The 59,149-nt window shown below is 51.8% G+C and overlaps 1 protein-coding gene across 1 annotated transcript; it reads right to left on the bottom strand.

Annotated features, from left to right (window-relative positions):
* Positions 1-11,955: 11,955 nt before the first annotated feature.
* Positions 11,956-49,995, bottom strand: Prrx2 (paired related homeobox 2). The gene is made up of 4 exons (XM_036185902.1): positions 49,674-49,995; positions 14,877-15,064; positions 13,596-13,774; positions 11,956-12,385 (listed from the first exon to the last, which is right to left on the bottom strand). Exons 1-4 carry the CDS (start codon positions 49,915-49,917, stop codon positions 12,250-12,252), a joined length of 747 nt encoding a protein of 248 aa, XP_036041795.1. The 5' UTR covers positions 49,918-49,995; the 3' UTR covers positions 11,956-12,249.
* Positions 49,996-59,149: the final 9,154 nt, after the last annotated feature.

The following is a 59,149-nucleotide window of genomic DNA, read 5'->3' on the forward strand; positions in this document are numbered from 1 at the left end:
TGTGTGTTCCAGAAAGTCCTCACAAGAGGCCAAGCAATAACCTGCTCCCTCTCAGGCTGTGGAGCTCGGGGACCTGCTATTTTCCAGCGGTGGGCAGGTCTGCACATCCCTGTTCCCTGCTGACACCTCCCTGTCCTTTGTTCCGAGTGCCTTAGGTAGGGCAGGCTTAGGAATGGTGAATGCTCTCTGTAAGCTCTGCCTGCCTGGTCAAGGCCTTAGCTTCTCCAAAGGCTGTCCGTCAGGGATGGACTTTGTCTGACCAACCACTGAAGGGATTTGGGCTTCAGCATCTGTGAGGTTTGAAGATGCCTGTGGAAAACCTCATGCGTGTGGTGATCCTCCAGAGTCCTCCTAGGACCTGTTCAGGGTTAGTCATTAAACAGCAATGTGTGACCTGTGAATGCCCCGTGTTCCCTATTTCCAATGTCCCAGCTGGCCTGGTGCCTGCTGGGAATTTTTGGGTTTTGGTGTTTGTATGTTTTCCTTTCTTGAGACTGGGTCTCACTTAGCCCAAGTTGGCCTCAAATTTGCTATGTAGCCGAGGACAACCTTGAACTCACAGCTTGCCTGTACCTCCTAAATGCTGGGATTATAGATCTGCACCGCCACAGTGGGATCGTTCCTGGGGCCACCTGTTTGTGGAAATCACACACCATCAGGCTGCTCCAGGGAAGCCCCCTTCTTCAGCAAGGGGATCCCCAGTAAGGTGGTGTCTGGCTTGGGTAGAGATGTACAAATCCTGTTCTGCCAGGTGGTCTTCCCTGCAGCTCTGCCACCAGGGAGGATGCTGTGCTTCTGCTCTACGGGTGGAAGCTCAGGGGCTGCCCCAGCAGGGCCTAACCGCTCTGTTGAGATCTGCCCTATGAGGCGTTACTGGAAAGCCCAGCTAGCCTGGGCTTCAGCCCTTCAGAGCACTGGGTGGATAGCACTGCCCTCTGGTGGTGAGATGAAACCTTTGCTGTTGGAACGCTCGCTCATCAGAGGAAAACTAAAACCATAGAATGGCCGTTGTGAGTGCCAACTGCTGAGGATTAGGCTGGAGGCACCTTCATCTGTCGACCCTCCCACCGCCCCATTTAATACTTAAAGTAGTTTTAAGAAGGAGGAATTTCTGCATTTTAGACAAGATCAGGTGAGTTCAGGCGGAATGGCCAAAGGCTTCATTTCTGCCTTTTCATTTTGTGTACATAGGTATTTTGTACGAAGACATGTCTGTATCATATGTATGCCTGGTACCCATGGAGGCCAGAAGAGGGTATTGGATCTCTTGGAACTGGAGTTACAGTTATGAGCCACTATGGGCGCTGGGAATTGAACATGGATTCTCTGAAGAACAGCTAGTGCTCTTAACCATCAAGCCATCTCTCCAGAGCCATATCAGCATTTAGCTGAGGGACTCAAGGGTCCAAGGAGAGAGATGACTTGCTCTGAATTCCTGGGCTAGGACAGGAGAGAACTCCGCCAAGCAGGGCCCAGGATGGATGGGGGCCAGAGGTCTAAGCAGGGATTATAATTATAATGAACCTCTGTCCATTTCTGTGTTTTCCCTCTTGAAGAAGGGCTTGTGTGGGCCAGGTGTTCTAGTAAGAACCTGTCAGGGGGTTGGGGATTTAGCTCAGTGGTAGAGCACTTGCCTAGTAAGTGCAAGGCCCTGGGTTCGGTCCTCAGCTCTGGGAAAAACAACAACAAACTTGTATCTCCTGAATTTCTAGAACTCTAATATTGCAGGGCAGTGGTGGCGCACACCTGTGATCCCAGCACTCGGGAGGCAGAGGCAGGTGGATCTCTGTGAGTTCGAGGCCAGCCTGGTCTACAAAGCAAGTTCCAGGACAGACTCCAAAGCTACAGAGAAACCCTGTCTCAAAAAAACAAACAAACAAACAAACAAAAAAACCTGTCAGTTGTCTGGTGCAGGGATGTGTATCATGCATGACAATTGCATGATCTGGGACCTGGGTGATGGAGCGGAACCTCTGAGGGGACCTGGGTGATGGAGCAGACCCTCTGAGGGGCCTGGGTGATGGAGCCGGCCCCCTCAAAGGCCCTGAGGTCCACTCAGTTGGCCGTTCCTGCAGTACTTCCTCAGTCCTGTCCCCTAGCACGGCTGGCCGTGAGAAAGGCAGCACAGGAGAGGACGGTGACAGCCCCACTTGGGGTAAGGCTGGGTGTGCTGCTCAGGGGCCCTCTGATCCCTGCTGAGCTAGTGATGCTGAGGTCCAATGGGGACATTGGCCAGGAAATTTAAAGAAATCCAACTGGGCTGGGCATGGCAGCACACACCTTTGATCCCAGCACACAGGAGACAGAGGCAAGTGGATCTCTGAGTTGGAGGCCAGCCTGGTCTGCAAAGTAAGACCTTAGCTCAATAAAGAAAACCAACTGTGAAGGCGGGAAGAAGTCAGCACCAGTGTGCTGTGGTGTGAAGTTGGGGTTGGGACACTGAGGTAAGAGGCCCACTAAGGTAGCCAGGGTCAGGTGGGTACCTAGGCAGGTGGGCCCAGCGGGCCGTTACATGACCCTCACTCCCCAAGTGGACAGCTGTGCTCCATTGTGAGAGAGGGGGGCTGGAGAGATGGCTTCGCGGTTTAGAGCACTGGCTGTTCTTCTAGAGGACCGTGGTTCAATTCCCAGCAACCACACGGCAGCTCATAACTGTAACTCCAGTTCCAGGGGATCCAACACCCTCATACCAATGCACATAAAATAAAGTTAAAATAAAAAGTAAGAGGGATGGGGACAGTGGCTCCAGCAGGGTGTTACTGGGTAACTGGCAGGAGCAGAGAGACAGGGCTGTTCCAGCCCTCATGGTGGGGAACGAAGGGAATAGTCTCCTGGCTGCAAATCTGGGCTCAAGACAGGTGGCACACAGCACAGAGTACGAGCAGGTGCACCGCCCAGGGAGGCGGCTTAGCCAGTACCACCTGCTGAGCCAGCCAGAGGTGGCAGCACACAGTGCTTACAGTCCCCTCCAGCCCTGGCACCACACCAGCAACTCTTGGTTTCTCTTCCTGGCCTTGGTCTCTTATCTGAGGACATTCATTTCCCCAAACTGCAGCCAGATGGGATCAGTCCCTCCTCACCCTGTGGTCAGATACTGGGAACAGTGTGGCTGGATTCATGGGGTGCTGGGGTGGAGGCGACTGAGCAGCAGTCTGGAGCCCTAGAGTACCAGACATAAGAGCCGGCCAAGGACTAGGAGCCTGGGAAGCTAGAGCTGTCCCTAGTAGGTGTTCAGTGGGGACATGCCCTAACCTCTGAGTGAGCAGGAGGAGGTCAGAGCCAAGGTGGGGTTCATATAAGCCACACTGTAATCTTAAAAAAAAAAAAAAAAGTCTGGCCAGGCGTTGGTGGTGCATGTCTTTAATCCCAGCACTCGGGAGGCAGAGCCAGGTGGATCTCTGAGTTCAAGGCCAGCCTGGGCTACCAAGTGAGTTCCAGGAAAGTCGCAAAGTTACACAGAGAAACCCTGTCTCGGGGAAAAAAAAAAAAAAAAAAGTCTGCATGTATGTATGTGTGCACATGTCAGGGTACACATGTGGATGGTCGAGAGTCAGTTCTCTCCTATCATCTGGGCCCAGGGATTGAACTGAGATCCTTAGGCAAGAAGTGCCTTTACCTGCTGAGTTATCTTGCTGGCCCTTGCAATCCGTGGCTCCCACCCTGTAGACGAGGCTGGCCATGAATTTGCCTGAGATCTGAGACTGCAAACCTGTGGCAGTGACATTAAGTTTAGCATCACCCTGCCATTCATTCTGTCAGCCCTGGTTGTTGGGTAGTTATTTCCCAGGGTGCACTGCATGTGCTACCCAGGTGTCTTCACACATCAATCCCCACTGGAACCGTAGGCTGGCGCCACCACACCAGCTCACATATATTTCCTTTCGGTCTCATCTTGTAGCTCAGGGTAGCCTGTAACTCACCATGTTGCCTATGCAAGCCTAGAACTCAATATAGGCCAGGTGGCCTCAAAATCAAACAGCCAGACATGGTGTTACATACCTTTAATCCCAGCACTCAGGAGGCTGAGGCAGGCGGATTACCCCAAGTTTGAGGCTAACCCAGTCTATGCAGTGAGACCCTGCAGCAAACAAACACAAATTGAATAGTATAATATTTTAACCCAAGCCTGCCTCCAGATTTAAGCAATCCACTTGGCTCATCTCCTAAACCTGGAGATTACAAGTATGAGAGGTGTATTTTGTTTGGTTGGTTTTGGGTTTTGGTTTATTTTATTCTGTGTGTTACGAGTGTTTTGCCTGTATGAATGTATGTGTACTGGAGGTTTGTCTGGTGACCTCGGATGTCAAAAAAGAGCATCAGATCCCCTGGGACTGTGGTTTCAGCCACTATGTGGGTGCTGAGCACCAAACCTAGGTCCTCTGCAAGAGCAGCCACTTAACTATGGAGTTGTCTCTCTAGTTCCAGAAGTTTTTTGTTTTTTCGAGACAGGGTTTCTCTGTAGCTTTGGTGACTGTCCTGGAACTCACTTTGTAGATCAGGCTGGCCTCGAACTTACAGAAATCCACCTGCCTCTGCCTCCCGAGTAATGGGATTATAGGCGTGCGCTACCACCGCCCGGCTCAGAAGTTTTTTTTGTTTTGTTTTGTTTTTTTGGTTTTTTGTTTTGTTTTTAAGATTTATTTATTTATTAAGCTTATAGTGTTCTGCTTGCACGTATCCTGTATGCCAGAAGAGAGCACCAGATATCATTACAGATGGTTGTGAGCCACCATATGGTTGCTGGGAATTGAACTCAGGACCTCTGGAAGAGCAATCAGTGCTTTTAACCTCTGAGCCATCTCTCCAGCCCCCAGAAGTTTTTTTTAATCGAAGGTAGTTAGTGAAGCAAGGACTCATATTCCTGAACCTTCTCCTCCTCAGTCTCTTCACAGAGATTAGCCAATCATATCAGGTTTTGCTCCCGTCAATGGGATGAGATGAAGCCACTACCTACATCCAGGATAAAGGAAGCCATGTTGGCCAGGTTGTGTAGATAGTCTAGTTCAGGTTGTGGCTCATCCTTTTTGCAAAATGAATTGTTTGGCTGAGATACTTTGGTTTTACTTGTGTGTGTTCCTTTGTGCTATACTGAGATTATTTCTAATGCAGACAAGAGTCACCATGTCCAGGTTTTTAGAGTCTAGTTGTGAGGCTTGAAGTATCTCCAAGGACTCTCTAAAAGGATGGCATTAATTTGGATAGGGCACATTTTTTAAGTTTTGTTCATCTTTGCCTGAGGGAAATTTACAAGGGTATAAGGACAGGAGGGAGACCATCCAATGTCCTGCCTCCCTGAGGAAAGCACCAATTATGTCATGGTTTTTTACTTAACTTTCTTTTTTTTTAATTATTGCAAATTTTAAGCACATATCTGAAATATAACAGACACGTGTTATGTAAGACAGTGGCCCAGGCTTCGGGATCCTCTGTCCTCTCCTTAAAGCACACACTCCCTTTGGCAATATTTCCGTTCTCCCAGGAGATGCTGCTGTGGTCAGGCACACAATGTTGGTAGCTCCTCTTCACATCGGCACCAGCCACGGACTTGACCAACTTCACTTTGCAAAGTTTGGATGTGGAAAATAAGGAGTCTCTGTGAGACTGTTGTTTTTGTAATTGTGACTAAAAGTAGGAGTCGTCTGGGAAGAAGCAACGTCAGTTGAAAAAATGCCTCCATCAGGTTGGCCTGTGGCAATTTTCTTCATTGGTGATTGAAGTTGGAGCGCCGAGCCCACTGGGTGGTGCTACCCCCTGGGCAAGTGTTACTGGGCTCTATAAGAACACAAGCTGAGCAAGCCATGGGGAGCTAGCCATTGAGCTGAGTTCCTCATGCCTCTGCTTCCTCTGATTCAGTTCGTGGCTCCAGGTCCCTGCCTTGAGTTACCTAAAGATTTATTATTTATCTGTTTGTTTGTTTATTTTGTATACAATGTTCTACCTGCATGTGTGCCTGCACACCAGAAGAGGGCACCAGATCTCATTATAGATGGTTGAGAGCCACCATGTGGTTGCTGGGAATTGACCTCTGGAAGAACAGCCAGTGCTCTTAACCCCTGAGCCATCTCTCCAGCCCCATAACTTCCCTTCTTGACCAACTGTAAGTTATAAGGTAAAAAAGACTTTCCCCCCAACCTCACTTTGGGTCATGGTGTTTATGCATGGGGTTTTCTGCAGGAGAAAGCAAAGCAGGGGTAGTTCCTCTTTCTGTTTACCAAACAGACAGACACTCACAGCATGGAATCATTCTGGGTTTTTGTTGTTTGTTTTTTGAGACAAGCTTTCTTTGTGTAGCTCTGGCTGTCCTGGAACTCGCTCTGTAGACCAGGCTGTCCTTGAACTCACAAAGATCCTCCTGCCTCTGCCTCCCAAATGCTGGGATTAATGGCGTGTGCCACCACTGCCCAGCTATTCTGTCTTTTGTTTGTTTGTTTGTTTTTGTTTTATTGTTGAGAGTCTAGAACTTGGCTGTTTTTTTTAAACATGCTACTTTATTAGACTTTTGAAAATTTAAATGTATCTTGATCATATTTATCTCCCCCTAACTCTTCCCCAGCTCCATCCCCACCCCCTACTCTCCTTCCTCTTCCTCCTCCTGCCTTCTTTCTCTTTACAAAACACCCACCACCCCTGAACCAGACGGGAAGAGCCAAGCTCTCTGGACAAGAGAGCTCATCCCCTTGCCCAGTGGGAGTATCCTCAACCTTCCTTTCCTTCTTCTCCCCCTCTCCACCACTCAAGACAGGGTCTCTCTATAAAGTCTAGTTGGCCTGAATCTCACTCTGTAGACCAGGCTGGCCTCAAACTCACAGAGATCTGCCTGCCTCTGCCTCCCAAGTGCTGGGATTAAAAATGTGGATGACCAGACCTGGCAGGAATGTTTTTTCAAGATTTATTTATTTATTTTATTTTATGTGTGTGTCTGTGCATCATGTGTGTGCATTGCCCACAGGCCAGAAGAGAGCAACAGAATGAACGAACTCTCCTTTTGGCCCGGACTGGAGTCACAGATGGTTGGGAGCCACCGTGTAGACACTGGGTATTGAACTCAGAGCCTCTGGAAGAGCAGCAATTGCTCTTGAATGCTAAGCCCTCTCTCCAGCCCCTAAAAATTTGTTTTCATTTTTTATTTTATTTATTTATTTATTATTTATTTATTTTGTTTTTTCGAGACAGGGTTTCTCTGTGTAGCTTTGTGCCTTTCCTGGATCTTGCTCCGTAGACCAGGCTGGCCTTGAACTCACAGATCCGCCTGGCTCTGCCTCCTGAGTGCTGGGATTAAAGGCGTGCGCCAACCACCGCCTGGCTGTTCTGTTTTGTTTTGTTTTGGGTTTTTTTTTTGTTTGTTTGTTTTTATTTTTAACATGTATATCTAGCCAGGAGTAACGGCTCACCCCTTTAATCCCAGCACTAGGGAGGCAAAATCAGGTGGATCCCTGAGTTTGAGGCCTGGTTCACAGAGTGAGTCCCAGGACAGACAGAGGTACACAAAGAAACCCAGTCTTACCAACAACAAACAAAATTGTGTGTGTGTGTGTGTGTGTGTGTGTGTGTGTGTGTGTGCACGCGCGCGCGCATGTGCATGCATCTGCATTTGAAAGCATGAGGAGCTGGGTGCTGGAACTGAACTCAGGTCCTCTGCAAGAGCAGCATTACGGCACCATCTCTCTAGTCTCAGAGGGAGCATTTTGACTTCTTCATTGTCTACCCTCACTCTTCTCCTCCACAGTAAGAACTGCTGGACATGTGGCTCAGTTGGGAGTGTGCTTGCCGTGCTAGCAGGAACTAAGTTCTAGATTCCACCGTCAGTGCCACATACGCCAGGTGTGAGGAAACATGAAGGGCCTTGCTCAAGGTCCTCAGCCACAAACTGCTCTTTTGCTGGTATTGTTTTGTTTTTGTTTTACAATCTCTCTCTCTCCCCCTCTCCTTCCCCCCCCCCCCCCCCCCCCGCCTTGTAAGAAATAAGAGCAGACGTGATGCCCTTTTCCTTTGGTTAAATAGGCAAAGCCAGAGGAGAATGGGGTCCAAGTCCTCCTGGGCTGGGCTGGGGCTTCAGGTGCCTTGGCTTTATAGAAAGAGGACAGCCTGGGACGGTGCCCAGAAAGCTGCCCCCACACAGATCTGCAGCCAGGCTCAGCAGGGACGGCAGTGTTTAATAGTCTCTGCTTTGCAGAGAGGGCGGGCTGCCCCTCCCTTGGCTTCCCAGAGTAGCATGTGCAAACTATTAAGTTGGTTTATTTTTTCTAGAGTGCCAGAGTGGATGTGTCATAGACATCCTCATGGTCATCGTGGGAACATGCCTCCAGCATTTTCCAAAGCTGGCATTTCTGAGGCCCACCTTCCAGGCCCCCACTCAGTGGGACCCTGATTTGACAGCAGTCAGCCAGCCTTCAGTTCTCTGTGGCATTTTGCCTCTAGAGACTATAAAGTAGAAAGTTGGCAGGGCTGGGGGCAGGGTGGGGTGGAGAGATAGCTCAATGTTAAAGATATTTGCTGCTCTTGCAGAGGACCCAGGTTCAGTTCCCAGGGCCTACATCAGGTAACTCACAACTGCCTATAACTCCAGTTCTAGGGGATCTGACGCCCTCTTCTGGCCTCCACAGTGCACACACAGCAGGCATATACACATACATATAAATAAAAATAGATTTTAAAGGATTTACATGGAAAGATGGATGGGTCTCCACGGGACTCTGGGTCCCTGGTCTGACACTTCATCCTGGGAGTTGGACTGTTGCTGATACAATTCCTCAGGTAAAGGAAGAGACAAACACTGTACTGAAGACCTGCTTAGGCACAGCCAACTTCTAGAAACTTCCACGAGGCAGATCCTAGATCCAGGTCTCTTCTCTTGGGTACTCTTGTGTATCCAAGCCTCCTTTTGTTCCTCAGCCACCTTCTAGTCATCGACTCAGGCCTGTCCTGCTTCTGACATCTTCTGCATTCACCCACACTTTCTCCATATTGTCCAAGACGCTGACCCTCCTGCCTGGACACCTGCCTCAGTTTCTGACAGGGTACCTCTGGCTCTACTCTCAAGCCACACTCCCTCCTCCCTGCACCCCTCTGCCATGGAAGGCCCCCCCAGACAGTTCTTTTCCTTTTTCTGGGACGCTCACCTATGGAAATGGTCCCCTGGCCCAAGAGAAGTCTCTGACCTGACCCAAGGCCTCTGTTGTGCTCTCTGGGCCCGAGACACTGTCATAGCCTTAGGCTAATGGCGTATTTACTCAAGTACTATATTCCTTGTGACAGGTACTACCCCTGTGGCCTGCTCTCTGCCCTAAACCCTTGCTCCACACCCTGAAAGCTGGAGCCCATGTTGAGTGTCATAGACTCAGTGAATGAGTGACAGACAGAGGCCCAGGGAGTGCACACCCAGAGCAGACACAAAACCAGAACATGGCTCTGGGGTCTGGAACATAGCTTGGCATGCAGAAAGCCCGAGTTTTACCCCCAGAACCACATAAACCTGTCATGGCAGACACGCCTGTAATCTCCATACCTGGGAGGTAGAGCCTGGAGAATCAAGAGTTCAGTGCCAGCCTGGAATTCTATAACACCCTGTCTCAAAACACAAAACAGGAGAGCACAGGCTCCTCTGGCTTTGGCTGGGTCCTTGCCTTCAGATGGGCCGCTAGACAGCAGTAGAATGCCCATTTCTCTGCCTCCCGCCCCAGCAAGCCCCTATGACCAAGGTCCCTGTTGCCAAGGCCACATCAGGCGTCCACTTCCCAGGAGTGCGGCATACCCAAAGACCGTGCTGAATCCACAAGGTCTCTGCTGGGGTTCCAGCGGGAAGGAGAGGAAGAACGCTAAGGGATCTAGCTGAGAGAGTGGAGTCTGAACCCTCACTTCACCCTGAACTGCTGCCCCAACCATCAGATGGCATTTCTCATAGCCCAGGCTGGCCTCAAACTCACTGTAGCCAAGGATAACTTTGAACTTCGGATCCTTCAGTCTTTCTCAAATGCTGGCATTATGGGTGTGCACTATACCATGTAACTCTTAGGTGGTGGTGGGAATAGAATCCAGGGCTTTGTGCATGCTGGGCAAGCATTCTACCAACAGAGCTACACTCTCAACCTTCTAGTACCTTCTAAAGGAACACTGATGCCCAGGGGCTGAAGAGATGGCTTGGTGGTTAAGAGTGCTTGCTGCTCTTCCAGAGGATGGCAGTTTGGTTCCTAGCATCCATATCTAGGCAGTTCACTGCATATAACTCCAATGCCAGGTGATCTGATGCCCTCTTCTGGCCTCTTTGGACAGTGCACTCACATGTGGCATACACACACACACACACACACACACACACACACACACACACACACAAAGAAAAAGAAAGAAAAGAAAACAAAAACTAAAATGATGCTCATCTGAGTGCAGTGGCCATGTCCATCACTCAGGAAGTGGAGTCAGGCAGATAAGGAGTTCAAGGTCATCCTGAGCTACAGTATGTCCTGTGTATAATAGCTTGTTTTAGGCTGTCTAAAGTGCCACACTTCATGGAATATGAGCTAGAGAGGCAGATATGGGAAAGTCAGCCCACTGTACTAACCATGTCTAGATAGGATATGCCACCATCCTGGAGGGGTCCATCTCATCTGCCACTCCTGGAGCAGGTCATCATGGTGGATTGGGGCTGTCCTGCTTTTAGGGGATGCCCTGGGATATCTGTTGGCTGCAAGGCTGTACTCTTGCTGGGGCTGGGGAGCCTCTGTCCACTCTCCTTGCCTGCAGACCCTCCTCAGTGATGACACTGGCTGGTGGCACATGGCCTGTCACCCCACTTCTGCCTGTGGATGGGAGGAATGGGTAGGCTTTCTAATAGCCTCAGCTGTCAGCACTGTGCTGGGAGTCTGTCTAGGACCTCAGGGCTGGGCCCTCCTGTGATATATTTTTTTTAAGGTTCTATTTTTTTTTAATGTGTAAGAATGTGTATCTGTGTGTGTGTGCCAAATGAGGATAGTTGCCCACAGAAGCCAGAAGAAGGCACTGGATCTCCTGGCGCTAGAGTTATAGAAGGTGGTGAGCAGCTTATTGTGTGTTCTGGGAACTGAACTCAGGTCCTTTGGAAAAGCAGCCAGTGCTCTTAACCACTGAGCCATCTCTCCAGCCATGTAATGATTAGTTTTGTGATCTCAACACAGTATGGAATCACTTATGAAGGAAGTCTCCTTGAGGGGTTGTTTGGAGAAAATTGGCTGTGGATATGTCTGTGGCAGGCAGTCTTGATTACAGTCAGTGGTGTGGAAAGACCCATCCACTGGGCAGCATCATTCCCCCGCAAGGCTGAGGCTCCTTGACTGTGGAAGCGTAAAGAGGGATTTGAGCATCTATATGCATTCATTCTCTGCTCCTGACTATGGTGTGACCAGCTGCTTCAAGGTCCTGACACCTCAACTTCTTCACAATGGTGGACGTCACCTGGAGTTACAAGCTGATGTAAATCCTTTCTCCCTTAAGATGCTTTTTGCTGGTGTATTTTGTCCCAGCAACTGGAAAGGAAGCTAGGGTACCCTCCATGGTCAGATGACCAGACGCCACACTTGTGGATGCTCAGCAGTAGAACGCACCCCAGCACCAGTCCCCACACTCTCGCAGTGGCCACCCATCCTCCACACCTCATGAAGTGAGAGATGTGCCCTGGCCAATCACCCAGCAAGACGCCTCCAGAGCCTCCAGCTGTCCCCATGGGCCTCAGAATGGGAAGTGAACCTGGAGCAGGGTCTGCCTTCTGCCTCCTCTCCCTTCTGGGGACAGCACCCCTCCCACCCCCAAGAACTGTACAGGTGAGCAGGCAGAGAGCCTCACTGAAGCTGCTGAATCAGCCAGTGTCCAGGCCCGGTGCCACCTTCAAACTACCATCCACCAAGAGGGCTGGGATCCAGCCAGCCAGTGCTGGCACCCTCTAGGAGCACTCACTGTGCCCTTCTGAAGTCTCGTGGAGCTTAAGAAAAATGGTTTTATTCCTTAAAGACAAAAGCTTTTTGGTTTTAATACATAAGTGAGTTCCTTGGCGGACTCCTGTTCCGCCTTCTGGCCAGGCCACTCCAGGGACCTCAGGCCACAATCTCAGCCACCACAGGCACTCCAGTACCCAGCAGGCCTCTAGAACTCAGGAAGCTGGGATGAAGAGAAGGCACAGGAGAGGCTGCCCAGTCCCTCTGGGCACAGGGACAGACAAGGTCACTTCCATCGCTGCTGTCTGTCATTGGGTCAGGAGGAGGCTGGACCCAGCGCACACTATCAGTTCACTGTGGGCACCTGGCTGTGGTGGAGGCTGAACTCTTTGGCCTTGAGGCGCAGGCTGGCAATGCTGTTGGCCATGTTGACCCCGGGGGTCGCAGGACTGGAGCCTCCGGGGCTGTAGGGAGGCACAGAGCTGGGGAGACAGGAAACAGGACCCCATTGGTGCTTCTGGCTAATCCTGCTTCCCTTGACAGCTCAGGGTGGCCCCGGCCAGGGGGAGGACACAAGCATCTAGAAGTGGCACTGGGTCAAAGGCACCTCCCCAGCCCGATGGAGTGGCTCACGTCACTATAATCCCAACATCTGGCATGCTGAGGCAGGGGGATGGCCCAGGCTAGAGTGTGAGACCCTAGCCTTTTGTTACTGGCATTCCTCTCTGGATCCAGACCCTCTGGAGCGTGGGGCATGTGCCCTGCCCTGCAGCAGTACTCTGTGCCCAATGCTTCTGGGTGAGGATGGATCAGGGAGAGAGGTTGGTGACCCAGGAGCCACACAAGCTAACCCACCCAGCATTCCCTCCCAGAGGCTCATGGCTCCTGCACAGTCGTCTACACAGGCAAAGGGATGGAACTCCTGGAGCTGTGGAATATGGTGGCCCAACTCCCTAGCATCCCCTCCTTTCTGCCTGGCCATCTTGGAGGGAGCCATTTTTTTTTTTAAAGACTTACTTTACTTTTTATTTATGTGTATGAGTGTTTGCCTACATGTTTGTCAGTACACAACATGAGTGCCTTGTCCTTGTGGAGTTACAGACAGTTGTGAGCTGCCGTGTGGGTGCTGGGAACTGAACCCAGGTCCTCTATGAGAACAGCCAGTGCTCTTAACCTCTGAGCCATCTTTCTAGCCCAAGGAAGGAGTTTATTTTGTTTGTCTGTCTGTCTGTCTGTCTGTCTGTCTTAAACAACGAAGCCACTCCTCTACATGACTCTAGACCCCGACAGGACAAGGAAACTTACCCTCAGCACTCCCAGACTGTTTCCCACCTGGAGGGTGGACACAGGGTGCTGGGTCTGGCTTGAGATGCTTCCTTTAGCCTTCTAGCCACCTCAGGGTGGAGCCCACCCTTTGCTCTCCTCCAGGCAGGCCTGGCTTCTTCCCTGTCCACATGCACGTACATACACACTGCACACCAACACTTGTGTGGGCACACACACACACACACACACACACTCATGATCCTGTGCATACTTGAGCACTCACATGCAGGCTCTTAAACACCCACATGCACTGTCATGTATACACACTAATCCATACATCATCCACGCTCTCCCCAGAGAGGTGGCGTTAAAGATCTCATGGGCTCCAGCTGCCCCTGTTGACCCAAAGGACCTCCCCAATCTCACCTGTAGGGGGATGATGCTGGCCAAGACAGATAATCCGGGCTCAGCGCGGTAGGTCGGGGGGCCACAGGCTGCTCCATGGCGGCCTCCTGGCCATAGGACTTGAGCAGCGAGGCAGAGCGGGTAGCCAGCATGGCGCGTTCATTCCGGCGAAACTTGGCACGACGGTTCTGGAACCAGACCTGAGGGGGAGGGCATGGCAAGTAAGCTCTGGCAGATTCTGAGGACCTACATCCTTGTGGACCTGGGCACATGACTGCTGCCCCAGCCTGAGCTGGTGGCTTCATCCTCTGGAATGGAGGTGATCAACAGTGCTTGCAGAATGTGCTGAGACTAGGATCCGTGAAACGAGTCAATGGAGAGGTGAGTCGGTGGGCCCCGGGATAACAAGGGAGGTGGGCATCCAGGGCAGAGCTGGCAAAGAAGGTCTAAAAAGTTAGTAATTTCTCCCCCCCGCCCCCCCCCCCCCCCCCCCCCCCCCCCGAGACAGGATTACTCTGTGTAGTCCTGGTTGTCCTGGATTTTGCTCTGTAGACCAGGCTGGCCTCAAACTCAGAGATCTGCCTGCCTCTGCCTCCTAAGTGCTGGGTTTACAGATGTGTGCTACCACCGCCTGGTAAAAAAAAGTTAGTAATTTCTTTGCCAAAAGCTTCGTGCTTGGCACTGTTCTGGCTCTCATCCCTTGTGTATGTGGTATATGCATGTGTGTGTACATGTATGTACTCACATACATGGGTGTGTGGCGGTCAGTGACCACTATTGGAGCTCTATTCTGCTCCACAATATTCTTTTTTTTTCCATTTTTTTTTTTTTTTTAAATTGAGAAAGAGTCTCTCACTGAACCTGGAGCTGGTCTGTTCCAGACTGGCTGCCAGTGATCCCCCAGGATCCTCCTGTCTCCCTTCCCCAGCACTGGTATTACAGGGGTACACTGCTTCCCTCAGCTTTTTACATGGATGCTGGAGATCTGAACTCAGGTCTGCATGCCATGGCAAGCATTTACCTGCTGAGCCATCTTCCCACTCTACTCTACTTTTTACACAAACACCAGCTCCCTGAATCACAACACAGCCGCACTGTAGGTGGGTCTATCTACAGGGAGAAACAGATCGGATTAGACACTTCGCTCCTTCCACGTCACTGGCTTCCATGGCAGCTTCGTTTTCCTGGCTCCAGGTGCCCTGAGCTAACCCCTCTCGCCCCTGGCAAGTGCCTGCTCCTGGGCCACCAGTGGCCACCAGTGGATGTGGGCTCTCTGGGAGCCTCTGGATGGGTTCTACTTACCTGGACACGTGCCTCGCTGAGGTTGACACGCCGGGCCAGCTCCTCACGCACAAAGGCGTCGGGGTAGTGCGTGCGCTCGAACACTCTCTCCAGTGCCTGAAGCTGGCTGCTGTTGAACGTGGTTCGGTTCCGTCGCTGCTTCTTCTTTCGTTTGGTGGCATGGCCACGGCCCGGGCTGGGACAGTCACCTAAGGAAAGATGGAGGGTCAGCAGAGTGGCCGCACTGTGCCCACAAAACCCTTGGAGTATATGGGGTCCCGGTGGTCCTGTCCGGGGATGCCCACAGTATCAGCCATCTGCTCCTCTTACATTGGCTTTCCTGTGTCTACCTCTGCAGGTGGCCTCAGACATGAGGGTTGGTACATGTCCTCTTAGCTAACCTGCTACCTTTTGCCTATGTCCATCACTCACCCACCTATTAGTTTATCCATCCATCTACCCATCTACATATCCATCTACCTACCTGCCAATCCATCCACCCATCCATCCATCTATCCACCCACCCACCTGCCTCTCCATATATCCATCCATCCATCCGTCTATCCACCAATACATTCATCCATTTGTCTATCCATCCATAATATCCATCCACCTCTCCATCCATCCATCCATCCATCCATCCATCCTTGTATCAATCTGTCTGTTCATCCATCCATCCATTCATTTATTTGAGACAGTGTCTTTCTCTGAACTAGAGCTAGACAGACTTTGTAGTCAGCAAGCACCCCAGGATCTGCCTGTCTACACCCCCACCCCCATGCTGCAGTTACAGGTGCCTGGGCTTTTCACCTGGGTGCTGGGGACCTGAACTCAGGTCCTCACGCTTACATAGCAGGCATTTTACCACTGAGCTGCCACCTCCCAGCTCCTAAAATGTGTGCTTTAATAGCCAAGAAGCATCGCTTGCCACAGTGCCGTGTCCAGCTAACAGCAAAGCAGAGCAAAGGCCTCGCCCAGGCTCCCCAGTCCCGAGCCCCGTGGTTCATAAGACTGCGTCATCATGGTTCAAACTTAGAGGCCAACAAGCACGCTGCCATGCCACGTGTGCTGGGGCTCTGACTGGGCTGTTTTACTTTCTAATATTCTGGAACCTTCCATTTCAGATCTGCACACTCTGCTGTTTTTCCCTCTACCTGCAGGAGCCAGTTCTTTAATTAGCTTTTTTTTGTTTTAAGATTTATTTTATGTGTATTGGTGTTTTGCCTGAGCCTGTGTAAGGGTGTCGGGCATCCTGGAACTGGAGTTAGAGACAGTTGTGAGCTGCCATGTGGGGGCTGGGAACTAAACCCGGGTCCTCTAGCAGCCAGTATTCTTAACTATGGAGCCATCTTTCTAGCCTTTTAACTAGTTTTTGCTCCTCCCCTCCAGTATTGTCCCCCCCAGTACAATACAATGTGTGTAGTATTTCCCTTCTCATCGAGGGAAAGTGTCCTTTGCACTATCCATGCCCCCACCGCGCCCCGCACTCCTGTGACCAGCCTTCCTGGGGCTCTTTATTCAGCTGGTGAAGGGAACCTCCTCTTCACAGCGCACGGCACTTCCTCCTCAGGCAACCGTGCTGTGGTCTGTTCACGGGTCCTCATGATGGACACTTGGTGCGTTTCCAGTTTTTTGAAGCTAAAAGACTATTTCACGAATCCCCCATGACACAGGGGCGTGTGTTTGCTGCGCACATTTGCTACAGATTCCTAGAGGTGGGAGTTGTGGCCAGTGAGCCGGTGTTGGGTGTGGCCGGGACCCTCACAGGTCTGTCCTGGACACTTCCGGCCACTGCTGCTCTAATTCACACTCTGTGTTTCTTTAGACACCTTCCTCCTCGGTTCTGATGCTCAAAGAAACCCTTGTGGCCTGGGGCAGGGGGAGGCCCTGGGCTTTGTCCCTGGAACTGCACAAGACAGCGAGAGTGCGAGGGCTCACAAGAGAGTGCGAGGGCTCACAAGAGAGTGCGAGGGCTCACAAGAGAGTGCGAGGGCTCACAAGAGAGTGCGAGGGCTCACAAGAGGAGAGTGCGAGGGCTCACAAGGGAGTGCGAGGGCTCACAAGAGGAGAGTGCGAGGGCTCACAAGAGAGTGCGAGGGCTCACAAGGGAGTGCGAGGGCTCACAAGAGGAGAGTGCGAGGGCTCACAAGAGAGTGCGAGGGCTCACAAGAGAGTGCGAGGGCTCACAAGAGGAGAGTGCAAGGGCTCACATGGGAGTGCAAGGGCTCACAAGAGGAGAGTGCAAGGGCTCACAAGAGATTGCGAGGGCTCACAAGAGGAGAGTGCGAGGGCTCACAAGAGGAGAGTGCGGGGGCTCACAAGAGGAGAGTGCGGGGGCTCACAAGAGGAGAGTGCGAGGGCTCACAAGAGAGTGCGAGGGCTCACACGTATGTTAGGTGAGGGAGAGAGGAAAATGGAGAGGGGCCGGCAGAATACCTCAGTGGCCAGGGCACTTGCAGACAGACCTGACTGTCTTGAGTTCAACCCCCAGAACCACGTGGCAGGAGGTGAGAACTGACTCCCGTGAAAAATGTCCCTAAGGAGCACTGGGGCACATGCATGCCCCACAACCGTGCACACACTCACAACGTAACTAAACGTGTAATTTTGTTTTTGAGGCAGGGTTTTTAGCTGCCTGGGAACTCTCTGTGTAGCCCAGGCTGGCCTTGAACTCACGGAGATCCTGAGACCTCTGACTGCTGAGTGCCGGGATTAGAGACCCGTGCAGATGCACAGCACTCCGCCCAGCCCCTGATGCCACTTTGAGTGTCTGTATTCCACGTTGGGGATGGAGCCGGGGTCCCCGCACCACCAGCAAGCACCCCACCGAGCTACAGCCCAGCCCTGCAGACGGTTTTTGTCAGGAGTGCTCCTGGGACCACCAGGAAGTTAGGGAGGCTAGTCAGTGTACCCCAGCACACCGGCCAGCCCCGCCCCGTGTCAGGCATCCTCTGCTCCAAAATGCAGCAGGGCTGAGTGACAGCAGGAGTTTGCATGCAGTTTTCCCTCTTTGGGAAATACTTGCAAGTGTGAGCCGACTGTGGCGCGGGAGTGCAGTCTAGCTGTGCAAGCTGGCCTTGTCACCTGCTCCCCTCCCCCACTTCCTTGTCACTCGGCACTCCTGTCCGATCTTATGAGGAAAGGCTAAGATGGATGAGTGTGCCTGGTGCCTGGGAATGTTCCCGTCCCCACCCCACCCCCTCACCCCTGGACAGGAAAGAAATCCTAAACCAAAATAACTAAGGCCGGGTGCTGAAAGAATGTCAGGTGGTGAACAAGAACCCCAAAGTAGAGATGGAAGCTTCTGGAACATGAGCCATCCCCAGAGCTGACATCCGCCCTCCTTCAGGCAACGCCGCTTGGGCACACACCCAATGCAGGAGGCATTTCAGCCAAAAAAGGAGAGTTTTTCTGGAAGTTTCTGAGCAATTGGAAACTGGGGGTGTTTAAATTAAAACCGTTTTTGCAGGCTTCCCAGCTGAGTGGCTGTGGGAGGAAACAGTGGCGCTTGAGGCCAGATATGCTGGTGGTGACTTATAGCCGAGACTCGGTGCCCAGGCCCCTTCCCCAGGCCCACAAGGGTCCATCCAGGGGCTTTAGCCAGTGCCCTCTAGGGGCACAGACAGCAGGATAGTTGGATGCAGAGCACTCCAGAAAAATCAGTCTGGGCAAGAAATGATTTCAGTGGCCTCCGGCCAAAGTCCAGCATGGCTGTGAGGTGCTGAGCCACTTCCCACATGGGGAAACTGAGGCTCTCAGGCTCTCTCATTCCAGGCTGTGTAGCTGGGGTTGGGACCCATGTCCGCTGGAAGGTCCAGTAGCCCCATCCTTCCAAGGTCTCCTCCCACAGCCACCTCACTCCCAGGTTTGGTGACACCGTCCCAACTCTCAGAGCCCATAGTGATGAACCTCCAGCCTCCGTCATCTCAACCAGTGCAGAGATGTCCACGGCCTCCATGACAGACCTGAGCAGTGTCTGGTCCCTAGAGGAAGTCTCCATAATGGGAGTTTAGGGACAGTAGCTTGCTCTAGGACTCAAGTTGGTGTGAGCTGCCAAGTGTCCTTAGTGCAAGAGCACAGGCAGCCATTGCTCAATAAATGAGGGCTCCATGTGACTGCCCACCTGGTCCTTCGGTCCCTTCCTGTACGGTGGTGGAAGGATGCGGGACCCAGGCAGCAGCCTCCAGGTCACAGCCCTTGAGGCCACACCTCTCGTCCAGTAAGGGCCACTGTTGACCTGCTTGTCACAGGTTCCTGCTCTGCCTCCTGAGGACAGGGATTCCCTCTGGGCTCCAAGCTTGGCTTCAGGTATTTGGAAAATCAATCGGTTCTCTCCGAGCCCCAGTTGGGTGTGCATGCCGTCTCATCCTCTCTCTCCCCGGCTGGTGCTCACTGGGTGGGCTGCATCCCAGAAGAGTTTGCTGCAGTCTCCTTTGGCTCCAGGACCACTCTCTGCTTCCCGCATGTGATTAAACACGTTTAAAGATCACTGTGAGAGATCGCACATTCCAAGGCAGCCTGGTCTACAGACTGAGTTCAAGGTCAGCCTGGGCAAGCTAGTGAGAATCAAACTGTAAAGGAGAAACAAGAGGCTTGATGATGCGCCTCAGTGTAGACACGTAGGTGAATGGGGTCCTGGCTCCACCCCTCAGAACGGAAAACAAACACAAATAAAATAAAACCAAAGGAGCAGCCGAGCGGTGGTGGTGCACACCTTTAATCCCAGAACTCAGGAGGCAGAGGCAGGCAGGTCTCTGTGAGTTCAAGGCCAGCCTGGTCCGCAGAGCGAGTTCCAGGACAGCCAGAGTGGTTACACAGAGAAACCTTGTCTCAAAACAAAACAAAACAAATAAACAACAAAAAACAAGCAAGTAAACAAACAAAAAATAAAACCGAAGGAGCATGCAACAGAATTTACAAAACCCATCAGCACCCAGTGCTCTGCTGAGGTTGGGTCAGAAGCTTGAGACAGGGAGCCAGCTGTGGCTTTCAGTCTCTTATAGCCTAAGTGACACTGTTCCCAGTGACGTCACAATGACAGAGTGACAGGCACACATACCATTTGTTTGCCTGACTGTGATCCAAAGGCATTTAAAAGCCCTGCTCGCTGCCAAGCATCCAGTGTCCCTCTCTCTGCCTTGTGTGCCCGAGGTTCTTCCTACTCCATGAATTTAGGATCTCAATGGCCTGGAGGGAATTAGCTGAGAATTCTTCGGGTGACAAATAAACTTAGCCCGCCCATCCTGCCTTTCTCAAGTGCTGAGGACACTTCCAACAGTCATCTGTGCCTGACCCTTGGTCTGCGGCAAGCTCCAACCCAAATAAATAAAGTTTATTAATTAGCATTCATTCTGACCAAATAAGCTCCATCCCCTGTGATCTCTGCCAACATGATCGGAAAAAGAAACCACTGGTCCCAGGGACCTTGACGAGGATTTAACAAATTAACACGAGGCAGTCCTCAGGGGAGGGAGGCTACGAGAAAAGACCAAGTTCCAGCCAGGACAGAGCAGGAGGGCACAGACTGGGGGACCTGGCTGAGGTTTCAGGAGCTCCCTGGTAGAGACCAGGTTTCCTCTGAAGGGCCCCTACAGAAGAAAGGCACGCCTGTCTTTTGCCCTAGGTGCTACAAATCCAGCCAGAGAGGCGATGGGGGCCGAGAGGGGGGTGGGAGAGGAGGTGGGGGTGGGGGTGGCTCATCGGCAGTGTTCCTTAGCACGCATGAAGTGGGTCCACCCGGAAGACCACTTAAACCTCGTGTGGTTGTGTACACCTGCCCTGCCGACACCTGGACAGGACAGATTGGAGGATCAAAAATTCAAAGTCATCCTGGGCTACAGAGTGAGTTTGCAGCCAGCCTGGACTCCATGAAACTTTGTCTCAAAAAACTAGAAAAGAGAGGGCTGGAGAGACCGCTCAGCAGTTAAGAGCACTGGCTGCTCTTCCAGAGGACCCAGAGTCAATTCCCAGCACCCACATGTCTGTAACCCCAGTTCTAGGGGACTCGACACCCTCACACAGACATGCATGCAGGCAAAACACAAATGCTCGTAAAGTAGAAAATAAATAATTTTTTTAAAAATCTAGAAACTAGGTGGGGGGTTGCAAGGACAGAGGAACAGGGAAATGGATGCTATGGAGATGCATGATGTGAAAGTCATAAAGAATAAATTAAACTCACATCAGCCCTTCACAGGTGGCTCTTGGCACAATCTTACATGTAGGGAAACTGAGGTACAGTGAGTTAAGCAACAGACCAAAAGCACATGGCTGTAAATGCCAGAGCTGGGGGACCAGCGCACAGTCCAGCGTCTTAACTTTCTCCAGAGGTGGTTGCGTGTGATCACCTGGGCAAGATGGCCACCCTGAGTGCCCGAGGGTCTCCCTAGAAACCGTGTACAGAGGAGGGAGGTGGGAAGAGGCGACATTTCTGCTTCCCGGGCTCTTCAAAGCTGCAAGGGAGGAGTCCTGGGCAGGTGCCCGAGCCTGTGAGGGCCGCCCCGGCTCCCAGGGAGGAGGGAAAAGGAGAAGGAAGTAAGAGGAACTGTGAGATAGGCTCAGTGACAGAGGTGCCAGGGTTCCGAGGACTTCCTGCCCTAGGAGTCAGCCCCACTACACCCAGGCTCACAAGCTAATGTCCCAAATCAGGGGCTTGACTCTCGGGCTGAGCTGGCCTCTGTCCCCAGCACTCAGCACCAGGAAGGTAGAAAGGAGGATCCCAGATCCCCTGGTAAGACACAGGCCAGCTTCCCACCACACTCCATGAAGCCCAGGAAGGAGTTCAGGACCCTCAGGCAAGTGTGGCCAAAGGTGGAGCCTCAGTGGTTGCCAGCTGCTCTCCCAGGTTGGTGACTTCCTGGGGTCAGGACTCACATGAGACATGCCACAGCCTCTCCCTGGCACACCCTCTTGCCCATGAAGTTGCCACCTCCTCCAGGAAGCCTCCCAGACTGAAGAGCCCAGAGCCTTGTTTTTCCTCACTGTAGCTGTCTCACAGAGGAGCAAGCTTTGGGTCTCTGTCTTAGCAGGGAGTGGAGCTTTCTGGTTCTTCTCTCCTCGCAGCCCACTGCGGGGCCTGGCACATGTCAGTGTCTGCTAAGCACTGAATGTACAAATGAGTGAATGAGGGGCACCTGACAGGCCGAGGAGGACTTCAGAGTCTGCCCTCTTGTCCAGGCCACAGGCTTTGCCTTAAGGGACCAGAAAGTCCAGGACTCGGGGTCACATCAGCATGGGGCCTGGGGCACTGAAGGGATGTGCCAGCTAGGGTCCAGCCCTGTCCGACATGCCCAAGGACGTCCCATCTTATCAATGTCTAACCAAAGCTCAAGACAAGGACACAGATTTACAGCTGCCAGCCTACAGAAGGTGACAAACCACCAAGGAGGGAAGACAGGTTGAATCCTGGGGGTCTGTCCCCCATCTCATGGCACAGGAGAGAAGAACCCAGGGCCATAAGCTACCCTGGCCTGATTCTGGCAAATCTGAGGTGACCCCCTCCCCCAAGCATGGTGGCTGCTTAGCCTACCTCAGGTCCCCCAAATTCCCATCTGCAATGCACTTGGGCCTCTCTGGTGCCCAAAGCCTGTCTTTTACTTTCTTTCTTTCTTTCTTTCTTTCTTTCTTTCTTTCTTTCTTTCTTTCTTTCTTTATTCATTCATTCATTCATTCATTTATCTATTTATCTATTTATTTATTTATTTATTGGTTTTTCCAGACAGGGTCTCTCTGTAGCTTTGTGTCTTTCCTGGAACTCACTCTGTAGACCAGGCAGGCCTTGAACTCACAGAGATCCTCCTGCCTCTGCCTCCTGAGTGCTGGGATTAAAGGCATGCACCACCACCACCTGGCCGTTATGCACATTTCTATGGGGCCAGAAAATCATAGGGAAGGGCCCAATGCACCAGTAGGAGTCCTGAGCAGGAAGTACGTACCTTTGTACGTGCTGCTCCTGTTTTTAGGGCATCTTCCCTGTCCCATTCTTCCCTTTGTGTCTGGCTAACATGTACTCATATTGGGCCTTCCTGTCCGTCCAGAAAGGCCTGCCCAGCTCCCTGGCTGTGACCAGTCATCTGTCTTAGACTCCTGGACCATGTCCCTCAGCAATTGAAGAAAGTTGTTGCACAAATCCTAAATGGTCTTATAATAAAAACCCAGAGCCAGCGGACATCAGGGTGAAAGCTGAAAGATCAGAGCAGCAGAGCAAGCCACAGCCACCACCCCTTACCTCACCAACTCCTCAGCCGACAGAGCCTCTGCAAGAGAGCAAATTCCTGTCTCCTGCTGCCTTATGTTCCTTTCTCTGCCCAGCCATATCACTTCCTGTCCCAACCTCCCTCGTGCTGGGACTAAAGGTGTGTGATCCCAAGTGCTGGAATTAAAGGTGTGGGCCACCACTGCCTGACCTCTGTGGCTAACTCTGTGCCTGGCTCTGTCCTCTGATCTCCAGGCAAGCTTTATTTCTTAGATTACAGATGTATCACCACGGAGTGTTTTTCTCTCTGCTTCCTATTGTCATTCTGCTCTTGCCAACAGCGACGGAAGACACACGCAAATGAGAAGAGCTGAATTTCATTCCATCAAAATTAAAGACTTGCCAGGTGGTGGCATGCTCTGTAATATCAGAACTGGGGAAGCTGAGGCAGGAAGCCTTCAAATTCAAGACTAGCCTAGGCCTCAAAACAACCCCGTCCCCACACATGCCAATTAACAACCTTGTGAACATCCCTGAAAAAGTAAAAATACAACTCACAAAATGGGCTGCGGAGGCCGCCCAGTGGGTGAAGAGCTCACCACACAAGTGAGCAAGGACCTGAGTAAAGCCAGATGGAGGAGCCACTGGCAACCTCAACAGCCCCATGGTGGAGAAAGGGGGATGGAGCCCAGAGAATGCCTTGGAGTTACAGACCAGCTGCCCTGGCACACAGTGAGAACAAAACACCATGTCTCAAGCAAGGCAGAAGGTGAGGCTGCTTTCTCACTTCCACCCATGCACCAGAGCATGTGCACACCCTCGCTCACACACACACACACATCTCTCTCTCTCTCTCTCTCTCTCTCTCTCTCTCTCTCTCTCTCTCTGTCTCTGTCTTACACACACACACACAAAGGGGGGACACAGGGAAAATGCGGGTTGGGAAAGAATGAAGCAAAGGTGATGGCCATGAATCTCCCAGTAAGAGACAATGTCGATGGTACCGTGGGTGATGGCATGGCACACTGGGAAACATTTGATTGTTCTGAGCACTCTCAGAAAGAGTACCATGTGGGTCAGCCACAGTGGGCCGACTCAAGGGAGCCACACACAAGCATGGCCAAGACAAAGCAAGGCTACTGAGAGATGAGGTCGTGAGGCATGGGGGGACAGGGATGCGGCCCCGGCAGAGGACATCTGCACGGTTCTCAAGCACAAGAAAGACAAGACAGACAAAGGTCCCACACGGGTTTGGGGCTCCTGGTGGTACCAGTGGCAACAGTCCCTTGTGCCCCCAAGGTCTATGGTTTCCCAGACCTCAGCAAACCACAGCCAAGTGTTCCTCTGATCACACAGATGGACAACTTGGTCTCCGTTCTTGTGACCCCAACCCTAAGCTCTGGAGAGTGAGGCACCTGACTGCAGCTGAAGTATATGGGGGACCAAGGAAGCTGTAGCGGGGAGAGGGGGCTGCCCAGTTCCAGACCCAGTCTGAGAAGGAGCTCATGTCTTCTGTCGGGTTTTAACCTAAGGCTGATGGATAACTGCCAATTGGTATAGGACCTACATTTTAATAAGGGCTAGCACTGCCCATTAACCACCTCCAGACCAGAACAGAGACCCATGGGGGCCATGGGTGCTTTCATCTCCCCCGTGAGCCTCCAGACTACAGCCAGTAGGAAGGTGAGGTGAGGGCTGGGACCAGACACCAAGGCTGTCTAATTTCATGTTGGGTTTTTGCTGTTTTCCTCTGCTTGTCTTGCGCAGGGTCTCACGTGGTTCAAGATGGCCTCAAACTCAGTTTGCAGCTAGGGCTAGGACCACAGACTTAAGTGCCACCACACCCAGTTTTTGGTGGGTTTGTTTGTTTGTTTTTGTTTTTATTTTTATTTTGGTTTTTTGAGACAGGGTTTCTCTGTATAGCCTTGGCTGTCCTGGAACTCGCTCTGTAGACCAGTGGCCTTGAACTCACAGAGATCCTCCTGCCTCTGCCTCCCGAGTGCTGGGATTAAAAGCGTGCGCCATCACCGCCTGGCTATCATATCTAGTCTTTTTGTGCTTTGTTTTTTTCTGAGACAGTGTCTCAATGGACTGTCCTGGAACTTACTACGTAGACCAGGCTGGTCTCAAACTCAGAGATCTGCCTGCCTCAGCCTCTCAAGTGTTGGGATTAAAAGCATCTACCACTATGCCTGGCTTCAGTTATTTTATATAAAAGTGTGTATATGTGTGTCATGTGTGTGGATGCTCACGGAGACCAGAGCATGGTGTCTGAATCCTTGGAGCTGGAGTACAGCCTGTTGTGAGCTGCTGGATGTGGTGCTGGGAACTGAACTTAGGCTGTCTGGGAATCAATGAGTGCTCTTAACTGCTGAGCCATCTCTCCAGTCCAGGTTTTTGTTTTGTTTGAGAAGTATCTCCCTCTAAACTCAGACTGGCCTCAAACTCATAGCCATTCTCCTGCCTCAGCTTGGATTACAGACTTGACCTAATGTGTGTGTAGGCTTGGTTTGAGCAAATCCATGGGCAGTTCTGGAGCCCCTGGGCCACCATTCACCCTCTAAAGGACTCAGAGCCCAAAGGGGTCTTAGGGGTCATCAACACAGCACATCGTCTGTAGATGGGAAATCCGAGGTATGGTGAGGAGTGGGGTCCCATGCTGCTTTCCTGGACACACAGGGACACTAGTCTTCACCACCCCCATCTCTGTACTGGGGATTCCTGGGTGGGCTGCAGGACAGCTGAGCTGTGGGCAGCAACTGCACCAGGGTGCAGCAGGCAATAAATAAATGACAATAAATGCGGGGTCGGGGATTTACCTCAGTGGTAGAGCGTTTGCCTAGCAAGCGCAAGGCCCTGGGTTCGGTCCTCAGCTCCGGAAAACAAAAAACAAAAACAAAAACAGACAATAAATGTTGCTTCTAGAGCATCCAAGGAGGAAAACATTGGCCTGGGCTGGGAGATTCCCCTTCTCAGATCCTGGGTTTCTTCTGTCCTCTGAGACAAGTGTCCACCTGCTTCTCAGGCACACAGGGCTTTCCTGGAAGCTTGCTGAGTGGGGGGGGGGTACATCCCAGTCCCCACCCCCACTTCCCTTTCCCCAGGAAGACCTGTTTGCAGCTGGCCAGTGCTTTGCCAGTCCCCTATACACCTCTGGACCCTCCCCAGGACCCACTCCCAAACCCGGTTCCGGCCCCAGGGAGCCTGTTCTGGTCCAGCTTCATCTCTTGAGAGTAGCCCAGATACGGCGTGCCCATCACTCTGTCCATCATCCCAGGTGGTAGGACCTGCTGTGACCCTCCCAGAGGCCAAGCTCCAGGGCAAAGCTGGAGGTTTCCATGACCCAGTTGTGAGTCCTACAAAGCGGAAAATTTGCTTTGCAAGCTTGGCCCAGCCCTGCTAGGCGAGGCTCCAAGGGCTGTCTCCAGCAAGACTTTCCTGCCCCTGCCTCCACACAGCAGGGGGCCTGTGGTCGGGATTGGACTTCTCCCCAACCCTTTTTTTGGCTTTGCCTCTTCGACTTTCATTACACTCTAGACACTGGCTTAAGAAGCCTCTCCTTCTAAAATGCGGAGGCCTACAAGTAAACCCAGTTTGCAGTGTGGGGCAGTGAGGGATCAGAGAGGGAATGTAACTAACTCAAGCCACACGGCACTAGAATCGTGGTCAGTCTTTCTGTCCCCTGAGTGACTAGTAACCAAAGGACATTGTCCTTAAAGAAGTTCATCCTTCCTAGATTGAGGGAGAGGATGCTGCTGCTCTGCTGGCCCCCTTCCTCCTGCATGTAGGCAGAAGGTAGCACGTGCTATGACCTCAGCACACCTAGGGGCGGGTGCACTGTGATTTCTGCTGCTTACTGGCCATCCTCTACAATAGCAAATCAGAGCACTCTGCCCATTTACCAACCCAGGTAGCCTAGAAATTCCTGTTCCCTGCAGTGTACCAACCGGATGGGGTACCTGTCTGCTGCAGAGTTCTGCCCAGGGCACCTGCATGGAGGATGCAAAGTCTGTGTCCAAAGAGGCGTTCTTCCAACATTTCTAACACGTTCCCAGTCACAGCCCACAGGACAGCCACGCCTCCCGCTAGGAAACGCTCCATGGTCCTCCCGATGATACTGGGTTTATGCTAAGAGATACTGTGACACCAGGGGACTTCCCAAGAACATCTACTTGACTCTTTTTGAGACAAGACCTCATTATACAAGCCTGGCTGGCCTGGAGCTCACTACATAGACCAGGCTGGCCTTGAACTCCCAGAGATCTGCCTGCCTCAGCCTCCCAAGTGCTGGACTTAAAGGGGTGCACCACTGCACCCAGATTCACTCTTCATTTTAGAGACAGGGCCTGGTGTAGCCCAGGATGACCTCGAACATGCTACACAGCACATGACCTGGAACTCCTGGTCCTCCTGTCCCCAACCCCTAGTCCTGGGACTGCAGGCGTGAACTACCATGACTGGTTTATGAGGTGCTGGGGATGGAACAGGGCTTCACGTGTGCCAGGCAAGCACTCCAACTGAGCCACAGCCCAGCTTTGTTCATGCCTTTTTTGTTTGTTGGTTTGGTTTTATTTTTTTGAGACAAAGTTTCTTTCTGTGTATCCCTGGCCATCCTGGAACTCGCTCTGTAGCCCAGGCTAGTCTCGAACTCACAGAGATCTGCCTGCCTCTGCTTCCTGAGGGCTGGGATTAAAGGCGTGTGCCACCACCGCCAGGCTTCACTCTTTTGTTTTGCTGTGTTTTTTCGAGACAGGGTTTCTCTGTAGCTTTGGAGGCTGACACCCAGCCCTTGGTTCACTCTTAAAGCAGCTTTTCCAGGTGTAGCCCAGGCCTTCAGCAACAGGACTGATACTGATTCTTCCAGATTCTTCCAAAGTGTACACACGGCAGCACTGGATTGTGTCAATACTACTTTGCTTGTCAAAGAAGCAACCCTGGAGCAGAGCATGGTGGCACACGCCTTTAGTCCCCGTAAGAAGCAGAGGCCAACCTGGTCTACAGAGTTCTAGGACAGCCAAAGAGACAACGCAAAAAACAAGAACAAGAACAAAAACAAACAAACCAACAGCAATCTTTGGGGCTGGGAAGACAGCTCAGTGGGGATAAGAATCTAAGTCTGGATCGCAGTACCCAGGTAGAAAACTCTGAAGGCCATGCATGACTGTCACCCTAGTGCTGCTGTGTAGGGCAGAGACATAAGGATATTGATGCTATAACCACTGAAGCATGAATTCTCATTGATTCAAGAGAAGAAAGAAAGCCAGGTGTGTCTGCGTACACCTGTGATCCCAGAACTCAGGAGGTGGAGGCAGAAGAACTGAGAGTTCAAGGTCATCCTCATCCACACAGAGGATCTGAGGTCCTATCTCAAGAAAAAATAAGGTAGGGGCTGGAGAGATGCCTTATCTGTTAAGGTCATTTGCTGTTCTTCCAGAGGACCAGAATTCGGTTCCTAGCATCCGCTGGGAACTCACAGCTCCAGGGATCCCACACTCTCTCCTAGTCTCTTTTGTCTTACTGAGGTTGAGTGAGATGGCTCAGCAGTTAAGAGCACTTGTTACTCTTGCAGAGGACCTGGGTTCAATTCCCAGCACCTCCATGGTGGCTCACAACCATTCCTAACTCCAGTTTCCAATGCCCTCTTCTGACCTTCACAGGCATCCAGCATGCACATGGGCATACATCCTCACAGGCAAAATACTGACACATAAAATAAATAAATCTAATACGATTTTAATCAACCATTAATTAAAAGAAAGAAAGCGAACTGCATTGCTCCACTGCAAAACAGGCCATGTCTCACAGCCTCAGTAGCCATCTGTGGCCAGGACTGCACAGGACAGAGAGAGGTTCCATTATTACAGACAGCAATGGAGAGGGCTCTAGAGATCAGAATTCCCCTTTCTAAGGGAAAGAAATGACGGACAACAGCCGAGCCTCTCTCTCCATCCCTCACGACAGTGAGTAGTTTTTGTTTTCTTCCGTATACCCTGGCCACACAGCTATCATGAATCTTCTCAGAGCTTATGTGAGAACCCCATTTTCTCTTTTGGTTAACAGGCCAGGATTCAGAGCAGACATACCAGGGACAAGGTATACACCTACATGGGCTGTGAACGGTACAACTCTAGGACTGTCAGACCAACAGACCCCCTCCAGCCATGTGGCAGGTACCCCATGGTCATGGTCAATGGCTGCATTCAAGTCCTGGCTTCCCCTGCCAGCTCTGTGAACACCGGGCTTCACTTTTCTGAGACTTGGGTTCCTTACTGGGAATAGGGAGAGTGGTCTCTGAGTGCACGTACATGCCTGGCATGCAGGATGTGCAGGAGCAGCACAGGTCATATCTGTCAGTGGGTGTTTTTATCTTGACATCTCATGGAGCTGATTCAGGTGACCAGGGGGACATCAGGCTTCTCTGGCACAAGGTGCCTGACAGTCAGTCCCCGCCACCCACACCTGCCTGCTGTTTTAGCTTCTTCACACTCCTCGTGAACAGTGTCATCACGTCCTCAGGGGAGACACTGTATTTTCTTAACCAGTCAACCCCCTCTCAATGGACACTTAGGTTGCTTCCGGATTTTCTCTTGTGCAAGATGGAAGGCATTCCATCTCTTCTTCCTTCAGCTGGCTTTCAAAACCATGTCAATTGGAGGCCTTGCATCCCTCTCTCCAGTATTTTCTTTTTTTTTTTTGAGTTGAGGATCGAACCCAGGGCCTTGCGCTTGCTAGGCAAGCGCTCTACCACTGAGCTAAATCCCCAACCCATCCAGTATTTTCTTATGCCCAGCTGTTCAGAATAAGCTAGCCCACAAGTCTGAGGGGATTCACTGAGCACAATGGGGAAGAATGCTGGATGCTTGGGCCAGGCTGTGGGGCTCAAATCTCAGACTGGCTCGCTGCTGGGGGACCCGGGGTCAGTTATGAGTGCATGTTCCAAGCTTCAGCCTAGCACAGAGGGTAGCAGAAACACCTCCAGTACAAGGAGATGAATTAATACACATGCTGCTCTATCAGAAGGTGATGTGAACCCTTTCAAATCCCCCTGTTCCGCCAAGTGAAACAGCCGCCATCTTCACCAGCTCACCAGAGCCTACTTATAAGAGCAGAGACCAGGGGTGGGGGGTGGGGTGGGGGGTGGCCGTTGACATTGCCTCACGGAGAAAATGAAGGTCATCGGACCTTCACCTGCCCCCGTGGTCCAGCCTTGGTCCCAGCCGCTTCTGTGCAATTTTTTCCCTAACAGCACTTGGTCAGGTCTCCAAGAGGTGAGAAAGTGCATAGGCTGGAGGAGGTTAACTTTGTGTAAGGGAGGGGGGGGGCACCATCTGTGAAGCTATGGGGAGGCTATCATCCTTGCCTGGTGAAGACTTTTCAGTGTGGCTGCTTTAGGGACCCCCACTCCTGTAAGCACCCCCAACCCCTGCCCTGTAAGCAAGCCCAATACACTCACTGGCTCCCCACGGTGAACTTTTGTGGAACGGAACCTTGGTTTGACAATCTTATGAGGAAGAGGTGGGTGTTGCTTATATCTTCCCCCAGGGAAGGAATTCCAGAAACACCCACATTTGCCTTGTTGTCTGTGCAGCCTTTAAGCGAGTTACTTTAACTGCCCTCTCTAAATGGCTGTTTCTAACTTGGAATTTGCAGAGAAAAATGTCTTGGAACACAGAGGTCTCCTAGATGGCAGCAGCTCTTAGCATCTCAGGGGTCAGCTCTCTGCTTCCTAGGACTTCATGGTCAAAGGGGTGCCAATGCTGACACGCACATGTGCACGAGCACGCACACACACACACACACACACGTGCACGCTGGCACACTCACATGTGCACACACACTGATATATACACACATGCACACACACATTAGGGCCTACAGGTGTATCGCTGGGCCAAGTCTCAATGAGACCCTTGTGCTGGTCTGGTGGATGATAGACAGCCCACAGCACAATCAGGGTTTCAAAGCTGCAACCCGCTTCTCTCTTCCTCTCCCCAACTGATGGCCCTTGAGGTGACTCAGCTTTGAAACAGCTTTTGCAGGACTTAAGCAAACAAACTGGGGGCAGGAGGGTCCCCAGCCCTCGGGGAGCAGGCGCGGTGGGAGGCTGGCTTTTGGGGCGCCTCTTCTTTAGCTGGCTCCAAGGCTCAGTCCCCGCCACGCCAGCCTGGGGTCGCAGGGCCCCGGGGACCGCGCCCGCAGCCGCCCACCATGTGTGCGCCAGGCCGAGCGTGCGAGCCGCCGGGGCGGCCAGGGCGGCGCCGCCACATCTGGTTCCAGGCGCGGCCCTGGCGCCGGCCTCGCCGCAGCCCCGCGGCCCAGACACCGTTAACAGCCTGGCGCGCCCCGCCCTGTCGCATCCCGGGTACCACCGCCACCCTCCCCACCCCCCACCATGGCCCAGGCGGGGAAACTGAGGCTGGGAGAGAGGCCCTATGGAGAAAAGGCGCAGCAGAGAGGACACTGGGCTAGACCCAATCCTCGGCTATAAGACCCCTGTGCACCCCCAAGGTCACCCCAAGGTGGCAACCATGCTGGCCCTCTTCTGGGACCATTAGCCCCTGCGCCTCAGGGGTGTAAGGCTTCGTGGGACGCTGCAGGATCGCGGATGACCCACCGCCATGCCGGCCCCAGACCAGCAGCAAAGCAAAACCAGGTTCACTGGCGCTCCTGAGAGCTGCCCTGCCCAAAGGCCTTTGTGGTCGTCAAGAGAAGAGCCTAGTTGGTTTGTAGAGAGGACTGTGACCTTTAGGAGCAGTCCCTCACACTCCAGTATCTGGTGACAAATTGGAGTGAGCTACAATGGGCTACTGAGTGGCAGTCCTACTGAGCAGCTGTCCTTCTGAGGAGTGGTAGTCCAGGCACCTGGGGCTCCTTACAGCTGCACAAATGTGGTTTCTGGGTCTACTTCCGGCACTCCTAGAGAGGGGCCTTTTAAGGAGGTGGGTCACATCAAAGCCGGTGCTCACCTTCTTTTGAGCTGCTTGCTGGCAGGACAGAAGCTCTGTAGGACCTTACCATCCATATACCCCAAATCCACTGGGAGAGCTTCTCAGCCAGGTATCATTAAGTCTGGATTGTAGAACAAAACCAATTTGCAGACTTCGGAGCAGGTAAGAGGTTTAATCCCCCAGCCCTGAGACCAGAATGCAGACAGACATTTTTTACTTTCCAACTGAATTCACATGTAGGTACAGAGCGGGACAGACTCATGTTCTCCTTACTGTGGAGGCCAGGGGCCATGACAAGGCTGGGTGATAACAAACACAGTGGTCAGGCAGCACCTGGGGCAGCTGACCAGCGGGGACCTCAGAGCCAGGATCCAGCTACAAGCTGTCTGTCCCTTCCTCAGCCTGGCTCTCCAGAAAGGCCCCTTTATGTGGTTTCTGGGGACCAAACTCAAGTGTGCAGCAAACACGCTAATGTTCCCAGTACTGTAGGGGGCCCGTGGCAGACTGTGGCCACTGAACTCTGTCCCCATGCCTCATTTCCACGCCATGCCTATGTTCTCCTCTTTTCGACCGTAAGCTCTCATGTAGGTACAGATGGCTGGCACCCTTCCATACAGAAGGGCTGAGAACACCCCTTGAGACTCACAGAATAACCCTGGGTCTTCATCAGTTCCAGCCTGAGCTGGGCCTGACCACCTGCCTGTAGAGTGTTGAACATCTCCATGGACTGCAGGGGCACCCCAAAAGTTTCACTGTAGGTGCTGTGACCTTGCCCTAGACCTCTCTGAGCTAGCCTGGATGTGCCCCGAATCCTTGCCAGGCCTTTATTGGAATAATCTGAGTTCAATTCCCAGAACCCATAGTAGAAGAACTGAACTAATTTCTGGAGTTCTCCTTTGACCTCCATACACACGCCCACTCACGCTCACACACTCATGCTCACTCACGCCTACACAAACACACGAACACCAATAAAAATAAATGATAATCTGGGATAGGGAGCTGGCTCCATAGGTAAGACTGTCTGCTGCACAAGCTTGCATTTCAGTTCAATCCTAGAGCCCCCACAAAAACCCACAAGCACTAGTGTGTGTCTAGAACCCAGCTGGAAGGCAGAGACAGGGGGACCGAGTCAGGGGACCTCACAGGCTGGCCTGGAGTACACAGCTGGAGAGACCCTGCCCCAGCTAGATGGAAGGAGAGAACCGACTCCTGAAAGCTGTCCTCTGACCTCCACGTGTGCCAAAGCATGCGCGTGTCCACATCCGCACACACACTGAACACTTTGTTTTGTTTGTTGTCTTACTATGTAGCCCTGGCTGTCCTGGAACTCACTATGCAGACAGGCTAGCCCCCAACTCCCAAGAACCCTCCTGCCTTAGACTTCCAAGTGCTGAAATGACATCATGCACTTCCATGTTATCCTACCCGCCTCTTTTTCTTTCAGAGCACAAAAGATGAATTTATCAGCTAGACTGCAAGTGAGCAGGACTGGGGAGGGTCCAGCAGCAGCTGAACTCACACCCTCTCACTGCCGCACACAGCCATTGCTCTGGTCAATGTCAACTCCAACGAGCCAGCGTGTCTGTGCACAGCAACATCTGCAGGAGGACACTCACAGTTGCATGAGCTGGGGCCACTGATATGTCCTTCAGTGGCTCTTTGGACAGCCATGACAGAGGGCTGTCACACTGAGAAGGAGGTGCTGTGTTGTGGGGTGCACCCACGATCCCTGCACTAAAGTGGAGTCAGGAGGATCAAGAGGCCAAGGGCCATCCTGGGCTACTGAGTGTGTTCTAGGCCAGCCTAGGCTACACAGACCATGTCTCAAAACACAAACATAAAAAGTGGTCCTGTGAGATGGCTCAGTAGGCTAGCAGCCTAAGGGCCTGAATTTGATCCTTGGAACCCATATAAAGGTGAAAGGAGACAGTTCTGCAGAGTTGTCCTCTGCCCTCCATACTCTTGATGGGGCACAATACCCACAATAATAATAATATTTTAAAATTCAAAAGCCAGTCATGGTGGTGATTGCTTGTAATCATAGCATGCAGGAGGTAGAGGCAGGGGGATCACCACAAATTTGAGGTCATCCGGGGTTACATAGCACAGGGCTGGAAAGGTGGCTCAGCAGTTCAGAGCCCTCATTGCTCTTGCAGAGGACCTGAATTCAGTTCCCAGCAACCATGTCTGGCAACTCACAAGGGCACAAAATTCCAGCTTTAGGAGATCCAACACCCCCAGCCTCCAGGGGCTCTTGCACACATGTGCAAAGCAAACACACATGTACATAAATAAATAAGTAAATCTTCTGAAGAGGAGAAGGATGGTAATGACATCAAGGAAGAGCATTAGGAGGAGAAGGAAGCCAGTTTGAAAACACCCCATCCAGTTTCCACCGCAAAATAATAAAACTGTGCAAACCAACGGGACAGTGGTTCCCTGGAAGAGAGAAGGGAAGGGAGGAACCTGAACACAGAGGGCTTTCAGGGCGGAGATACCAGAATGGCAGGCACTCGTCACTCATCTGTCCAACCCCAAGAACACCCCGACACAACAAGTGACCCCTCCTGACTGTAGACACCTGGTGGTGGGGTGTGCCTGTAAAGGATGTCCCACCCTGGCAGGGTGTGCCAAGGCGGGGCTGAGGGGCTGGAGAGGTGTGGGAAATGGCTCCCTTTTGCTCTGCTTTGCTGTAAATCTAAAACTGCTCAAGAAAAAAAAAATCTGCTTGGAAGGCATGGTGGTGCAGGCCAGTAATCCCAGCATGTGGGAGGTAGACGCAGGAGCGGCAGGAGTTTAAGGCCAGCCTGGGCTACATGAGAGACTCTGTCTCCAAAGGGAAAAGAAAAAAGAAATCCACCTAAAAGGGGTAAAGAGAGGATCACTGTCTGGCATTCAGTGGTAGAGCATTTACCCAACATGCACAAGGCCCTGGGGTTCGTTCATCCCCAGCATATCAAGGGGAAAATTTTTTTTTTTAAATATTGCCTTAGTTATGGTTTTCATTGCTGTGAAGAGACACCATGATCACGGCAGCTCTTATAAAGGACAGCATTTAACTTTGTGGCTTGCTTACAGTTCCACAGGTTCAACCAGATTTCATTAGCATGTGTCCAGCTCCTCTTTCTGTAAGAAACCCCAGACTCCCTTCACCAACAATCAATGTTGGAATCATTCCAGACAGGAGGGGGCTGGCACCACGTAGAGAAGGGGCTGCTGGATGCCACTTGGGTTCTGAGGCTCTGGATGAGTGGGAACCTCTGCCCAGCAGGCCCTGACACGGCACTGTGAGAACGGAGTGCCCAGCTGCCACAGTCCCCTAGGGTAGACCTAGCACAGTCCCAAAGTGAGCCATGAGTCTCCTAGCATTGGTGGCTGGTGCCTCCTTCCTTGTCTCTCTGATCCATCCTCAGCTGTATAGCAGGTTTGCAGCCAGAAAGAGAGCTGGGAAGGACCCGAGGGGCCAGCTTAGACAAAACCAGAGCATGTAACTGGGAAGTGTGGGCAGGGTGGTGTGGGCCCAGACTTCCACCATAAGCTTTTCTGGCTCTGGCTCTGCCCTTTCCTACAGAGACGGGTCATGCACACCTATGTGCAACCTTGAACATCTGGTTCTCCTGCCTCCACCTCCTGAGTGCTGGTTTTACAGATGTGTGCTACCACATTTGATTTATGCAGAGCTAGGGTGGAGCCCAGGGCCTCCTGCATGCTCACAAGCACCCTGCCAACTGACAGCCTCAGCCCCGGAGACAGAGTCCTATTAGCTGTAGATGACACCCCATACTGCTTGAGCTACAACATAGCAAGGCCCTTGTCCCCACCCTGGCAGAGTGAGGACAGTGTGCCTCCACCCCTAGAACATCCTCTGTACCCCAAATCTGTGCATAATCATGCCAGATGGACCCACTTTTGGAATGATTTCTCCTGGGCACCCAGCCCTGTCCTTGCCACATGCCAGTTGGTGGGTCCCTCTGGTAGCTACAGGGGATATGGGTCTTTGGAGCCTGTCCTGGCAGCAGGGGTCCCTAGGACAGAGACTATCAATTACTGTCACAAAGCATGGTGCAGCTGAGACTCCATGCAGACAGAGACCCAGAGATCTCACAGCGGTTCTCTTATGTCACAGGAGCCATTGGAGGGGAGGCAGGGCTAGTGGCCTGAGGTCTGCACCTGGAGCAGGACACCCTAAGATGGAGCCCCTCCCCCAGGCTGAGGCTGAGGGCAGGTCCGGTGACCCTGTAGCTGTCCCCTGGAAACAAAGCTCTCCTGTGAGGGCGGAGTCACCGCTGCACTTCCCACCCCACCCACTCCATCTTGGCCCCCAACTTGCCTGCAAAAGACCAGCTGAACAGACCCCACTCTCCCTGCCCCTCCCCAGGGTGGGCTGGAGGCGGAGAGACAGTTTTTGCCTTAATATGGAGTTAGTTTGGGTTGGGACACTCCCTCATCCCTATGCTGGGAAGATGAGGGTCCCTTGGGACTAGCAGCTGCCAAGGGTGTGTCCATGTGTTCAAACAGTCTTTCTTTCTAATGCAGGAGCTGCCAATAACAGCAACGGAAGTAATAATAATAACGGCAGGTACAGAAGCAAGCTATGGGGCAAGAGCTTCCTTTACCACAGCCCTCACCCTGGGACAGGTGTTGCCACAACTCACCTACCCACTGAGGCTCAGAGGGAAGTCTCTTGCCCCAAGGAGCCAAGCAGCACCAGCCTGGTTCCCTGGGCCTCCTCTTCTGGGGGCTTAGACACAGAGAGCAATCACTGAATCAACAACCCCTCAGGGGGCTACTGCTCTCTAACCCCACCCCCAAGGCCACATCACATCCATCTTCAGAAACTGAGTGGAGGAAGGATCGCTTCAGGTAGTCGGAGAGAACCACTGAGCTCTCAGAGCCCGGCAGTCTTGTGGGGGAACTCTGAGCTGATCCCAGTGTGCTGAAGGGGCACCCTTCCCACACCCATTCTCTTGGGAATGGGGCTGGTCTGGCATGCCGCCCTGCCTGGCAGAGTTCCCACCTCACCCATCCATTCTGCCTCAGACCTCACTGAGACTGACATCTGGCTCTGATTTGGAGATTGCAGGAAGAAGACAGCCGGGGAAGCCAAGAGCTGGGCAAAGGAGGTTCGTTCACCTGGCTGCTTCCCTGCCCTCTTTGAGGCCCCCTACTCTGTGTATTTATTTCCCTGACATCTGGAGCTGCTCCGTCTCTGGAGAGGGGTGCCTGCTCTGGCCACCACTTGGACCCTTGAGTCCTGGGCAAAGAAGGAAGTGGGAGAGATGGTCAGAGCTGGAATGATTGCAATTAGCACATCACCCAAGTGTCCTGGCCCCCAAGGCCTGGCCTAGTGGGACATGTGCATGAGCATATGTACATGCATGTTCTAGATGTAATGTGAGGTCTGACGCAGCTCCGAGGACACACATCTTATCCACAGATCTGGAAACAGCAATTAATCTCAAATTTGAATTTTTAACCTCAAACACCACATTATAAAAATAGTTGTGTTGTATTTTAGGGATGCCATTTGTCATGAAATTAGCTATGGTTACATGGATGCCACGGAGAATAAAGCACCATGTCTCTGTCTGCATGGGAGCATCGAGCAGGGCCAGCCACAGCCAAGCAAGGGGTTGTGGTACAACAGTGCTGTCCCTTCTGAGGGGACCCCCGGGTCACAGGGCAAGCTAGTCAGGGATCCAGGGAATGTGTCCTATGGGTAGGGAGCCCTGGACTGAGAAGTTAGGTACCAGCAAAGCCACCAGGCAAATCTTGGTGCCTGGGAGCCTCTCCTTGTTCAGACCCACACATCAAGCCTGCCCCTTCTCAGAGCATCAGAGAGAGGCAGGCAACAGAAGGTTTCCTGGCGCCTCTGAGTGTCCCTAATGTGGGGGAGCCTTGTTGCCCTCTTTGCAGATGAGGAACTTGGATCTCAGAGCAGGGGCCAGGACTGGGCTCGGTTTATGAGCATCTCTTCCCAGAAGGCTCAGGGTAAGTAACAGACACAGCAGCATTTCCACATCAGACCTTTGTTAATTGTGAGACCCCATGGGGGCGTTGTTGGTTCCTACACTCCAGACACCCACAAATATGGGGAAGTATCCCCAGTGCACATACATCAAAAATGGAAATCTTTTCTCTCTTTTCTCCACAGCTCGTCCTCAGCCTCCATCATGCTGGGAAGGGCTCTACCACTGAGCTACATCCCCAACCCTTTTCCTTCGTTTTTTATTTTGACACGAGGTCTCATAAAGTGGCTTACACAAACCTTGAACTTGAAATCCTCCTGCCTCAGCCTCTAGAGTTAGCTTCCAATACAGGCCGGTACCACCAGACACGGCTCTAACAATGGCCACTCTTGAAGGCAACATTCCTGAGACACCTCCTGCCTCTCAGTCCTGCTTCTGGGACAGTCAGGCGCCCTCTCCAACCCGAAGCCTCTGTATCTCTCTTCCCTCGCCCAGCACCCTCCCGACCCTTTTCTTACCTCACTCCAGCTCTAGGTCCCTTCTGAGATCTACCTCCTCCAAGTGTCCCTACTGGTGGTGGCCAGGCAGCTCCCCAGGACCCAGCATGAGCTTGGCATGAGCACAAGACAGGCAAGGAACAAGGGAACAAGACACCGCCCTCACTTCCGGTGCCTCCCTCGACACAGAAACTAGACCCCTCTAGACCCACTCCCTAGCAACAGCTTTATTTAAATAACGAACCTGCTTTCAGCTGCTATCAGATCTGGGCCTTTTCTTTTTTCCGTTCTAAATGAAACCAGAGTAGCAGTTTTTACTTCTTGTCTCCCGTAATTTCCCACTTAGAGTTCTGACACTCTCCTGCCTGGGTTGTGGTGCCCAAGAAACCAGCTCTGCAGGAGACACTGCCCCCCCCCCCCCATTAAAGCAGAACTCACAGGAAACTCACTACCCCCTTCCTCCAGCACTGCATGACCCCAGCCCCAGCCAGGCCCAGCTGGGGACCTAGTGAGTCTCTTGAAAGCAGATTCTTGGTGGGAAGGGGGCAGATAGAAATCCTGACATGGCCCCGGGAACATCCAGAGAGGACTTCATAGCAACCTGGCCATCTGCAGCCATGCACAGACATGGCCACTGAAGTCCCTAGGAAACGACGCAGCAGTCACTTTGGCTCCCTGAGCTGTGAGGTGGGGACAAAGCTCCACCTCACCTCAGCTGCCAAGACAAACCAGTCATGGGTGGGTAGAATGTGGAAGGCCACAGTGCCCCCTTGCTGGGCTCCAAGCCCTCAATGGCAAAATATGGCCAGGTCACTGCTGTATACCATCAAGGTACCTGTGTACAGAATGAATAAAAGACCAAACAAATGAATGTCACCTAGCTTTCTTTTTTATTCTATTTATTTATAGTTTTTTGAGAGAGGGTTTCTCTGTGTAGCTTTGTGCCTTTCCTGGAACTCACTTGGTAGCCCAGGCTGGCCTCGAACTCACAGAGATCCGCCTGGCTCTGCTTCCCAAGTGCTGGGATTAAAGGCGTGCGCCACCACCGCCCGGCTATTTATAGTTTATGTATAAATGTTCTGCATGTATACCTGCACACCAGAAGAGGGCATCAGATCCTATTATGGACAGTTTTGAGCCACCATGTGGTTGCTGGGAATTGAACTCATGACCTCTGGAAGAGCAGCCAGTGCTCTTAACCACTGAGCCATCTCTCCAGCCCCTATCTAGCTTTCTTAAACGAGAGAGCAGAGCTGATCAAGGAAAGCAAGGAAAAAGACAGTCTGGAATCATGAAGGGAAGTGAAGCAAGGTGCCAGTGTGTGGTTACTGCTGGCATGTTCCTCTGCGATTTCCCTCTGGTGTGGGAACGGGCCTTCCTCCTCCACACTTGGGCTGTGGGACTCAGACTTATGATTCTGGAGGCTATGTGGCCTCCTGACCCCAGTCTTCAATAATGTGTGCAGCAATGGACCTCTCTGGTTTTTCAGGGTTTCGGTGCCTGCCACCCAGTGACCCCACCTCCTTGCACACGGACCCTCAGATCACAAATCCTTATCAGTGAGAAGTGAGGGTGACTGGCAAAGCCTGAAAGATACAAAGAAAAGGAGCAGCCTGGTCCCACGGGTGTGGGATGAGGCCTGCCCAGGGTGCCCTAACCTGTACCCTGCACACTGGGTGCCCACTGGCTAGACCAACCACCCAAGCTCCCATCTTGAGAACATTAGGGCTGCTGTGAACAGATGTTTTCTGTTACGTGTTATTTGTTAGTCTAACGAAAGGAGGTGTGCTGGCTTTCAAGACCTCGCTGGTCTGCGGGGTTTTATGTGGGAAGCCTTCGCAGAGCTCTGGCGGCGGGGAGGAGGCTGCAAGGCCCCTGCCAGGCGCGCCCGCCCCGCGGCTCTGCTTTGATTCCGAGGTTTGCAGCCATCCGAGTGGTAATTCCAGCCCTGGTTAAATGTCATTTTTAATAAAGCCATCCCTGGCATGTGAATGGCGGCACCCAAGGCAAGAAGGGAGGCTGGCACGGGGGAACAGCAGTGGGGAGGACACACGGCGAGGAAGGGTCTAGGGACTGATGAACAAAATCCAGAAAGAAATGGCTATCCCATTGGGTACTGTGTATACTCATGCCCAGGGGAGCCCTCCCTCAAGAGAGCCACAGGGGGTGTGACGGGCAAGACAAGGGAGGGTAGCAGAGAAGAGGGCCTCAGGATGACGGGAACCAGGGTGACAGAACCCAGCTCATGTGATGAGGCTTCTAACTAAGCCCAGCTGGGCCCTGGCCACCACACCTGGAGGTGGTAGTGGGGTGAGGACACTGGGGGTGGGGATCCGTCCCATCACAAGTTTTTCTCAACCTCTCAGGATGCTCGGGCTGGTACAGGGCAGGAGCTTGGGCAACGCAAACCCAGTGGGTAGATGAAAGCAGCTATCCCGTCTAGACCTTGGGGTCCTCTCTCTCCTACAGTAACCCTTCCAGATCCTTCAGCTTTGTGTTTTCATGGCACCCTTCGCAGCTGCTCCATCACCAAGAGGGCTATTTCTCAACCAGTAAAAGGAAGTGACAAGATGCAGCTGGCTCTGGAAGACCAGTCATTAGCAGGGTATCAAACTCATCTGGGGGCTGGGGCTGTATCCCAATTGGTGGGTGCCCTGCCTAGATGCCCAAAGCCCTGGGTTCAACCCACAGCAGGAACCCCAGGGGTGGGTGGTAGAAGCGGAAACATGAGTAAGCATCCAAAGTCATCCCTGGCTACTTAACGACTTCTAGTCCAGCCTTGGCTACATGAGACCGTGGCCCTAAAAAACCAAATTAAACTAAAATAAACACAAAATCTTGCAGAGAGGGGACTTTCACATGCAGCAACCAGGGGACTCTGGTGCCCCAGAGTCTGTAAATACACTTATCCAGCCTCCCAGGTGAGTCCAGGAAGCTTATCAAATATGGCCAGAGACAGATGGTCCAGCCAGCTTCTTCCACACACAGGGCGCAGAGCCCAGGCTCCGAGGTAGTGGCTGGGTCAGACCAGGGAACACTGATTTTCTGACCCTGTCGGGGGCTCCTCTTACATCTTCTTGGGCAGCAATGTCATGGAGATGACATGCTCTCACCTGGCACATCTTGAGCTGCTGAGGGGTTTGCTCTGCTCTGGGGTTGGAGGGAGCGGTGTCCCTCTGTGGAAGCTTCCAGACCACCCGGTCCCTGAGCCTGCTGCTCCTCTGCTGTTGTCTACCAGACTCTTCTTTGAAGACTGCCCCCTAGGCTTCAGCTCAGCCCCTGCCCCCCCAGCCTTTCAGGCCCCCCTTTCCCAGACCCTCCCACTGCCGCACCACCAAAGACTAAAGATGGCCTGGCTGCCCATCCCACACACAGGCAAGCAGAATCCATCTTAAAGAACGCCCCGAGCTAATCTCTTCCTGAGCGCGCTTCATTTTTAGGGCACAATAAAAAATATCATTACCCGTGGAGGGCCCCATGTGGATGGCGTCCTGTCATCCCCCCCCCCAAGAGTCAGTCAGGGAACAAACAGATGTGGTAGAAACCCAAGCTCGGGCAAGCAGGACATCGGTGTTTCCAGATCTCAGGGGAGACGAGAGAAGCAAGCCGTGGTCGTGGCCCAGGGGGTTCTCCGCTGTGCTTGGCAGACCAGTAAGCCATGGAGGCCGTGGCCTCTAACTTGACAAGCTTGGCCCTTCTCTGGTGGATCAGTGGGTGCTGACGGTGCCCAGCCAGTGGCCCTGACCACATTAAGAGCACATGGAGACATGCCCACTCCCAAGTTCTCTCTCACAGGAAGGCTCACAGCTCTCTCCTACTCAGCACCTCATAAGGGTACTTAACCCTGGGCCCATGTAGTCAGGTAGCTCTGCCACTCTCTGGGGGCCTGAGCCAGCCTCATCTGAAAAGCCCGGAAGGATTATTTGGGCCAGCTGGAACCTCACATGCACAAACCAGGTGGGGTCTGTGTGTCACTCTGCGACTGTGAGTCCAGGACAGCCAGCCTACCATGTGGTCCCCAAATGTTAGCAGGTGACAACGTTCTCACCCCCAAACTACAAAGGAGAAAAAAGGAGAGGCAGTTAGTGATTTTTGTTGTTAGCAGGAGAACTTTCTCTGCTGTAAGTGAAAGGCTCATCCCCGGATGGAAGGACGGTGCTTTAGGGGGACAGCTGCTGGGAGCCCGATCTTCTTGGCAAACACACTCCATCTGCTCTACCAGCTCCTGAGTGCTTGGCAGAGCAGGTCCCAGGGGCCTGAGGCTGAAGGACTGGATCTGCGGACAGGCCAAAGACTGGATGGATTGGGTGGACGGATGGGAACGGGGAGCTGGGGGAGGGGCCTCCTGTCACACCCCTGCACAGAAACCCTCCACAGCTGTCTTGGGTCTGTGTCTGGAGATGGGTGTTGGGAAGGGAGGAGACAGCAGGCTCCCCCTTTCTCATCCCTGAACTCCCCCAAAGCTGGGCACCTGCCACTCTCTCTCATGCCCATGACACAAGGCTGGATGTGTTCCTTCTCTCTCCCTGCCCTGGCTGCCTACACCCCCAGTGTACCTCACCTGTCAGTGGGTGTGAGGCAGCCTTGGTCCTGTCTTCTCACTATTTCCAAGGCTGCAAGGATCATTTGGGACAGAGCAAGGGCTTTGGGACAAGACACACCAGGTTGGAATCCCAAGTAGGACTAATGTGACCAACGCTGTTACATCATGGTCTTCTCTGAGCCTCGGTTTTCCTCTTTATAAAATGGGGATAATCAAAGGACCCATGTCACAGGGCTAGAAGAAAAAGACAAGGCAGGTAGGCCCCTGCCCACACACAGCACTTGGCTGAGGTGCCTGTGAGTCCTAGCCACCCTCTACATGCCTCACACCGCCTTCAGACCCCTCTCCACACGCTCCTGCTTGTCTCCCTCTCAACCCCCCAAAGAGGTGGCAACCAGAATCTGCCCCCTTTCGGATGCAGGGTCTCGTATGGCCCAGGCTGACCTTGAATTCACTATGCAGTTAAGAGTGACCTTGGACTGCTGATCCTCTTGCCTCCTTTTCCTTTTGCTAGGATTATAGGAGTGCACCTAACTCGGTTCTATGTGGTGATGGGATTTAATGTTGGGCCTTGTGCATGCTAAACAGATGCTCTACTCACTAAGTTACAACCCAGCACCCCAGTATTCCTTCCCTAGGACATTTTCAGGAATACACCAGCTTCCCTTAACCTCAAGACTGCCTCCACCCAGGACATCATCAAGCCACACAGAGTTCTGCCTGGTCCTCCTAAGATCACACCCCTGCTCAGGACAAGCCAGCAGACATCCATCCATCCTTTCTTTCTTTTTCTTTTCTTTCTTCCTTTCTTTTTTTTTTTTTTTTTTCTGTTGTTTTGTTTTTTTGAGAGGGTTTCTCTGTGTAGCCTTGGCTGTCCTGGAACTCTCCTTCTGTAGACCAGGCTGGCCTTGAACTCACAGAGATCCACCTGCCTCTGCCTCCTAAATGCTGAGATTGAAGGCGTGAGCCACCGCCTGGCTGACATCCATCCTTTCTATCCAAGTGCTCAGAAACCCCATCATGCACATAGGGTCCTATCCAAAACCCTACTCCTCATCAGTCCTCCAGTCCCCCACCTCCTCACCCCTTTTGCTCCCAAACCCCAAGGCTAGTCTCCCCAGCATCCAGGCAGCGCTTGCTCCTAGCTCCTCCCACCCACAGCCTGGGCTGTGCTGGAGAAAGAGGCCTAGACTTGGGATCCTGGTGCCAACCTGACATCCTGTGCCAGCTGTGGGACCTTGGGCAGGGCGTTCCACATCTCTGGACCCTTCAAATTATGAAAGCCGTAACCCCTGTAAAACTCTCAAGGAGCTGCTGGAAGCTCTGAACTACCATGTGTCACCCAACTGCTTAGGACTCGTCCCACTCCCATAAGGAACATCCCTTGTTCCCATTCTACAGATAGCAAGCTGGCAAGATGGCCCAGTGGGTACAAGTGCTTGCTTAGAAACCCGACAACCATAGTTCAATGTCCAGACTAGTTTGATGTCCATACTAATTCCTAGAACCCACAGTGAAAGGAGAGATCCAACTTGCTAAAGTTGCCCTCTGACCTCCACCCAAGAGCCATCACACACACACACACACACACACACACATCATGCACACACATAACAACAATAAATAAATTAAGCTGTAAACCCACTTTGCAGATGACTGCACTGAGCATCAGGGTTCCACCTAGACCTCAAGGGTGTATGTGATCAGGCCAGACTGAGGCGCCAGGCAGGGCTTCCAGACCCACCTCTAGGAGCCCCTAGCTGAGGAGGAGGGAGAACACCCTGAGTCTAGTGGGGAGCCATTCAGTACGTGCTGTACCTGAAGACAAAAGCAGAAGGGACTGGTCGCTGCCCCAGCCACCCTGGCAGCCCACTGCAAGTCGCTGCCTCAGCCTCTCCCTCTCCACACTCTGGGCATAAGCCAGGCAAACTCCTCTCCTGCTTGAGCTAGGCACCAGGCCCAGCTCAGGACTGTGTCCCCAAAACAACCACCACACAACTCCTTCTAGCTGGAATAGAACTATGGAGAAGGACCCCACAGCTCTGTGTGTGCATCGCCCACGTGTGCTTCAGGTGGGGACCCAAAAGATGATGACTTGTCCAGAGTCACTCACGGCGAGGGCAGTGAAGGCCAGGGACTGGGCTGAGGTGTAGTCATCCCCATCCAGCACTGGGGAGTGTCCCCGTCCTTCAGGAAATGGAAGAACGGCAGAGGGTGAGACAGCAGAACAAGCCTGCCTCTCAGAGGCGTCGTCTTTCTACGAAAGCCCTTCAGCCTCCAGCCCTGCCCCTATCTTAAGGCCAGGTTTTCAAAGAGGCTGGTCAGATTCTGTTGTGGAGAACACCATTATGAATTCTTAGGAAGTTAAATTTGAGAGCTGGGGGCCAGGGCTCAGTGGGAAAAGCACTTGCTATGTAAGTGTGATGACTTAAATCCAAATCCCAAGAACTCATGTAAAACTGCGTGTGGTGGCACACGTCTATAAGTCCAACAGAGACAGGGGAGTACCTGGAAGCTGGAAGGTCAGCGAGCCTGGCATGCACAGCACCAATGAGACTGTCCCAAACAAGATGGGAGGTGAGGGTGGACACTTAAGGTTGTCCCCAGGCACCTATATGCATGTCTGCACCCATGCACGCACACACGTGTGAACACACACACACACACACACACACACACACACACAGACTTTTTAAAATACTAATCATGAATTAGCACATGACCTAATAATTCCATGTGGAGAAGCATACCTCAAAGAATTCAACTTTGAAGTTGTACCCACGCTCACAGAAGCACTACCCATAATCACTGTCCACTAGTGAATGAAATGACAGATTAAATACAGTACATCCATACAGTGGAACACCATTCAGCCTTGACAGGGAAAGGCGTTTGAACACATGGAGCATGGATGAACACCATGCTATCTACACAAAATAAGCCAGACACAAGGGACAAACACTGTGGAGAGACCTCACGTGGTCGAGTTCATAGGAAAGAAGGTAAAATGGGGACTGTGGGGAGCCGGATGTGGCAGAAAGGGACCTTTGCCATACAAGGATGTTGTTGGACTGCACAGTCACAAATGGACCGTGGTAAGTCCCGAACTAACCATGTGTTATCACAGCAACCATTAAGTGAGGGTGAGGCACGGTGTATGCCTGTCATCCCTGAACTCCCGTGTGGGCAAAAGGACAAGGAGTTCAAGGCTAGTCTCAGCTATGTAGCAAGTTTGAGGCCAGCCTGGGCGACATGAGACAGTCTTAGAAAATAAAATATGAAATGAAACCGGATAGATTGGAAGTCTACCAATCTCTGAATCCCAACGATTCCTCAGGACTTCCAGTTGGCCCTCTGGTCCTGTTTAGCAAAGGGGTCCCCAACCCCAACCCAGACTCACCCCAATTACCAGCTACTGCTCAGCTTACAAGGGCCCCAGCTCCCCCAGATCTCGTCAGATTCCAGGTGTCCTATCACCCAAAATCTACATACATGATCCTCTTCAGGTTCACTTAGTCTCCCTGGCAACCCAGCATCCTATGCTTCTCCAAACAGGTACCAGCCCTGAGCAGGGCCCAGCCTACCCTGACTCAGGCCTCTCTGCCTAGCTCCTGGGGCCATGTTTATTTTCTCAGCATGTCCATGGCCTGGTTTCCGCCTTGCCCACAGGAGGGAATGCTTTCAAGAAACTCGAGGTTATTAATGTGGTTTCTTTTGTTGTATGCCATCGCAAAGGCAGAGAACGAGGGTTTATTTTCCTAACGTGTTTGGCATAGCTCAGCATTTGATTCAAGAGGAACACGAGACCCTGGTTTGTTCTGAGTCACTAGCAAAGCCGCAGCTTGGGAAGCCAGTTCTGGGGGAGCAAGGCTCGCGGCATCATTGGCAGACATGGGCTGGATCTACCAGTGGCTTTTTAAAAAACAAAAAACAAAAGGATTTTAGTTTGTTGTTGGGTTGATTCGTTTGGCTCAGTTTTTTAATTGGCAGGATGAAACCAAGGATTCTCACCCATTTGTTCCCCAATAACCTGTATTTTTCTATTGGGGGCATCTCCACTCTGCAGAAGCCACAGGAAGATTGGCTTTCAAGAGTATCTGTGCCCTGGAGATGCCAAGGGCCCAGAATTGGAGAGTTAACAGCACAGCCTATGGCCCACATGTGCTGCCCTGGGGGTAACTTTGGTACCCCATGTCTGTCTGCTTTCCTTCCTCCATTCCTCCCTCCCTTCCTGTATTGGGGATGGCACCAAGGCCTTGTGCACACTGGGCCTCTAAGCTCTCCCCCAACTGGTAGCCTCCTTTCCCCCAGTTCCAGCAATTTGGGCTGGGCTCAGGATGTGAAAAGGACAAGTCCCTTCTTCCCAATCTTTGGAGGTCTTAGGACTGTGAAACCAATCCATGGTTGTGGGAGGGGACAATTAACCAAAGGGACAAACAGGAAGTCACCCCAGCCTCCTTCCTCCGCCTTCTGTCTCTAGATTCCAACCCAGAGGGAAGCTTGGCATGGTACCACTGGACCACTGCATTCCCAAGAGCAAAAGCTAGATGTAGTTTCCAAGGCAAGGAGCAGGGGCTGAGTGATTTCGTGAACCTGGCCTTGAATCTCCCACCTGACTCCACATGCAGCATGTCCTGTGTCCTCAGAAACCCCAGTGTGCAAGAAGCTGAACCCCAAATAAGCCTGGCAGTTCTCACAGATTTTCAGGATGCCGGGTGCCAGATCCTGAGGCTACAGGGGAAACCCACTACTCACCCAGCTGCCAGTGGCACCATCTGAGCACTTACACACTAGCTGACACTTGCAATCTGGATTCCCCAGGGGGAAAACATCCATTTGGGGACCTTGTAGGCTAGTGGTTCTCAACCTTCCTAACACTGTGACCCTTCAATACAGTTTCTCATGTTGTGGTGACCCCACACACACACCATAAAATTATTTTTGTTGCTACTTCATAACTGTAATTTTGCTACTGTTATGAATTGTAATATAAATACTTTTTGGAGATTAGCCTCTGTTGTAGGCTACATGACAAAGAAATCAGACCTTGTACTGTCTGTCCCCTACCAGGGCCGGCACCTCCGTCCTCCTACATTATAACACCAGCGTTCTCTCTTTCTGCTTCCTCTGCCAATCCCTTCCTTCTTCCCCATCACCTTGATTTTATTTTTCCCTCTGTCCCGCCCCACAGCCTCAGACACCAAGGTGAAACCAGAGAACACTGAGCATGTCACACCTCACTTTACCTCTGGCCGGAACTGGCCCCTTTCCCTCCATTTTTCCACCAAGGATCTGGGCTGTCAGCTCCCTCATCATCCATCCCCCAACACCCCGAGGGAGGAGGGCAGCCAGGCCCTGCAAATGGTGGGAAGTGGTCACCAGCACGGAGGGCAGGGGCCTCCCTGGAGCTGAGAGCATGCATGACTGCCCGCCTGGGGATGCAGCAGTGATGTTATCAGATGGTGTTCTGTGGATGTCCCAGGACACACATACTCACAGCCTTGGTTTCAGACAGTGCCACTGTCCTCTCGGGCTTCTGAGGACACCCTCTTGTCTGAAAGCAGAGGCTCCCAGCCTGCCTGAGTACCCCTCCGACCCCGAGGAAGTGGAGTGTTTAGGGTGGGTGGGAAGGTGGCAGGATACCAAGTCCTCTTTTGTTACACCCTGTTTGGGGATCTAGTCAGGTGTCTCAGCACATCCAGCAGGACAGGACTTTTGTGTCATTGGAATCCTTCATGCCTAGTCTCCCCTCCACCAAGCCTATCCCTACATCTTTATTTCCCACCAACTTCTCCCTCTTTTTAAAGCTGAGCTGAGGACTCTACAATCCTGTGATTGTGTGTGTGTGTGTGTGTGTGTGTGTGTGTGTGTTGAGGGGGGGGGGCTATTTGGGTGGACTGTTTGTTTTTAAAGCCCTTTCCAGATGACCTTTATCTTTGCAGGGGACACAGGCCTAGCTGAGAGCTCCTCCACCCCGAACCGAAGGGTGTGGTTGTGCAGGCATGCCCACTCCACAAACCCTAAGACCTGTCTTAGCTAGAAGGTGCTGAACCGAGTTTGACTTAGTGGTTTGGCCCTCCCACAGCCTCAGTTTCCCCAACACCAGCTTCTGAGGGTAGGTGGGTATGGGACGCAAGGGCGGCCAGCTTTCCTCAAGTCTCAAGCCTGTGAGCGGATCTGGTCTCCTCGGAAGGAGAGGCTTTGGAGACAACAGCACCTCACCACTGAGCAGTATGTTCTGGAACTATGGCCGGGCTGTGCACAAGCCAGTTCTCCAGTACCCACAGCAGGGATCCCGCAGCTAGTGGGTTCCTGTAGCCGGGGTCCACAGGCACAGTCTTGCAAACTGTGTGTCCCACATCCCATTTCCACAACCGGGGTTTTGCAGCTCAGGGATGCTGTAAGCCAAGGGTCTCTGTAGCTGGCATCTCGGAGCTGGGGGTCGGGGGGAGTCCCAGCATCCTCGGGCCCCACAGCTATAGTCTCACAAGCCAAAGATCCCGCAGCCAACGACTCCCACAGCCTGAGTCCCTCCGCCCTCCCGGGAGTCCCGCAGCCCGGGGATCCCGCCGCCAGTGAGCCCCAGCGCCCGAGTTTCTCAGAGAAGGGATCCCAGCAAGCCCTAGTCCCGCCGCCCCGGCCCGGTTCCCACGCGCACACTCACCGTCCTGCGGCGCCGCCTCGCTGCCGCTGCTGCCCCCGGACGGCTCGCGCGCCGCTCCCTCTCGCGCCTCGGGCCCCGCCGCCGGCCCTGCAGCCCTGCGCCCGGCCGCCGCCACCTCCTCCAGGTCCAGAAGGTGGCTCACCGAGAAGTTCTTGCGGGCCTGGGCGCAGTCGCCGGGTGCGGGCGGGGGCCCCGGGCCGGGCGCCGGCGGGTCCAGGGCGAAGGCGGCGGCCGTGCTGTCCATGCCCCGGCCGCGCCTCTGCCGGCCGCCGCCGCCTCCCGCTGCTCGCCGCGCCGGCGCTCAAGTCCGTCGGTTGGGGACGCGAACTTTCTGCCCTCCCCTACGGGCGGGCCGCTCGCTAGCCAGCCGCCCGGGCCACACGCCCCTTCTCGGGGCGGACCTCGCCCCCGGCTCCCCTCCCCGCGTCCTGCGCCGTCCGGCGGGAGGCGGGGCCAGGACGGGGTCCTCGGACTCCCAGACGTAGTTTAGGGAGGCCAAGTCCCGTGGAGGGTGTCTCTTTAAATTCCCCCAACCAGGGTCCCCAGAAGTGATGGGTGGGAAATCCGTCGCTTTACGTTGTATATTGGGTGGATGTGGGGGACACTCTAAGAAAGTTGACGGATCCCCTCTCCTCCCGTCCACTTCTCTTTAGACAGGGTCTCATATATTCCAGATTAGCTTTAAATTTGCTACGTAGCCAAGACCGGCCTTGAACGCTTCCCAGCTTCTCCTTCATTGTCCCCACCCTAATGGAAAGAATCCGAGGTTTTTGAGGACCACCCTGTTCCCTCCACGCTGAAAGGAAGGTTCTGGGATGCAGGCCAATGCCATTTCTCTCATCTCCCAGTGGGTGACACTTCTGCGCCTGTCCCCAGCATTCCCCTTAAGGAAAATAAAGCTGGGAGGGGCGAGCTTCCCTCGGGGGGGGGGCGCAAGGGAGAGACTCATCAAGGGTGACAGATGTAAGGTGGGGATGGGGGGTAGGGGAGCAGGCGAGGTCTATCTTTCCACTTTTTCAAGAAAGCCCAGGAAAATGGCACTGGGGAGAAGAATGGAGACTCTCAGATTCCCAGATACTTCAAGTCCTCCCCCAAGACTGTCCTGCCCTTCTGTACCCTTACCACCACCAGAGAGGCATGAAATCACAGCATCAAAGAGAACCCACCAGGAGATCTTGGAGGGAGCAGCAGGAAACCCTCCCGAGACCCACCCTGAAGGACACCATGAGACTCTGACCCACCCACGTGGCACCCTGGGTCTCTGCCCAGGGATTCAGGGAGAATGTTGCAAAGGATCTGAGGGTGATCTAGCTTCCATTCCATTGCATGACAGATGGGGAAGGGGAAGCAGGAAGGCTTGGTTTCCTTCTAGAACTTGGGAGGGGCACTGGAATTACTTGTCCAAGCTGTTGTGGGACCCAGAGCCTAGATGTGCCATGTTAGGGTCTGAAGGGACGGACGCTGTGGCCACGGTGGCATCCTTCACCTATTCACGTAGTCATCATTCTGAGTATGTGGAGCCGTGACGCCCTACATCTGTGCACTATAGTGGTGCTCTGGCTCCAGCCTCCTGTGTTCCGATGGAGGGAGGCAGCGCTTGGACTCTGAGCGAGCAGGGCAAGCAGGTTAGCCCCTAGTTTCCTCCAGTGCCGAATAAGCTATTGAGAGGAGTGGAAATGAGGGGCGGGGAGGTGGCAGTTGGTAAAAACGCTGTGCTAGCATAACGATTCAAAACCCTGGTCAGGGCCAGATTACAGCAGCACCTGCAATCCCAGGCCTCCTACAGCAAGATGGGGCAGAGAGCTGGGGAACGAAGGCTCGGCAGGTAAGAGTGCTTCCCGCTCTTACAGAGGACAACAGTGGTTTATGTTGGACAGCTAGCAACTACTTGTAATTCCAGTTCCAGGCGGATTCAACTCCGCTACTTATCCACAGGCACCAGCACTCACATTCAAGACATACAGACATACACGTCATTAAAACATGAACTTTTTTTTTTTTTTTTTTTTTTTTTGGTTTTTCAAGACAGGGTTTCTCTGTGTGGCTTTGGTGCCTTTCCTGGAACTCACTCTGTAGACCAGGCTGGCCTTGAACTCACAGAGATCTGCCTCCCTCTGCCTCCTGAGTGCTGGGATTAAAGATGTGTGCCACCACCACCCAGCCACTAACTCTTTTTTAAAAAAGATTAAAAAGAAAGAAAACTGTGGAAAGTAGAGAAGGGAAAATCCCAGAATCTCCTGGGCCAGCTAGCCTGGTGTATATTGCTGAAGAGAGGCCGAGCCTTATATAAAGCCGAAGGCAAAAATCCACCACCATTGTCCTCTGATCTGTACCTGGTGGCACACACAAGCCTGCATTCACACACACATACACACACACACACACACACACACACACACACACACACACATACACACGCACACGCACACGCACACACGCACACGATATACACACTTGCAGATCAATTTTAACACTGAGCTGAGGGAACTAGAGAGATGGCTCAGCCAATTAAGAGCACTTGCTGATCTTGCAGAGGACCTGGGTTCAGTTCCCAGCACCCATGTGGCAGCTCACAACTACTGTCTGTAGCTCCAATTCCAGGTGCTCGATGCCTTTTCTCACTCCAGATGCACATACATACAACTCGGGCACACACACCAACATGTAAAATTAAATAGTTTTAAAAATAAATAAATTTGCCGGGTGGTGGTGGCGTATGCCTTTAATCCCAGAACTGGGGAGGCAGAGACAGGTGGATCTCTGTGAGTTCGAGGCCAGCCTGGGCTACCAAGTGAGTTCCAGGAAAGGCGCAAAGCTGCACAGAGAAACCCTGTCTCGAAAAACCAAATAAATAAATAAATTTAAAAAGTAAGCTAATACGTGTGTGACACCTGGCACCTAATAAGCAATAAGGGTTAGTGGTATTTACGTGAATAGTTTGAGATAGGGCCTCTCTATGGAACCCTGGCTGTCCTGGAACTCACTATGTAGACTAAGTTGGACTTGAACTCTCAGAGATTACTGCCTTGCCTCCTGAATGTAAGGACCAAAGGCGTGTGCCACCACACTCAACTAAACTTGTTTTGCTTTGTTTTGTGCAGTTCTGGGATGGAGGACAAGGGGTTGCAAGTACTGGGCAAGAGGCACACCTCTGAGCTGATTCACTAGCCCAGCAATGACTATTTCTGGAACATCTGCTCTGAGCAGTCAGCCAAGCTGGTGCTTTTATCTTGGACCCTGGAGCTTGGAGGCATGGATTCGGCTGAGCTCAGCACTGTCGCCTAGTTGTGTGGCCTTAAGGAAGTCATTCCTTCATCCTCCCGTAGCCCGCTCCATCTCCAGAAAAACAGAGGAACTGGAAGAAGGGATCCAAATCATGCCAATCTCTGGATGAGGGCTGGGTGGAACGAGGCAGAGGACAAGAGGCATGAGCTGCCGCAGCAGAGCTCAGCCCCCCAGGGGAAATCAGCCAAGGGACACCCAAAGCCTAAGAAAGGCAGGGCAGAGGGATTGGCTAAGAGAATTTCCATAGTGGTTCAAACAAATTCTACATGCTAATCCAGAGCCGGTGTAAATAGATGACACAGTCTCATTTCAACCAACCCACTGGCTAGGGCCTCCCCTGGACTCCACAGGGCCGGCAGCTTTCTTGGAAGCTGGGATCTGGATCTCACCTTGAGGGACAACGCTGACTTGCTCCCATATAAAGCTCACATGTCCAGGAAAAGAAGTACTGTCTCTTCTTTATATAGAAGTGATACTGAATTGCTGATATTTCATTGTATTCGTTTGATCATTTTTATATTAATTTATTTATTCTGCATGTGCACACATACACATGGAAGTCAGAGGACCTTGTCAGAGTCAGTTCTCTCCTTCCACTGTGGGTTCCAGGAATGGAATTCAAGTACAGACTTGGCAGTAAGTGCCTTATTTGCTGGGTAATCTCACTAGCCCCATTACTGAGGCCTCAAAAAGCTTAAGTTAAATGAAGAGAATTAAAATCACTATTATGTCATCCCAAAGAGGCCTGACACGTAACAGTCAACTCCTAATACTTTAAATCTTTACTGTATATTTTTAGATTTACTTACTCTCTATATGAGTGTTTTGCCTGCATTTATGTATGAATGTGCCTGGTACCACTGGAGGCCAGGAGAGAGTATTGAGTCTGCTGAACTGGAGGCATGGATGGTTGTAAGCTGCCATGTGGGTACTGGGAATGGAAATCAGGGCTGAGCCATCTATACAGAGCCTACTTGTATTTATTTATTTATTTATTTATTTATTTATTTATTTATTTATTTAGGTTTTTCGAGACAGGGTTTCTCTGTAGCTTTGGAGCCTGTCCTGGAACTTGCTTTGTAGACCAGGCTGGCCTCAAACTCACAGAGATCTGCCTGCCTCTGCCTCCTGAGTGCTGGGATTAAAGGCGTGCGCCACCACCACCCAGCCCCTACTTGAAATATTTTTAAAGCTGACAATGGTGATTTGTGTCTTTAATCTCAGTACTTGGAACACTGAGGCAGGACTGTGAGTGTGAGGTCAGCCTGAGCTACACAGCAAGTTCCAGTCCAACTTGGAATATGCACTGAGACCCTGTTTCACATAAGAAATTAATTTAATAAAATGGGATTGGAGAAAACCATCCGGTTTATTTAATATTGAGTTGAAGGCCTAGAAAAAGCAATAAGACAAGAAAAACTGTCCTGGTTACTGGTCTATTGCTGTGAAGAGACACTATGACCAAAGAAACTGGTGAAAGAAAGCATTTGATTGGAGGCTTGCTTACAGCTTCAGAGGCTTATTCCATCACGACCACAGGAGGGAGCACATCGGCAGGCTGGCAGGCGCTGAAGCAGTTGCTGAGAGCTACCTCCTGATCTGCAGGCCGAAAGGGAAGCTCTGGTCTTGGCATGGGCTTTTGAATCCTCAAAGCCCACCCCCAGTGATATACTTCCTCCAACAAGGCCACACCTTCTAATCCTTTTAATTCTTTCAAATAGTGCCACTTCCTGATTAATTAGCATTCAAATATATGAACCTATGGGGGCCATTCTTATTCAAATCACCACAAAAAGAAATGACCAAAAAAGAATTTAAAGTCTATCCTTCTAGTTGGTATCTATATATCTAGCTACTTAGACAGACATTGTCATAAAAATTGATCTGTTTCACAAACTCCTCTCTATCTCTTGAAATGGTCTTGCCTACTACATTTTTTTTCTGAGACAGGTTCTTACCCTGTAACCTGGGATGGTCTTAAACTCCAGATCTCCTCACCTTCCTGAGAGGCAGAATTACAGGTGCACACCACCATTCCTGACATCTGTCATATATATACATATATGTATATATATTTGGGGGCGGGGCAGGTTCGAGACAGGATTTCTCTGTGTAGCCCTGGCTGTCCTGGAACTTGCTCTGTAGACAGGCTGACCTCGAACTCAGAGATCTGCCTCTGCCTTCCAAGTGCTGGGATTAAAGGTGTGCGACACCACTGCTTGGCTGAATCAAATTCTTTTAACTACTTAGTTTTCTGTCTACATATCACATATATATCCATATATCACATTTTTGTGTGTATGTGTTTGTGTGTGTGTGAGTGTGTGCCAGTGTGTGCATTTGAAGGCTAGAGGAGGGTGTCAGTTACCTTCTTCCCTTTAAAATCCTTCTGTCCCTGTTCCTCACAGCACTGAGGTTTCAGGGGCCAGCCTGAATTTTTATGTAGGTGCTGGGGATTTGAGCTAAAGTCCTCATGCTTGAACAAAAAGCACATCTTCCCACTGAGCCGTTTCCAGCCTGAGGCATCCCCTGAGTCTCTTCAGCTACACAAGTGTTTGCCTGCATACATGTCTGCGCACCACATGGTGCCTGAGGCCAGAAAAGACTGGATCCTCTGGGGCTGGAGTTACAGACCACTGTGAGCCACTGTGTGGGTGCTGGGATTTGAACCCTGGTCCCTTGCAAAAGCAGCCAGTGCTCCTAACTGCTGAGTCATCTCTTCAGGACCCCCAACCATAATTTTAAGTGAGAGCCTAGCAGTATATTTCTACTGCTCATTGCTATATCCACGTGAGGAAAAAGGCCCTAGCGATAAGACATCTGCATGTGATAGACAATCAATGGTCTCCCAAAAGTGTTGACAACATAATTTCTGAAACCTGTGGATGTGTCATCAAGGAATTCAGGCAGGAGCTGAATTGGAGTTGCAAGCCAGGTGATCTTGAACTGGGACCTGGGCCTAGATTATCCATCTGTTCCCCCAAAAATGGTAGAGACAGGACAGTCAGTGTGGCCACCCCTGGCTTTGCACATGAACTGTGGCTGGTCACCAGATAGGGCTGTGGGGTCCTGCAGAAGTGGGAGATGACAAGGTAAAGAACACTCACTTTTCTCCAGAAAGATCCTCGGATGTGTCCCATGAGCGCTTTTACTGAGCCGTTGAGTTCTGATGTCAGAACCGCAGGATATCAAGTGCAGGTTGTTTGAAAATAAAGCTGGGCCTGGGTCTCAGTAGATCTCTGTGCAGCACGGGCTAGACTCTGCCTTCTGTCGCCAGCTAATAGGAAAGGAGAAAGCATGTGACAAGCTGCTCCAATAACAAACAGAAACAAATAGGAAATTAAGAAAAGTCACACAGTGAGTCAAAGGTTTGGTAGGAAAGAAGTTTTTTATTCTTTTTTTATTTCCATTTATGTGTATAATGGGTATTTTGCCTGCAAGTATGTCTGTGCATCATGTTTGCACATTGACCAAGGAGGCCAGACCCCAGAAACAGTTGTGAGCTACTGTGTGGGTGCTGGGGATTGGACTCAGGTCCTTTGGAAGAGCAGACAGTGCTCTTAACCTCTGAGCCATCTCTTCGCGCCCTCCCCCCCCCCCCCCCCCCCGCTTTGTTTTGGTTTTACTAAACAGGGTTTCTCTGTGTAGCTTTGCGCCTTTCCTGCATCTTGCTCTGTAGACCAGGCTGTAGAATTCACAAAGATCTGCCTGCCTCTGCCTCCCGAGTGGTGGGATTAAAGTACCACCACTGCCCAGCTCCCCTCCTCCTTTTTCTAAAAAGACTTACTTATTTTCTTTATTTACTTTCATTTAATATGCATGCATACCTGCATGACTTTACATGCGCCGCATGCATGCAAGTGCCCAAGGAGGCCAGAAGAAAGCATCAGCCCCCTGGTGCTGGTGTTAGGATCCTGCTCTCACTCTGGCACATGCACAACTTGGGATCTGGCATCTTATGTCATCAGGGGGCTCTGGTGACTATGTACCTGCCATACCCACCTTAAAAAGCCAGATGCAGACCCCCCCCACACACACACACACTGTCTCTCTGTCCTCCCTCTCTGCTCCCACCATCTGCTTTTCTCTCCAGGCCGGGCTTCTGTCCAATAAAGCTCTTTGTAACTCTGGTTGTCATGGCCGTGGCCCGTGAGTTTTCCTCCAGTAACCCGCGCCACCAACCAGTGCCGTATTCCCATCAGCTGGAGCTATAGGTGACTTGGAAACACTCAGTGTGGTGCTGGGAACCCAAGTAGGGTCCTCTGGAAGACTGCTGAGCTCTCTCTAGCTCTTCTGAGTCTTTTTGTTGTTTACAGTCACTGAGCTGGAACTTGGTTCTGTGTCTCTGTGAGTTACATTTGTCTCATTCTTTATCCATCACAACAGCTCCTCAAGACACTTGTCAATCACTCAAAAACCAGGCTCTATTCACAGAACGGGAATGGAGGGAGTCCCAGGTGGGTCCTGCAGTTCCCTGCCACCTGGGGACACTCAGCCCTGGCAGGTGGGAGAGCACTGAGCAGGGAGTGCTCCCAGGAGCTCCCACAAGGGATCCCGCTCCTGCAGCTCATCTGGGGAGTCCCAAACACTACAGAGATGTGACTCAGAGGTGCCAAGACATGACCATGACAGATGCAACACTGTAAATATTGTGTCAGATTGGGATCACAGCAGGGAGGGCGCTCTGGCCAAGCAAAACTCTGGTCTTCCCTGTGAGACAGGGAGCAGAGCCACCGAGCGGGCAAAATGGTTGTTTCTTCTTCAATCAGCTCACTGCCCCAAACTTTCTGAACCTCAGTTTCCCTCATGAGGATCTCTGGAGGATCCCTGCCTTCAGTGAGAGCCTCTCAGTTCATAGCCAGAGCTCAGCTAGTTTAGTACAGCTCACTCTATCTACAGTACACTCCCTCCTGGAGTCGATCAACTAGGAATCAAAAAGATATCCACGTTGGGGGAGGGGACTCACATACCCCAGATTTGCTTGCAACTTACTATGTAGCCAAGGATGACCTGGAATGTCTCATCTTCCTGCTTCCAACTGTCAAGAGCTGGGATGACAGGTGTGCTCCCCCAGGCCAGGTGATGTGGTGCCAGGGGATGGAACCCAAGGCTTTGTTATTGCGAAGCACGTACTCTACCAACTGAGCTACATCTCCAGTCCATAGACAGACAGACAGACACATACATACATACAGAGATGATGGGTAGATTATAGATAGAGACATACATACATAGATTAGATACATACATACATACATACATACATACATACATACATATAGATAGATGATAGGTAGATTATAGACAGATACATATATACATACATAGGTGATAGATTACAGATAGATACATACATACTTACATACAGAGATGATAGATAGATAGATAGATACATAAATAGATGATATATAGACAGATACATACCTAGGTGATAGATTATAGATAGATAGATACATATATACACAGAGATGATAGATTATAGATAGATACATATACATAGATTAGATAGATGATAGACGATAGGTAGATAGATAGATAGATAGATAGATGTAGATAAGTAGATAGATAAACATCACATCTATATAGAGACATGGTAATGCACACCTGTGATCCCAGCACTTGAGAGGCAGAGGCAGGAGAATCAAGAGTTCAAGACCAGCCTAGGCTACATATAGCAAGACTGTTGCAAAACAATTAAATTTATGGCCAGGCATAGTGGTACACACATTTAATCCCAGCATTTAGGAGGCAGAGGCAGGTAGATCTCTGTGAGTTCAAGGCCAGCCTAGTCTACAGAGTGAGTTCCAGGACAGTCAGGGCTACACAGAGAAACCCTGTCTCAAAAAAAAAAGGGCTGGAGAGATTAGCTCAGAGGTTAAGAGCACCAGAGCACCGACTGTTCTTCCAGAGGTCCTGAGTTCAATCCCCAGCAACCACATGGTGGCTCACAACCATCTGTAATGAGATCTGGTGCCTTCTTCTGGAATGCAGGCATACATGCAGACATAACACTGTGTACATAATGAATGAATGAATGAATGAATGAATAAATAAATAAATAAATAAATAAATATTAATAATACAATTGTGTTGAACACATCCAGATTATGTTTTTCCCTGTCGTTGTTCCTGAGCAATATGGTATGAAATGATCACCCAGCATGTGTATTGCATTGGGGAACCCTTGTAAC

This window comes from Onychomys torridus, chromosome 4 (genome assembly GCF_903995425.1).
Source record: "Onychomys torridus chromosome 4, mOncTor1.1, whole genome shotgun sequence".
NCBI lineage: Eukaryota > Metazoa > Chordata > Mammalia > Rodentia > Cricetidae > Onychomys > Onychomys torridus.

What these genes read in the sequence shown, in the direction of transcription:
- Prrx2 (XM_036185902.1), bottom strand. Translation starts at nt 49,917, where the DNA reads ATGGACAGCACGGCCGCCGCCTTCGCCCTGGACCCGCCGGCGCCCGGC. An exon ending in CGAGGCGGCGCCGCAGGACG is followed by an intron (nt 15,065 to 49,673) that starts GTGAGTGTGCGC and finishes ATCTTTCCTTAG; the next exon opens with GTGACTGTCCCAGCCCGGGC. An exon ending in CCAGCATCATCCCCCTACAG is followed by an intron (nt 12,386 to 13,595) that starts GTGAGATTGGGG and finishes CTGTCTCCCCAG; the next exon opens with CTCTGTGCCTCCCTACAGCC.